The 70,449-nt window shown below is 34.3% G+C and overlaps 8 protein-coding genes, 1 long non-coding RNA gene and 1 other non-coding gene across 10 annotated transcripts in view; 5 read left to right on the forward strand and 5 right to left on the reverse strand.

Moving 5' to 3' along the window:
* Positions 1–531, forward strand: part of LOC107480538 (probable protein S-acyltransferase 23) — a 7,738-nt gene extending 7,207 nt beyond the window's left edge. Inside the window, exon 13 of the mRNA XM_016100690.3 lies at positions 62–531. Coding sequence (XP_015956176.1) covers positions 62–253 — 192 coding nt within the window. The 3' untranslated portion in view covers positions 254–531. The remainder of the gene's footprint in view (positions 1–61) is intronic.
* Positions 532–614: 83 nt separating this feature from the next.
* On the reverse strand, positions 615–3,125 carry LOC107480539 (L-galactose dehydrogenase). Its single transcript, XM_016100691.3, has 5 exons — positions 2,937–3,125; positions 2,576–2,804; positions 2,134–2,433; positions 1,534–1,662; positions 615–1,023 (listed from the first exon to the last, which is right to left on the reverse strand). The coding sequence occupies exons 1-5, from the start codon at positions 3,095–3,097 to the stop codon at positions 892–894; spliced, it is 951 nt and encodes a 316-aa protein (XP_015956177.1). The 5' UTR covers positions 3,098–3,125; the 3' UTR covers positions 615–891.
* Positions 3,126–13,100: 9,975 nt separating this feature from the next.
* Positions 13,101–13,208, forward strand: LOC127746106 (small nucleolar RNA R71). Its single transcript, XR_008007726.1, has one exon. It is a non-coding gene; the product is annotated as a small nucleolar RNA R71 (small nucleolar RNA).
* A 7,516-nt stretch (positions 13,209–20,724) lies between these two features.
* LOC127745699 (uncharacterized) lies at positions 20,725–23,102 on the reverse strand. The gene is made up of 3 exons (XR_008007065.1): positions 22,883–23,102; positions 22,526–22,658; positions 20,725–20,827 (listed from the first exon to the last, which is right to left on the reverse strand). It is a non-coding gene; the product is annotated as an uncharacterized LOC127745699 (long non-coding RNA).
* LOC107480541 (transcription factor bHLH25-like) lies at positions 22,397–25,196 on the forward strand. Its single transcript, XM_016100693.3, has 4 exons — positions 22,397–22,637; positions 22,863–23,399; positions 23,756–24,124; positions 24,393–25,196. Exons 1-4 carry the CDS (start codon positions 22,602–22,604, stop codon positions 24,465–24,467), a joined length of 1,017 nt encoding a protein of 338 aa, XP_015956179.1. The 5' UTR covers positions 22,397–22,601; the 3' UTR covers positions 24,468–25,196.
* A 180-nt stretch (positions 25,197–25,376) lies between these two features.
* LOC107480540 (malate dehydrogenase 2, peroxisomal) lies at positions 25,377–28,345 on the reverse strand. The gene is made up of 10 exons (XM_016100692.3): positions 28,188–28,345; positions 27,959–28,033; positions 27,576–27,791; positions 27,040–27,354; positions 26,777–26,866; positions 26,583–26,666; positions 26,175–26,210; positions 25,968–26,057; positions 25,791–25,885; positions 25,377–25,684 (listed from the first exon to the last, which is right to left on the reverse strand). The coding sequence occupies exons 2-10, from the start codon at positions 28,028–28,030 to the stop codon at positions 25,612–25,614; spliced, it is 1,071 nt and encodes a 356-aa protein (XP_015956178.1). The 5' UTR covers positions 28,031–28,033; positions 28,188–28,345; the 3' UTR covers positions 25,377–25,611.
* A 3,418-nt stretch (positions 28,346–31,763) lies between these two features.
* LOC107480542 (squalene monooxygenase SE1) lies at positions 31,764–34,622 on the forward strand. Its single transcript, XM_016100694.3, has 8 exons — positions 31,764–32,141; positions 32,323–32,434; positions 32,523–32,697; positions 32,775–32,943; positions 33,032–33,250; positions 33,335–33,610; positions 33,732–34,010; positions 34,195–34,622. The coding sequence occupies exons 1-8, from the start codon at positions 31,884–31,886 to the stop codon at positions 34,306–34,308; spliced, it is 1,602 nt and encodes a 533-aa protein (XP_015956180.1). The 5' UTR covers positions 31,764–31,883; the 3' UTR covers positions 34,309–34,622.
* A 776-nt stretch (positions 34,623–35,398) lies between these two features.
* LOC107480543 (uncharacterized) lies at positions 35,399–38,382 on the forward strand. Its single transcript, XM_016100696.3, has 2 exons — positions 35,399–35,733; positions 36,232–38,382. The coding sequence occupies exon 2, from the start codon at positions 36,354–36,356 to the stop codon at positions 38,112–38,114; it is 1,761 nt and encodes a 586-aa protein (XP_015956182.1). The 5' UTR covers positions 35,399–35,733; positions 36,232–36,353; the 3' UTR covers positions 38,115–38,382.
* Positions 38,383–38,586: 204 nt separating this feature from the next.
* On the reverse strand, positions 38,587–43,638 carry LOC107480544 (LL-diaminopimelate aminotransferase, chloroplastic). Its single transcript, XM_016100699.3, has 10 exons — positions 43,424–43,638; positions 43,182–43,255; positions 42,639–42,706; positions 41,747–41,863; positions 41,564–41,626; positions 40,716–40,820; positions 40,429–40,479; positions 39,845–40,165; positions 39,232–39,438; positions 38,587–39,023 (listed from the first exon to the last, which is right to left on the reverse strand). The coding sequence occupies exons 1-10, from the start codon at positions 43,501–43,503 to the stop codon at positions 38,730–38,732; spliced, it is 1,380 nt and encodes a 459-aa protein (XP_015956185.1). The 5' UTR covers positions 43,504–43,638; the 3' UTR covers positions 38,587–38,729.
* Positions 43,639–46,643: 3,005 nt separating this feature from the next.
* On the reverse strand, positions 46,644–50,565 carry LOC107480545 (DUF21 domain-containing protein At2g14520). Its single transcript, XM_016100700.3, has 11 exons — positions 50,145–50,565; positions 49,703–49,779; positions 49,537–49,620; positions 49,021–49,134; positions 48,798–48,884; positions 48,365–48,504; positions 48,189–48,276; positions 47,742–47,815; positions 47,519–47,643; positions 47,141–47,406; positions 46,644–47,047 (listed from the first exon to the last, which is right to left on the reverse strand). The coding sequence occupies exons 1-11, from the start codon at positions 50,320–50,322 to the stop codon at positions 47,003–47,005; spliced, it is 1,278 nt and encodes a 425-aa protein (XP_015956186.1). The 5' UTR covers positions 50,323–50,565; the 3' UTR covers positions 46,644–47,002.
* Between the last annotated feature and the right edge of the window lie 19,884 nt (positions 50,566–70,449).

Consider the following 70,449-nt stretch of genomic DNA (forward strand, 5'->3'; position numbering starts at 1 on the left):
GCAGGTATTGTTTTCAAGTTGATGAATGTCTTTTCATGTTCATAAATTTCTAATATTGCAGATAGCCCGAAATGTGACGACAAATGAAATAGCAAATTCGAAGCGTTATGAGTATCTTCGCGGTCCTGATGGACGGTTCAGAAACCCATATAACCACGGCTGTTGGAAGAATTGTGTCGACTTTGTTTTTGTAGGCCACACAAATGACGATGATATTGCTTGGCGTCCGTTACAGCAGATTGCTGCTCCTTAGTGGAGCATCCTTTGTTATATTATTTCCATAGTTTTAATGGGTAGATATGTAGATAGAGTCCATTTGCAGGGTAAATTGTTCATTGGATGATATACATGTACATTTGATTGCAAAGCATAAAAGGGAGAAACCATGTTTCTGTTTTGGTCTTGAGAAAATGCAAACCGTGGTTTCATGTCACTTTTACGTTATTGTATAAGATCTACGGTTCTACACTGAATTCACCGGTGTGCCGGTCTTGTAACTGTTTGAATGAAATCATAGAATCATTGATTAAATTGACTTAAGGTTATTACTGAAATTTAACTCCATGTTATTAACACACATAATTGTCTTGAATTGAAGTGCAAAGACAAACAAATAAAACCTAGAAAGGTAAAAATAATCTTGCAAGTAAAAATTACAAGCTACGAGAAGGCACACACATATACTGGTTCCTGTGGGGAATAATTCTCCAGTAATTGATAATTGACATCAAGAGCTTTGGAAACTTAGACGATAAATGACAAATAATTTAGATGGTGGACCTTTACCTGAGATATTTCTCTTACTGAAAAGCGGTAAGGGACCATTCCCAACAACGAGAATGTGCATACTGCAGGATTCTGCATGGCAATGCCAGTCAGTCAGAGAAAACATCAGTTCTTCTGGATCCCACTAGGCCATGTCTGATTTTTAACATGGTTTAGAATGGTTTCAACCTCTGACAGAGCTTCTTGATCAATCCCAGAGATTGCAAGTTCTGTTGCGGCAGCAACATTTTGTTCCACCTGATTAGTTTGATTTATACCGGTTAGAACAGGTCAACAAAAGTTCCTAGTTCTCATTGACATGATAAATTGTATTCTAAGCTCATTTAACATGTAAAATGAGCACGCAAAAATATCGAGTTGCAGCATTGGAGGAAGGAATTTACTGTTTTTTTCAACTACTCATAAGCTTCTGGTTATTAGTATTCTTCATCTTCATTAAAGCAGAAGCCAAATTTTACTGATACAGCATGATGAGGTAAATCCAGGATACTATCTATCCACAAATAACAGTTCACAGAAAATTCCCTGAACTAAGTATTTCGAACATGTTCATCTAAGTGTGCAGGTCAGCTCATATTTGCATATTTTACAGATGATCCAAATCGAATAGAGGCACCCATTTTTCTTGAACAAGCCTTAGAAGATCCAAACAGCAAGTTTCATGCATTATACTGACGGTACATATGCATTCATGATATTGGTATATACAATGAAATATGAGAATTCAGGAAGATTATGAAGCAGAACCTGTTCCACAGACTTGATGCCAACAAGCACTGTTGTGATGTCTTTATTTAACAAGCTATATTGCATCGCTAACTTTGAAATGTTCTTTCCCTTCTTTTTACAACAGGCAGCAGCAGCTTGACATGCAGACTGCAAAGTTCCAAGGTAGAAGCCATAGAAGCAATTTAGGTGTGGCAACAGATGTACAAGATTGTAAGCAAAAGTCAGAGATTCAGAAGAGATATAGCTCAAAGAAGTTTGAGAAGAGTTACTAGGACAGTACTTGGATGATCAGACTAATAAAGATAAATTCCCTATTCTGTCAAACGTGAAAAGGCATTATCATCCTATAAAAAGGTCATATAGGGAAAAAATCATTAGGCTGACAAGATTAAGTTCTATATTCTATCTCCCTCCATCCCATCTAAATACACACACATGTACCGATAGTTACGAAATCAAACTGGACGCTTGCTAAAAGGAAGTTTTCAGGTAAGATCATAATTCATAAGCTCTAATTGAAGATCCCTTTTTCATAACCTAATGTGAACTGAATAATGATTTAATGACAATAGAAGCACACAACAGAATCAATACATATACTCATGAAAATAATCAAACCTTGAGTTCAGGTGAAGCTGGGTGCCATTGTGGAGGACCACTCTCGGTGAGGAGCCCCATTGATAGCGGAGAGGCATTGATAATACCAACACCTTTGCTCTTCAGGTAGGGTATCAAATCCTCCAAGGTTGAATCATTGATACAGTAATGACAATATGACAGTATTACATCCACAGAACCAGGGGGGACTCTATCAAGCACATAAGTAAAAATGCTCAAAGGAAGTCCCGTAATGCCAATGAAACGAGTTTTTCCTGCTTCCTTTAGCTTTTGAAGGGCGGGAATTGTTTCATTCACAATCTATCTTGAGAAGAAAGACAAAACAATTACTTGTTGCTGAATCAAACCCCTCAAGCCTCAATCATAGTCATAACTCATAAAAAGCACAAAGAAAAATAGTTTTCCAACAAATTAGAAGCATAAGAGTAATCAAACAACCTACCTGATCCAAAGACCCAAATTCAATATCATGGCATTGCAATATGTCAACATAGTCAAGCTGCAATCTTTGCAAGCTCTCTTCAATGCTCCTAGTAACTCTTTCTGCACTGAAATCAAATCCTTCCTTATATCGTCCGCACTTGGTAGATACAATATATTCATTTCTCGGAGCACCAAGAGCTTTCAATGCCTTGCCCAGCACTTTTTCCGACACTGTGCCTCCATAATACCTTCAAATTCATCCAAATAATAATAATAATTAAAAAGCGCAAAGTTTATCCCTTTTTTCTTACATTAATTTTTTCCCCTAAATTAGAGGGTTGAGATTTGGAGGAGAGAGGAGAGAGAGAAAAGAGGGATACGGAGAAGTGTCGAAGAAATTGATGCCGGATTGAAAAGCGAGACGAACGGAAGCAATAGCAACTTCCTCGGGAACATCGCCGAACACATTGCCGAGAGGGGAAGCTCCGAAGCCAACGCAGCTGAGATTGAGGCCAGTGTTTCCCAACGGCCTCAGCTCCATCGCAATTGAGTGAGTGAGTGAGTGAGTGTGAGATGCATGCAAACATCATATCACAGTAATAATTAAGACCAAACTCTATGTATCTATTTTAGAGTGTATATAAATGTAGGTATATAGGACCACTATTAAATCATTCATGGCCATTCCTTTTTTCTCGTTAAAGGCCCAGAAAAGTTTGTGCTTCTATTTGTTTTGAAGGGAACTGTTGGGCAATGCAGACTGGATCTGGGCTACGCTGTTGGCCCGAGTCCCTGTCCAAAAAAACCCATATTTCAAATTCGAATGCAACTGTAAGAAGGGAATCAAATTACAAATCTACCATTTGTACTATACCTCATGTGCTATGGTGCATGACAGTGACGCGGATACTGAACACCCCAGAACACACTAATTTTAAAATTTAATAAATAAAATATAGAAATACGATATATAAAATATAAAACATTTTTTAGATAAATTATAATAATATTTTGATTTTTTTAATATTAAAATATAAAATAATTAAATTAATGTTTTCTTTCAATTATATAAAGTATTTAAAATATTTTTTATTTTAATAAATAATAATATATTATTTTTAAACAAATTTCAAAAATATATGTTAAGAATAAAGCTAGATACACTGATATGTGATAATATTTAAGTGTGTCTAAATATATTCGAAATTTTTTTTTTAATAAAAATACAGTTAGATACAACAGATGAGACAAATGTAGATATTGTGTTTAAAATATATCCAATATATAAACATAATAACTTAACAAAATGTCTATTTTATAGCTTATGTGCAATAACAAATTTACTTAAAGACTAAAATATTGAACTGGTGCATAATTTTGTGGAATTGTTTTGTCCGTATTTTTTTTTCTTTTTTTAGATTTTGTTCATAAGTGCTTTAACGTAAATAAGAAAGGGGAAAATATTTTTTTCAACATCAATATTTCAATTTTATATTCTTTAAAGAGTGTTCTTATACTTGTTAATAAAGCTTTTCTTTTAAGTTTAAAAGTAGGATTGGTCAAAATGAAAAAAAAAAATTTGCGGAATAATTCTTTTTGTCATGATTGAACTATTGGTACTTAGGTTTTAATATCAGAAACCCGACTTATTAATTAGTTGAACTCCCATCAAAAGGGTAGAAGTCTTTTAGCAGTTTTTTTTATTACTTGAACTCAAGATCATTAATTAAGTGATTAAGATGCTTTCAACTTTGATTAATTTCACTCTGATTATGAATAAATTTGATGGATAAAAGTAAGCATAAATTTTATAAACAAAACTTTTTATCTAACTTTTATATTCCATGCTAACACCGGCCTAAAAATCTAGAGTGAGAAGAGATACTCTTTTCTTTTCTTTTACTTGTATTTTGGTGACTCCGAGAATGGACAAAAATTAAAGAACTTTGTAATTCTAAATGTATGGTGGAATTATACGTTAATATCATGCAATGCAATTGTCATGATGAACAGAGCGTTGACTACGTGGTTAATATCCTTTCTTGTGCATTGCAAATAATAATTAAGAAAATAGAATTGTTACTGTGGGGTGAGTTGTTCCAGCACAACTAAATATGTGCAAACCAGCTTGTCAAAAACTGGACTCAGTCACAGGAACAATAATAACTCTTTTTGCCCCTCACTCTATACTTTATAGGATAGCTTTCAACTCTCAATCAAGAATTCGTAACACCGACCACCATATTATTCTATTTTATACCATATGATCCTTAAAGTAATTAAAAACAGAAGTGAAAAGAAATGCTACGCTGATCTATTCCCTTAAGTATGTGGTACTCTAGTGATAATTAATTGCATTAAAAATATGTTATTGGAGGCAGTAATAACTCATAAAATTGAGGTATTAAATAGTAGATTATGAAATAGGGATGTTTCTCTTTATATTATAGTAGTATTTGTCCATTAATTGCTTAACACATGCAACTGTTCTTAGCAAAACTTAAAAAAAAGTATAACCTTTTCATTTCCTTTAAGGAAGCCTTACGACAATAGTTGAATCATTTCGTATGATCTTATAAAAGATCAAATTGTAGAATAAACTACTAGTATCTTTTATTTTAATGTCCAATTTATCGATCTTACTGTTTAAAATATATATTGATATGGCTATTACAAATTAATAGCTATAACTCGACATTATGTGGAATAAATCGGCATTATACGTTATAATTCAGTTTAAAGGATTATGACTTAGAATAAAAACGTCCAACCTGATGTTGTAACCTACCAATCTATAATAACTGCTTTCCAATACAGGTAATCGTTAGAAGCATAATCGACTTGTTCCACACCACCTATAAAGGTATGATATTTTATCCTTAAAAGACATACTGAGTACATAATACTAACTTAATCATTGGAGTGCCTTTTGCAGGTACACTCCCCTTTTGTTCACACCCTCCACGGCATGATCTACCCCAGGACGAACAACTCAGACCCTCGAGACCTATAGCTCGGTGTTGATCACAACAACTTGGCATCGACTCTCAAGAACCGACTTACACCCAGGTTACTCATGCAAGAACAATTGGCGTCCACCGTGGGGCCGAGAAAATAAAGTCTCTTCTTATTTATCGGCCTCTGTATTGCCACGAGCATCCATGGCTGACGCGCCTCCACCTATGCCATCTGAACTTCTTCGGATGGTGATTGAGTTACAACAAGCCAACCAACGTATGGTGGAGGCAAACCAACGCATGACAGAAGAAAATCAAAGAATGGCAAATCAAATTGCCAAATTAGCAAACGCTCGGATTGAAAACAATAATGATCGCTGCGAACAACCAGAGGATGAAGAACACCAATCTGACCCTACACACGTTTCTGAAACTATCTGAGTCGAAGACGCTCAGCCTCCGCGGAATGAAGGAGCTCGGCCTTCGCAGAATGAGGATGGCCAGCCAGAAAATAAGAACACCGAGCCCGATAACTCCGCGGGACCTTTCACAGCCGAAGAAATGAATTTCGAGCTACCCATAAAGTTCACCTTGCCACCTACCTTGACCCCCTACAATGGGCTAGGAGATTTGAAGAAATACCTCAAAAAATTCAAATATATAATGATTGTAAATGGTGCTTCCGATTCCATTTTGTGTCGTTGTTTTCCTTCTTATTTAGACGGCCCTGCATTTGATTGGTTTTGTTCTTTGCCTGCAGATTCTATCTCTCATCTTCGAGAACTAGCAAAGTTTTTCGAGGAACATTTTGCAGGATCTACAATCTATTTACATGACTCGGACTACCTGAATACAATCAAACAAGACCAGAACAAAAGCTTAAAGGACTACAAGACTCGCTTTACAAAAGTTGCCATGAGCATACTAGATCTCCATCCCGAGGTGCATTTGCAAGCCATCTGGTGCACGAAATTGTGATTTCTAACAATGGCATTTAACTTGGTATGCGCATCTAATAACTCAGCACTTTCTTCACAATTCCGCACAACTAACCAGCAAGAGCACTGGGTCGTCCAAGTAATAAACCTTACGTGAGTAAGGGTCGATCCCACGGAGATTGTTGGTATGAAGCAAGCTATGGTCATCTTGTAAATCTCAGTTAAGTGGATTCAAATGATTATAATGGTTTTTGAAATTAATAATAAATAAAACATAAAATAAGGACATAAATAATTATGTAAATCATTGGTGAGAATTTCAGATAAGTGTATGGAGATGTTTGTCCCTATTGAATCTCTGCAACATACTGCCTTCTTACTTTCAATCCTTTTCACTCCTTTCCATGCAAGCTGTATGTAGGGCATCACCATTGTCAATGGCTACTTCCCATCCTCTCAGTGAAAAAGGTCCAAATGCTCTTGTCACAGTACGGCTAATCATCTGTTGGTTCTCGATCATGTCGGAATAGAATCCATTGATCCTTTTGCGTTTGTCATCACGCCCAACAATCGCGAGTTTGAAGCTCGTCACGGTCATTCAATCCCTGAATCCTACTTGGAATACCACAGACAAGGTTTAGACTTTCCGGATTCTCAAGAATGGCCGCCAATAATTCTAGCTTATACCACGAAGATTCTGGTTAAGGAACTCAAGAGATATTCACTCTAGCTTTCGCTTGTAGAACGGAAGTAGTTGTCAGGCACGCGTTCATATGGACGGATGATGATGAGTGTCACGGATCATCACATCCATCAAGTTGAAGTACGAGTAATATCTTAGAATAGGAATAAGCTTGAATTGAATAAAAGATAATAGTAATTGCATTAAAACTCGAGGTACAGCAGAGCTCCACACCCTTAATCTATGGTGTGTAGAAACTCCACCGTTGAAAATACATAAGTAATGGTGGTCCAGGCATGGCCAAATGGCCAGCCTCCCTGAATGATCAAAAGACCGAATGGTCAAGAGACTATATTGTCAAAAGACTAGACAATCAGAGATACCTAGTACAATAGTAAAAAGTTCTATTTATACTAAACTAGCTACTAGGGTTTACAGAAATAAGTAATTGATGCAGAAATCCACTTCCAGGGCCCACTTGGTGTGTGCTTGGGCTGATCTTGAGCTTTACACGTGCAGAGGCTTCTTCTGGAGTTAAACGCCAAGTTGTAACGTGTTTTTGGCATTTAACTCTGGTTTGTGACGTATTTCTGGCATCTGACTCTAGAATGCAGCATGGAACTGGCGTTGAACGCCAGTTTGCGTCATTTAATCTCGAATAAAGTATGAACTATTATATATTGCTGGAAAGCTCTGGATGTCTACTTTTCAACGTCGTTGAGAGCGCGCCATTTGGAGTTCTGTAGCACCAGAAAATATATTTCGAGTGCAGGGAGGTCAGAATCCAACAGCATCAGCAGTCCTTTGTCAGCCTTCTATCAAAGTTTTGCTCAGGTCCCTCAATTTCAGCCAGAAAATACCTGAAATCACAGAAAAATATACCAACTCATAGTAAAGTCCAGAAATATAAATTTTACATAAAAACTAATAAAAACATCCCTAAAAGTAGCTAGATCATACTAAAAACTATCTAAAAACAATGCCAAAAAGCGTATAAATTATCCGCTCATCACAACACCAAACTTAAATTGTTGCTTGTTCCCAAGCAACTGAAAATCAATTAGGATAAAAAGAAGAGAATATACTATAAATCTCAAAATATCAATGAAGATTAGTTCTAATTAAATGAGCGGGACTTGTAACTTTTTGCTTCTGAACAGTTTTGGCATATCACTTTTTTCTTTGAAGTTCAGAATGATTGGCTTCTATAGGAACTCAGAGTTCAGATAGTGTTAATTGATTCTCCTAGTTAAGTATGTTGATTCTTGAACACAGCTACTTTTATGAGTCTTGGTCGTGGCTCTAAGCACTTTGTTTTCCAGTATTACCATCGGATACATAAATGTCACAGACACATGACTGGGTGAACCTTTTCAGATTGTGACTTAGCTTTGCTAAAGTCCCCAATTAGAGGTGTCCAGAGCTCTTAAGCACACTCTTTTTGCTTTGGATCACGACTTTAACCACTCAGTCTCAAGCTTTTCACTTGGACCTGCATGCCACAAGCACATGGTTAGGGACAGCTTGATTTAGCCACTTAGGCCTGGAATTACTTCCTTGGGCCCTCCTATCCATTGATGCTCAAAGCCTTGGATCCTTTTTACCCTTGCCTTTTGGTTTTAAGGGCTATTGGCTTTTTCTTCTTGCTTTTTCTTTTTCTTTCTATATTTATTTTTTTTGCCACCCTTTTTTTTGCAAGCTTTGTTCTTCACTGCTTTCTCTTGCTTCAAGAATCAATTTTATAATTTTTTAGATCATCAATAACATTTCTCTTATTTATTATTCTTTCAAGAGCCAACAATTTTAACATTCATAAACAACAAGATAAAAAATATACAATGTTCAAGCATTCATTCAGAAAACAAAAAGTATTGTCACCACATTAATATAATTAAACTAAATTCAAGGATAAATTCGAAATTCATGTACTTCTTGTTCTTTTGAATTAGAAACATTTTTCATTTAAGAGAGGTAAAGGATTTATGGAATTATTCATAGCCTTAAGACATAGTTACTAAATACTAATGATCATGTAGGAAAGACACAAACATAGATAAACATTAAGCAGAAAAACCGAAAAACAGATAAATAAGAACAAGGAATGAGTCCACCTTAGTGATGGTGGCGTCTTCTTCTTGAAGGACCAATGATGTCCTTGAGCTCTTCTATGTCTCTTTCTTGCCTTTGTTGCTCCTCCCTCATTGCTCTTTGATCTTCTCTAATCTCATGGAGAATGATGGAGTGCTCTTGATGTTCCACCCTTAGTTGGTCTATGTTATAACTCAAGTTTTCTAGAGAAGTGTTGAGTTGTTCCCAATAGTTATTTGAAAGAAAATGCATCCCTTGAGGCATCTCAGGGATTTCTTGATGATGAGCCTCCTCATGTGTCTCTTGAGATCCGTGAATAGGCTCTCTTGTTTGCTCTATCCTTTTCTTAGTGATGGGTTTATCCTCTTCAATGAGGATGTCTCCTTCTATGATAACTCCAGCTGAGTAGCATAGATGGCAAATAAGATGAGAAAAAGCTAGCCTTGCCATGGTGGAAGACTTTTCGGCTATTTTATAGAATTCAAGAGAGATGACTTCATGAACTTCTACTTCCTCTCCAATCATGATGCTATGGATCATGATGGCCCGATCCACAGTAACTTCAGATCGGTTGCTAGTGGGGATGATGGAGCGTTGGATGAACTCCAACCATCCTCTAGCCACAGGCTTAAGGTCCAGTCTTCTCAGTTGAACCGGCTTGCCTTTTGAGTCTCTTTTCCATTGAGCTCCTTCCACACATATGTCCATAAGGACTTGGTCCAACCTTTGATCAAATTTGACCCTTCTAGTGTAGGGGCATGCATCTTCTTGCATTATAGGCAAGTTGAATGCCAACCTCACATTTTTTGGACTGAAATTTAAGTATTTCCCCCGAATCATTGTAAGATAATTCTTTGGATTCGGGTTCATACTTTAATCATGGTTCCTAGTGATCCATGCATTGGCATAGAACTCTTGAACCATTAAGATTCTGACTTGTTGAATAGAGTTGGTAAGAACTTCTCAACCTCTTCTTTGAATCTCATGTCGGATCTCCGGATACTCATTTTTCTTGAGGTTGAAAGGGACCTCAGGGATCACCTTCTTCTTGGCCACAACTTCATAGAAGTGGTCTTGATGGGCTTTAGAGATGAATCTATCCATCTCTCGTGACTCAGAGGTGGAAGCTTTTGTCTTCCCTTTCCCTTTTCTAGAGGTTTCTCCGGTCTTAGGTGCTATAAGTGGTTATGAAAAAAAAAAAGCTATGCTTTTACCACACCAAACTTAGAATATTGCTCGCCCTCGAGCAAAAGAAGAAGAAAGAAAAGAAGAAGAAGAAGAAGAAAATATGGAGGAAAAGGAGATGTGAGTGATTTCAGCCAAGGTGAAGAAGAGATGGTTGTGGTGTGTAAAAATGAAGAAGGATAGAGGGGTTTATATAGTGAAGGGAGAAGGGTTAAGGTTCGGCCACTTTAGGTGGGTTTGGGTGGGAAAATGGATTTTAAATTTGAAGGTAGGTGGGGTTTATGGGGAAAAGCAGATGGATGTGAGTGGTGAAGAGGTAATTGGGAAGAGAGTTTGAGGTGATTAGTGAAGGGTTTTGGGGAAGAGTGTTTATTGGATTGTGTGAAAAAGAGATAGAGGGTGAGTTGAGGTAGGTAGGAATCCTGTGGGGTCCACAGATCCTGAGGTGATCCTGTAGGGTCCACAGATCCTGAGGTGTCAAGGGTTTATCACCCTTGCACCAATTAGGCGTGTAAAATGCCTCTGCATGCAATCCTGGCATTTAACGCCAGATTGATGCTTGTTTCTGGTGTTAAACGCCAGCTCTATGCTTGTTTTGGGCGTTCAACGCCCATCTGCAGCATGTTTCTGGCGTTGAACGCCAGTTCCATGCTTGTTTCTGGCGTTCAACGCCAGCTCTCTTCAGGGTGTATTTCTGGCGTTTAAACGCCAGACTGTTGCTTGTTTCTGGCGTTCAACGCCAGATCCATGCTCTGTTCTGGTGTTGAACGCCAGTCAGATGCTCCTTACTGGCGTTTAAACGCCAGTAAGCCCTTCCTCTAGGGTGTGCTGTTTCTTCTGCTATTTTTTATTCTCTTTTATTAATTTTAGTATTTATTTTGTGACTCCACATGATCATGAACCTAATAAAACACAAAAGAACAATAAAATAAAAAATAAAATTAGATAAATAAAAATTGGGTTGCCTCCCAATAAGCACTTCTTTAATGTCAATAGCATGACAGTGGGCTCTCATGGAGCCTCACAGGTGATCAGGTCAATATTGTAGACTCCCAACACCAAACTTAGAGTTTGAATGTGGGGATTCAACACCAAACTTAGAGTTTGGTTATGGCCTCCCAACACCAAACTTAGAGTTTGATTGTGGGGGCTTTATTTGACTCTATATTGAGAGAAGCTTTTCATGCTTCCTCTCCATGGTTGCAGAAGAAGATCCTTGAGCCTTAAACACAAGGTAGTCCCCATTTAATTGAATGATTAGCTCTCCTCTGTCAACATCAATCACAGCTCCTGCTGTGGCTAGGAAGGGTCTTTAAAGGATGATGCATTCATCCTCATTCTTCCTAGTCTCTAAGATTATGAAATCAGTAGGAATGTAAAGGTCTTTAACCTTTACTAACACGTCCTCTACTAATCCATAAGCTTGTCTTTGTGATCTATCTGTCATCTCTAATGAGAATGTGGCAGCCTGTACCTCAAAGATCCCCAACTTCTCCATTACAGAGAGTGGCATAAAACTTATACCTGACCTCAGGTCACACAGAGCCTTCTCAAAGGTCATGGTGCCCATGGTACAGGGTATTAAGAATTTACAAGGATCTTGTTTCTTTTGAGATAAAGTTTGCTGAACCCACGTATCTAGTTCACTAATGAGCAAGGGAGGTTCACCTTCCCAAGTCTCATTACCAAATAACTTGCTCCTAGATATTGAGCAACTTGCTCTCCAGTTACATCTTCATCCTCTTCAAAGGAAGAATAATTTTCAGAGCTCATGAAAGGTAGAAAGAGGTTTAATGGAATCTCTATGGTCTCTATATGAGTCTCATATTCCTTTAGGTCCTCAGTAGGGAACTCCTTCTTGCTTGAGAGATGTCCCATGAGGTCTTCCTCATTGAGATTCATGTCCTCTCCTTCCTCTCTAGGTTCGGGCATGTTGATTATGTCAATGACCTTGCACTCTCTTTTTGGATTCTCTTCAGTATTGATTGGGAGAGTACTAGGAGGAGTTTCAGTGACTTTCTTACTCAGCTGGCCCACTTGTGCCTCCAAATTTCTGATGGAGGACCTTGTTTCACTCATGAAACTTAAAGTGGCCTTAGACAGATCAGAGACTATATTTGCTAAGCTAGAGGTGCTCTGCTCAGAAGTCTCTGTCTGTTTCTGAGAAGATGATGGAAAAGGCTTGCTATTGCTGAGCCTATTTCTTCCACCATTATTAAAGCCTTGTTGAAGCTTTTGTTGATCCTTCCATGAGAAATTCGGATGATTTCTCCATGAAGAATTATAGGTGTTTCCATAAGATTCACCCATGTAATTTACCTCTGCCATTGCAGGGTTCTCAGGATCATAAGCTTCTTCTTCAGAAGATGCCTCTTTAGTACTGTTGGATGCATTTTGCCATCCATTCAGACTTTGAGAAATCATATTGACTTGCTGAGTCAACATTTTGTTCTGAGCCAATATGGCATTCAGAGCATCAATTTCAAGAGCTCCCTTCCTCTGAGGCGTCCCATTATTCACAGAATTCCTCTCAAAAGTGTACATGAACTGGTTATTTGCAACCATGTCAATGAGTTCTTGAGTTTCTGCAGGCATTTTCTTTAGGTGAATGGATCCACCTGCAGAATGGTCCAGTGACATCTTAGAAAACTCAGATAGACCATAATAGAATATATCCAAAATGGTCCACTCTGAAAGCATGTCAGAAGGACACATTTTGGTCATCTGTTTGTATCTTTCCCAAGCTTCATAGAGGGATTCACCATCTTTCTGTTTGAAGGTCTGAACATCCATTCTAAGCTTGCTCAGCTTTTAAGGAGGAAAGAACTTATCCAAGAAGGCCATGACCAGCTTATCCCAAGAGTCCAGGCTATCTTTAGGCTGTGAATCCAACCATGTTCTAGCTCTGTCTCTTACAGCAAAAGGGAAAAGCATGAGCCTGTAGACTTCAGCTCAAAATTGTTTGCTCCAATGGTAGGGATTGAGATGCTTCTTCCATCAAACTTGGAAGTAGGTGTAGTATAATCACCAAGCATCCTCCTTGCATTATTGTTGTTGGGTTCGGCTGCCATATCCTTTTCTTGTTCGAAAATTTCAGTAAGGTTATCTCTAGATTATTGTATTTTAGCTTCTCTCAGTTTTCTCTTCAGAGTCCTTTCAGGTTCAGGATCAGCTTCAATAAGAATGCCTTTTTCCTTGTTCCTGCTCATATGAAAGAGTAGAGAACATAAAAAGAAGAGGAATTCTCTATGTCACAGTATAGAGATTCATTTATGTTAGTAGAAGAAGAAAGGGATAGAATAAGGAAAAGAGTTAAGAATCCAAACACAAGGGGGAAGATAGTGGGTTTGAATTCTTGAGTGGAGGACAAGTGTTTAGTAGATAAATAAATAAATAGAAGAAGATGAGAGGGAGAGAATTTTGAAAATTATTTTTGAAAAAGGGTTAGTGATTTTCGAAAATTAGAGAGAGAAAAGTAGTTAGGTGGTTTTGAAAAAGATAAGAAACAAACAAAAAGTCAATTAGTTAGTTGAAAAAGATTTAAAAAGATAAGAAGTTAGAAAAGATTTTGAAATTGATTTTTGAAAAAGACATGTTTTAAAAAGATATGATTGAAAAGATATTTTGAAAAAGATTTGATTTTTAAAATTAAAATTTATTACTTGACTAACAAAAAACTAAAAGATATGATTCTAGAATTTAAAGATTGAACATTTCTTAACAAGAAAGTAACAAACTTCAAATTTTTGAATCAATCACATTAATTGTTAGTAAAGCCTTTGAAAATCATGAATTAAAGATAAGAAAAAGATTTTAAAATTCAAATTAAAGATTTTCGAAAAATAGTAAGAAAAATGAAAAAGATTTGATTTTTGAAAAAGTTTTGAAAAGATAAGATTTTTAAAATTGAAAATTTGACTTGACTTATAAGAAATAGCTAAGTTTTTAAAATTTTTTGACTAAGTCAACTCAAATTTTCGAAATTTTGAGAATAATAAGGAAAATATTTTTTTTATTTTGAATTTTTAATGATGAAAGAGAAAAACATAAAAATGACCCAAAACATGAAAATTTTTTGATCAAAATAAACCAATGATGCATGCAAGAATACTATGAATGTCAAGATGAACACCAAGAACACTTTGAAGATCAAGATGAACATCAAGATTTATTTTTGAAAAATTTTCAAGAAAAAAAAACATGCAAGACACCAAACTTAGAAATTTTTAATGCCTAGACACTATGAATGCAAAAATGCATATGAAAAACAACAAAAGACACAAAACAAGAAAACATAAAGATCAAACAAGAAGACTTACCAAGAACAACTTGAAGATCATGAAGAACACATGCATGAATTTTCAAAAAAATGCAAAAATTTTCAAAACATGCAATTGACACCAAACTTAAAAATTGACTCAAGACTCAAAGAAGAAACACAAAATATTTTTGATTTTATGATTTTCTAATTTTTTTGGATTTTTTTCGAAATTAATCTTGAGAAAAACGAAAACAAAGAAAAAATTTTGAAAGATTTTTGAAAACTTTTTGAAAAGAAAATTACCTAATCTGAGCAACAAGATGAACTGTCAGTTGTCCCAACTCGAACAATCCTCGGCAACGGCGCCAAAAACTTGGTGCACGAAATTGTGATTTCTAATAATGGCATTCAACTTGGTATGCGCATCTACTAACTCAGCACTTTCTTCACAACTCCGCACAACTAACCAGCAAGTGCACTGGGTTGTCCAAGTAATAAACCTTACGTGAGTAAGGGTCGATACCACGGAGATTGTTGGTATGAAGCAAGCTATGGTCATCTTGTAAATCTCAGTTAAGTGGATTCAAATAATTATAATGGTTTTCAAAATTAATAATAAATAAAACATAAAATAAGTACAGAAATACTTATGTAAATCAATGGTGAGAATTTCAGATAAGTGTATGGAGATGCTTGTCCCTATTGAATCTCTACAACATACTGCCTTCTTACTTTCAATCCTTTTTACTCCTTTCCAGGGTAAGCTGTATGTAGGGCATCATCGTTGTTAATGGCTACTTCCCATCCTCTCAGTGAAAAAGGTCCAAATGCTCTTGTCACAGCACGGCTAATCATCTGTCGGTTCTCGATCATGTCGGAATAGAATCCATTGATCCTTTTGCGTTTGTCATCACGCCCAACAATCGCGAGTTTGAAGCTCGTCACGGTCATTCAATCCATGAATCCTACTTGGAATACCACAGACAAGGTTTAGACTTTCCGGATTCTCAAGAATGGTCGCCAATCATTCTAGCTTATACCACGAAGATTCTGGTTAAGGAACCCAAGAGATATTCACTCTAACTTTCGCTTGTAGAACGGAAGTGGTTGTCAGGCACGTGTTCATAGGGACAGATGATGATGAGTGTCACGGATCATCACATCCATCAGGTTGAAGTACAAGTAATATCTTAGAATAGGAATAAGCTTGAATTGAATAAAAGATAGTAGTAATTGCATTAAAACTCGAGGTACAGCAGAGCTCCACACCCTTAATCTATGGTGTGTAGAAACTCCACCGTTGAAAATACATAAGTGATGGTGGTCCAGGCATGGCCGAATGGCCAGCCCCCTGAATGATCAAAAGACCGAATGATCAAGAGACTATATTGTCAAAAGACTAGACAATCAGAGATACCTAGTACAATAGTAAAAAGTTCTATTTATACTAAACTAGCTACTAGGGTTTACAGAAATAAGTAATTGATGCAGAAATCTACTTCCGGGGCCCACTTGGTGTGTGCTTGGGCTGATCTTGAGCTTTACACGTGCAGAGGCTTCTTCTGGAGTTAAACGCCAAGTTGTAACGTGTTTTTGGCGCTTAACTCTAGTTCGTGACGTATTTCTGGTGTCTGACTCCAGAATGCAGCATGGAACTGGCATTGAACGCCGGTTTGTGTCGTCTAGTCTCGAATAAAGTATTGACTATTATATATTGCTGGAAAGCTCTGGATGTCTACTTTTCAACGTCGTTGAGAGCGTGCCATTTGGAGTTCTGTAGCCCTAGAAAATCTATTTCGAGTACAGGGAGGGCAGAATCCAACAGCATCAGCAGTCCTTTGTCAGCCTTCTATCAGAGTTTTGCTCAGGTCTCTCAATTTCAGCTAGGAAATACCTGAAATCACAGAAAAATACACCAACTCATAGTAAAGTCCAGAAATATAAATTTTACATAAAAACCAATAAAAAGATCCCTAAAAGTAGCTAGATCCTACTAAAAACTATCTAAAAACAATGCCAAAAAGCGTATAAATTATCCACTCGTCACCATCAAAAGTGGACTCCGACAAGGAAAATTCCTAGAAGCAATTGCAGTAGCCAAACCAAAGACCTTGGCCGAGTTCCAAAAAAAGGCAAAAGGGCAAATGGATATTGAGGAACTTCGACAAGCTCGGAAGGTTGACAAACCCCAATACAAAGATGAGGATAAAGCTCGGGACAATAAGAAAAATTTCAAGCTAACCCCCTGTTATGAGTCATACACTCAGTTCAATACGAAGAGGGACGATATCATCAAAGAAATTCTCAACTCCAAGCTGATCAAACCTTTGCGAAAAGCCGGCACCTATCAGGATGCAAAAAATGTCGACAAATCCAAATATTGCACCTTCCATCAGAAGCACGGCCACACCACTAACGAGTGTGTCATCGCCAAGGACCTCCTAAAGCGACTAGCTCAGCAAGGCCACTTGAACAAATATATCAATGGCCACATACAAAGGCATACCCTGTTTTCTGCTGACAATACATCGGTAGGACAACACTCCCGTGACAAAGATCGGACAACCTCAAGTCACCCCAATCAACTAAGAGGAGTTATTAATTATATTTCTGGGGGTTTTGCAGGTGGAGGAATATCAAACTCGGTAAGGAACTGTTCATACCGAGCCATGTTATCGGTTGAGGGGAATCTCGACAACAACCAAGTACCCTCCCATTTTCCTCAATTGACTTTCGAGGACTCTGACTTCAACACCAGTACCACGAATCTAGACGACCCAGTCCTCATTTCAATTCAGCTAGGGGACCTTTTAGTACGAAAAATATTATTGGATCCAAGGAGCAGTGCCGACGTTCTTTTCTACTCCACTTTTCAGAAAATAAAGCTAAGCAACAACATGATCCAACCTTCCACTGGAGATTTAGTGGGATTCTGTTACAAACCACACTAGGTGAGCATCCATTATCAAAAACATCAGACGTTCAATATTTAATTGTCGATTATTTTAGTCCATATAATATAATCCTTGGCTGACCTTTTTTAAACCGGTTCGGCGCTATAGTATCTACAATTCATTTTTACGTTAAGTTTTCTGTGCAGGACGACCTCATTGTGACTATTCATAGTGACAATCGTGAAGCTCGCCAATGTTATAACATCAGTTTGAAAAAGCCCAACCGACCTATGGGTGCGCATGTTAACAATATTCGCAACTTGGCCGAACTCCCAGCCCTTGCCGATCTTGACCCGAGGGCCGAGGCTCTTGAAAGACCAACCCCAATAGGGAATTTACAAAGGGTTTATCTTAACAATGATTCTAACAAATTCACTTATATAGGAACCACGCTTAACTCGATAGAGAAAGCTTCATTTCAAAAGTTCCTACAACAACATGCCGATCTCTTTGCTTGGATTCCCACTGACATGTCCGGCATTAGCCCATCAGTAATTTCACACAAACTGGCATTAGATTTGTCATTCCAACCAATAGCACAGAAAAAGCATAAACTCGGTCTCGAGAAGAGGCAGGCATCCTTAGAGGAAACCAAGAAACTGATCAATGCTGGTTTCATACAAGAAATCCGCTTCACAACATGACTGGCGAACTTCGTCATGGTAAAAAAACATAACGGTAAATAGTGCATGTGTGTTGATTTCACGGATCTTAACAAAGCATGCCCAAAAGATTCATATCCCTTACCCTCTATTGACTGTTTAGTAGATAATGCTTCAGGTTATCAAACACTAAGCTTCATGGATGCATATTCTGGTTATAACCAGATTTTAATGCATCCATCCGATCTAAATAAAACAGCATTTGTTACGGAATATGAAAAGTACTGTTATAAAGTTACGCCATTTGGACTTAAGAATGCAGGTGTAACATACCAACGTCTTATGGACAAGGTCTTCGCTAATCAAATCGGTAAGAACCTTGAAGTTTTTGTCGACGATATGGTCGCCAAAACAAAGCTCGGTCACAACCACCTCGACGACCTCTTGGAGATCTTCAACCAAATACGGCATTACAATATATGGCTTAACCCAGAGAAATGCGCCTTCAGAGTACAGGGAGGTAAATTCCTCGATTTCATGCTCACTAACTGAGGAATTGAGGCCAAACCAAAAAAATGCCGAGCTATATTAGACATGGCAAGCCCACAAACAATCAAAGAAGTCCAACGACTAACAAGGAGATTTGCTGCATTATCTAGATTCCTGCCTTGTTTAGCATCAAAATCTTTTTGTTTTTTCCAAACCCTAAAAAAGAAAAACAACTTTAATTAGACTAATGCATGTGAAGAGACTTTTACTAGCATAAAAAATATTCTCTCCAAACCACCAATTTTACAAAAATCCCTTTGGGGAGAAAAACTTTATTTATATTTATCTGATACTAACTGGATAATAAGTTTTGTTCTTGTCACAGAAAGGAACAAGCAGCAATAGTCGATTTACTACATTAGTAAATCCCTACAGAATGTCGAGCTTCTCTATTCAAAGATCGAGAAATTAGCTTTGGCTTTAGTTTTCTCAGCTCGGCATCTCCGACCTTACTTTCAAAGCCACGTAATCCACATCCGAATTTATCAGCCCTTAAGACAAGTGCTATAAAAACTAGAGCAAGTTGGCTAACTGGTAAAATGGTCTGTGGAACTCTCCGAGTTCGATATCAGATACCAAAGTCTCAATATATTGCTGATTTCATAGCCAAGTTCACCGTGCTAAGTTCGGAGAACAACCCAAAACAGTGGACCTTATATGTGGATGGAGCCTCCAACTTCCAAGGCTGTGGGGCAGGAGTCTTACTTGATGATGAAAATGGAATAGTCCTGGAACAATCTCTCCACCTCTCTTTCAAAGCAAGCAACAATCAAACAGAATATGAAGCTCTCATTGCAGACTTAAGGCTCGCAGCTGAACTAAAAATTTCAGACTTAAAGGTATACTGTGACTCTTTATTAGTCGTCCAATAGGTAATGACTTATTTCAAGTGAAGGACCCTCTATTGGCAAAATATTTGAATATCGTCAAAAAAATTATTTTCAACTTTTCAAAAATTGAGATCCTTCACATACCTCGTGAGCACAACAGTTAAGCTGATATCTTATCAAAAGCTCAACCTGCATTCATTAAAAAATATTATCAGGCTAAACTTGGGGGCTATGATATGGCTGTTACAAAAATCAATAGCCATAACTCGGCATCATGTGGAATAAATTGGCATTATGCGTTATAATTCGGTTCAACAGATTATGACCTAGAATAAAAATGTCCGACTTGACGTTGTAACCTACCAATCTATAATAACTGCTTTTCAATACATGTAACCGTCAAAAGCATAACCGACTTATTCCACCCCACTTATAAAGGTATGATATTTTATCTTCGAAAGACACACTGAGTACACAATACTAACTTAAACATCGAAGTGCCTTTTGTAGGTACACTTCCCTTTTGTTCACACCCTCCACGACGTAATCTACCCCTGGACGAAGAGTTCGGACCCTCGAGACTTATAGCTCGGTGTTAATCATAACAACTCAACATTAGCTCTCAAGAACTGACTTACACTAGGTTACTTAGCTCCTAGTACGGCTGTTCAATGTGCCACACCATTGCTAGCTAGATTTTCTAACTACAAATGCCACTTGGCAATTGACTTATAACTCCACACGTCAATGGAAACTATTAACTCTGCTGTGTTCCACCTAAATGTGGCAAACTCAGCTTTATAATTATTATTATTACAGTATGAATAACCTTATGCTTAATATGAATTATGGATTCATGTTTGAAAAAAATTTCAAACCAACCAACTACTGATTAATTATATTGGTGACTAATATCATCCCACAATATCTCATAGTTATGTGCTATTTTGCTAGAGAATTGGTTGGCCATGGCTAATAAGCTTGAATTGCTTCTTTATTTTCTTTGGTTATGATTGTAAGTAATCTTTGACCAAGAAAATTAACGAGAGGCAATTAAGAAGGAAGCAGCTAGGAACGTAGCTTTAGGGAATTGGGAAAATAAGTACGTACCTTGAGGCATTGGACATGGTGCGTGAGGGACCACATTCTCAAACATGATCATTTGATTTGCGAACACTTAATTCAAAATTTCAATCGCTAGTTGGTGAATAACATCTCAAAAAGTCTACAAAACAACAAAGACTGAAGCTATTAATTTTTCAGCTGAACGGAGCTACTGAATATAAAATGAGATATATATCATTTTCTTTCACTCATATACAATTTTTACAAACTTAAGGTATCTCTGGTTGTCCAACCCTATTCACATAAAAAACCCGTGAGCATATCTTTTCTAGCTTGAGATTATACAAAGGGGCATTTAGGGCCTGAAGTAATTATAAGAGTATTGTGATATAGCATCAAAATTCTATGTCTAAAAGTCTAGAATTTAAGGCAAATGAGTTATAACTCAAATTGCATAATCTTTTCATATTTATTTAGAAGTCGCATATTTATAGAAGCTCTTTTTTTACTACGTGTGTTAGAAATATAACCATTTATTATATTTGTCTTATTCTATTAGCTTAAACGAATCTAAAAAATTTTAACCGTAAAAAAAAATATAAAAAATATTATATGTATATTAGAAATTAGTCATTAAATTAGTAATAGTGCATTTGTATTAAATATATATATTTTGTAGTTTATTTTTAATGTTTATTTTATATTTTAATATGTAACTAATTTTTTGTATACGCGTAGTATGATTGCCAAACTATAAACATAATATGGCAATCACTTTTACAATTATATTTTGTTATTAAAAATCTGATTAATCTTAAAATTATTTAACTAACAAATTAAAATATTAAAATAGTAATTTAAATAATAATAAAATAATAAATAAAAATTTTATTTTTTAAATAGATTTCATATTTTAAAAAGATTGAATAATTTTTTTATTGTCAATCTAATCAAATGTCTCTCTTTTTATATATGTTATTAAATAATTATTTAAAAATTCATCTTTTATATGATTATAAGGTCGACTCTTTATGATATTTATAATTAAAAAAATTCTTTCAACTAATACACGTTGTTATGGACAAAATTAAAACTAACTTTTGAATAAAAAAACGCCAATAAATAAATAATACTTTTCAATTCTCAACTAATTTTATAATAATTTAATATAATAGAATCAAATTTAATTATTTAGTAGAGGCAAATAAATATTATTATTATTATTATGTAGTAATAAAAAGCTTTTTAAATTGTAACCGGGGCACTTACCCCCCACAAGTTTCTAAGTAAATGTAAATCCCTCCCTAAATTATCTGTGTATATAAACTGCAACTGCTATGTTTGTGATAGTATACCATTGTGTGGCATAGTATACCATGTTATTTGTGAGGACCGGGGATCAGCAACCTTAAAAACTGCCACATCTGTTGATGAGTAAGCTTTTCACCAAACTCACATTATTAATTTACATCTTTATCTATATCTATACATATATATAAAGGGGTTCTCAAATCCAATTTTTGTGTTTTACAATGGTAATTTCACTATGGTAATTTAAAAAAAAAAAAAAAACCTAAATTTTTCTTTTCCATGCTAAACTTTTACTTTTTTTAACTCACATACTATATATTTTTTATTCAAAAAAGATTAAACATACAAATTATGAAGCACCACTAGTAGTATATATAAGCTGCAAGTGCATAAGAATATAATTGCTTTAAATGCTAGTGCATGGGAGTGTTGTGTTTTTAGTATGAGGGGCTTTCCTTCTTCAAATGTTTTAGGCTTTAATGGCCATTTAAGTATTTAGCAGATGTTACTAACTTACTATCATCTGCTGAAAATTTAAGTTCCAAACCTCAACAACTCTAGCTGAATCTTCTCTTCCAGGATAGTTTCTTGAGAGATCTTTTGATTGCAGGAGTTGTTTTCTTATGGATATTTCTTCACTCAGAGGGTTAACTGATCTGGTAAGATATAAAGCTCCTGTGCTGTAAATCATTATTCTTAGAACATAAATAAGTATGTATTATTTTATACTATATTTGGAAATCAAGGCAAATATCTAATGAAGAATTGAAATGTAATATACACTCTATGTCATTCTGGTTTTGAATTTGATATTGGTTGATAAAATGTGTTATGAAGACCCTGAAATGTGACTATAATGAACATAATTTCTTCTGAATTTGCAGGAAATAATGGAAGATCCTACCTATCTTCATCAGTGGCATTTGAGCTCTATTTATGAGCCTACTTTACTTCCGATTGCTGCTGCTTTTGGAGAGACTTTACAGCAACATTCATTCTCTCATCCCAGTTTCAACTCCAAAACTTCCATGGAAACTTCACTTTCTAACATTGACAGACCTACAAAACATCTCAAGAACAATAGCTGGTGTCCAACTAAAACTCCATCCGAGGCACAATTTGCTTCTTGCTCAACTCTTCTTTCATTTGTGGATCCCAATTATATAAACCAGTTGGAAGTGGTGAAGTCTAAGGATGAGATGGTTTGTCCTAAAATGAATGACACAACTCCTAAAGACATGAACTTTCAAGGAACATTAGGAAATCAATATGTGTTCGAAGCTAGTCAGGCGACTAAGCATGTAGGGCCACGTTCTAGACTTTCTCAACCTCAAGACCACATAATAGCCGAAAGGAAGCGTCGAGAGAAGCTCAGTCAACGGTTCATTGCTCTATCTGCCCTTGTTCCTGGACTACAGAAGGTATACAACATTTGGTTAAAGAGATATTTGACTTGCTATGATCCTTAGTTGACTGTTTGTTGTTTCTGTCTTTCATAACTGTGAACATATATTGGAGCATTTGTTTAATAGTTTAAGATCTGGTGTTTAGAATTTAGAGTAAAAGGGCAACTTCAAAAAAGTTGGCTGATATTGGCCAAAAAGTAGTTGGTTTCCTAGTTGAACTCTATTTAACGCTTACCAGGAAGCTCATAAATATGTGGAATTATGTTATGAGTTTGAATATATATTTTGTGGTGGTTGTGTTCTTTTGTCCATGCTGTTGCTCTAACACATAAATGCATTCATTGATCTCTTTTTGAACATGCTACTAACAGACAGACAAAGCTTCTGTTCTTGGAGATGCTATCAAATACTTAAAGCAATTGCAAGAGAAGGTGAAGGCTCTTGAAGAAGAACAGAACAAGAGAAAAGCTGTGGAATCTGTAGTATTTGTGAAAAAATCTCAATTATCCAATGATGCAGAAGACGCTTCTTTAGAATATGAGGGTATCTTCCATGAGGCATTACCTGAAATTGAAGCAAGATTCTGTGATAAAAATGTTCTCGTAAGAATCCACTGCGAGAAGAACAGAGGAGTTGTAGAAAAATCAATCAATCAAATTGAGAAACTCCATCTAAAAGTTACCAATAGCAGTGCCATGACATTTGGGAGCTGGGCCTTAGATATAACTATTATTGCTCAGGTAACTTGAGTACCAATTCTATGGAATGAAAGCTACATGCAAATAACAGCCTAACAACTAAATCAAAAAATGGAACTATGTTATCACTTTTTAGAATAGATACATCAACAATGATTTGTTATAGTTGATCATGGTATATCTCGATAATGTTAGTGCCAAGGAAAAAAAGAATGGCTCGATTTCTAATTTTCCATGCATGCATAATCATATTTTTTAGTAGCAAACATAATTTTTCTTTCAATGAGGAAAAATGTTTTTTGATTTGCAGATGGAAAAGGGATTTTGCATGACAGTGAAGGAGCTTGTGAGAAACCTGCGCTCAGCTTTTGCATCTATCATTTGAAGAAGTTCCATTTGTCTAAATCAAGCAGAATCCGTCACCACTCAAAAGTATAAGAATAAATAATAGGATTTACTGTCTAGTGTCAACTATATATACACATAGCAGTTTATGTTACTTCATTTATGTTCATGCTTGCAACTTGCAAAGCCTGTAATGTCTGCCACCTTAACCAAACCATTATTTACCTCAAGCATGCTACATTGCCACCAGTGGTTCATTTTGCACGAGGGGATTTTCTGTCAACAAATACTTTTTGCATGATCAACAAGTTGATCATGTTACTTCCACGGTTCCACCCCATCATGTTTCTACAGTGGCTTGTACAGCTTGCTAGGCATTTTTTGGCATCAGGTTGAAAAGTTCAACCCCATCTGTTTCTACTTTCTAGCACAGTTCTTCTTCTACTTGAAGTAAATCTTTAGAAAAAGGATCATTGGTTCTTTTTTGGGTGGTCTCGACAAACAGGCCTTTTGTTGCATTCTTGTAAGTTTATTTCTGTTTAAAATAAAAAAATGTTTGGTTCAAGTCAATGAATAACTGTATCTTCAATTATTTGTATGAATGTTTAACTTGCATGTTTTCGTGCACGGCATTAGCATATATCAGCATGCAAAAGAAAAATGCTTCAAAATAGTGAATGTTGTCCTGATAAATGGAGACCATAAATGTTAAATGAGAAGGGATTTATTATTATTATATGTTTTCTTAATGTTAGCTAAGTGAATCCTTGTACACATTCTTTATAATCTTAGTCCCCACAGAAGATTATACTAAAGATCTTGTTATGATTTCGCCCTCTGCCAGCCCCTCAATGTATTAGAATTTTTCATGAATGTCACTTAATATTTTCCATATAGTTATATTATTGAAGGATCATGATTTTTGAAACAAATATGTTGGGAGGATAAGTGAAAGATTAAAGAAAACAGTGGTATATGGAAATAGTACAAAAGGCCAGTTTTGTATATTGTCTTTCAGATCATTATGCTTCCATTGATGCCAAATCCTTTAAGATCAACATTTAAGGAATGGATGACACCAAAAATTTGGAATACTATATTCTTAAGAATTTACTATGAACAAGGGGGAAATAGTACATAGGGTCATTATAAAAGAAGACAAAAACAGATTTTCCTGATATCACTTATTTTCTGATGAAATCTATCCCCTTCTGGATGCTTCCTGCTAACTCTTGCTTTGCTTTCTCCAATCCAATCCTGTTAAGTATTTAACATCAGAACTTTACTTTGTGTTACATTACTGCTACCAATCCCAACAAAGATATTAGCTAAATACTAAGAGTTTAGTAATCTCCTATGATACCTTTCATACTCATTCAGGGGACCAAGTTGAAATACCTCTTCTGCTCCACCGCGACCAAGACGTACCTTGGTTGCGAAGAAGGGAAGTTCCGTCACCTGTTTAAAACATAATGTTAAATGAGAAGTAAAAAAGTATAGCATTATACTGTGCAATGAAATAAGGACTTGAACATGGCACCTGGGACTGCACAAAAGAACATTCCACCACTCCGGCTTCTCCCTTCAAGCCACGGAGGCATGCGTCAGCAAACTTGGCAGCTGCATATGCCTACTCAATCAAGAGTGGATTTTCAAGTTAGTCCTGCCACTTGGAGTAGACTCAGTTGGTGCTAATTAACAATGCTTGTAAACATAGAAATATACATAATAAATATAAGCTGCTAACCATTGATAGTGTTGCAGAACCAGCTCCAGCTTTTGCCTGTAACATGAATAATCGTGATTATATTATGGTGGATCAATCACAAACTAGATACATACAAGGGATAGGATACAATATTTGAGATTTTGTAAATTTCAACTGTCATTGATATGAAAATAATGTTAGTTAACTATCGTTACTTGTAGTATCGGATTATATTTTCCTTTTATTATCGTAGAATAGAACTGGGAGTAACCGACAGTTGTTGTAGCAGATTATACTCGCCATGAATAATATATCATAGGTGATATGTGGCATTAAGCAGAAATAAATTCGAAGGAAGGTTGAAAGGGAGAGTCAAATTTCATTTTTTGCTTCCTGTCCCTTCTACTTCAGTTACATCTTTAAGCAATTGACTTGTATGGCATTTACCTCAACAACTTCCGTTCCACCATTTTGGATGCGATTTGTCAGGTATTCAACTTCTTCTGCAGTGAAGCTACTAGGAGGCTTAACCTACAAACAAAATACACAGTTTTGAAAGAAAAAGATAAGCATGGGTTCTAGATATAGCATGATTTATTTTAAAAAGGGGGGAACAAAAGGCTTAAGGGAGGACTCTGCACCTGCGACAAAAGAGGCAGTATTGTGACTCCTGCATGGCCTCCCACCACTGGAACATCAACCTCTCTTGGATCCACTCCAAGTACCTCTGCCTGCATGGATAAACAGATTGACTTACATTAGTCCTTACTTAGTAATTTCAAGCAATAAATTATACTGTTTCAAAAATATTTACCATAAAAAATTTGACATAACATTTAACCTACAGAAGGTGTGTTCAAGACTCTGCTTATAATTCCAGGAAGAACAGGAAAGTAATGCTTACCACAAAAGTATTTGCCCTCACAACATCCAGGGTTGTAACACCTAGCAGCCGCTTTGGATCATAGGTACCAGCTCTTTTGAAAACCTCAGCAGCAATTGCAACAGTGGAGTTCACTGGATTGCTAATCAAGTTGACAATTGCATTGGGACAGAACTTGGCAATTCCTTCACAAAGGGTCTTCACAATTCCAGCATTTATCTTAAACAAATCATCCCTTGTCATCCCGGGTTTCCTTGGGACACCAGCAGGTATAATTACCAGGTCCATCCCAGTGAGTGCGCCCTCAAGTTGCGGCTGCCCCAGAAAGCCGCGAACCTAACAATCCCAAAAAAGTGGGAATAATTTGAACATAAAAACACATAGCAGCTAAAGATTACTAAGTTCCAGCACCAATTTGGCTATAAAATCAATTCATATAAGCTCAACCTAAATAACATCCCCATTTAACACAAAAGACAACAATTTTGTGATAAGCTGCTATTCGATAATCAAGAATTCTGCAACAATCCATGAAGAAGACAGTAAAAGGAGATTACCACAGCACCAGTGTCCATATGACTAACATCAGCAGTGACACCAGGGGTGTTAACAACATCATAGAGATGAAGAACTGAGACCAAGGGATTAATCTTCATCAGCAAAGATAGGGATTGGCCAATTCCACCAGCAGCCCCCAAGATTGCTACCTTGAATCCCGGTGCCCCTCCTTTTGCCCTGCACTCAGCCCTCTCAACAAGAACATCACCACCATCCTGTCATCACATGATCAAGCACTAATCTTTGGCAATAATAGAAGCTCTAGTTTATGCAAGGAACACAAATTTAGAAAATTTCCAGGTTATGTAGTATTGATTCATTAAATACTGATCATTGAGCTATGTAATGTTATATTAACTATTAAGTACCCTTTGCAACAAACCTTGAAATTGGGTGGCTGAAGATGAGAGGTGATTCTTGCAATACGATGATTAGCCGCTGCACGTGCTTCCATGTTCTATGAAAGTATTTGAGAAACAAGACTTAGAAGCAGTTAGCACTTTCTGTTATATATGGGGGTAAATAAAAAACTAGACATCAATTGAATAATATAGATGAATGGATAAAATATATAAATGAGAAATAATGGGAACCAAGAAGTTGACACATACGTCCAATGTTTTTTCTTCAAATATTAAAATGAGAAGCAAAAAAAGAGTTTTGTGTGGAACCCAATTGTTGTGAAGGCTTATCCTTGTTTTTGATAATGTTGAGCTAAAGTGAATGTGGATCTCAGGATTTTAGCTCAAGTTCCACCAGCCTCTATCATGGATCAAAATGGCTTTTAGTGAAGAAGAGAAGAGCCAAATTGTGTTGTGCTGAACTTTTTGAAGTGTGTGATGCAATCATTTCACAATTTAATATTTCCCTTGTGCTTTTTTATTTCTAGTTGTATTTTCGGACTCTTTTTTTTTTTTTTACACGGAGAGAATTGGTGTGTAATGCTATATTATTGAAAAAATTGATATTTTTCTTTTGATATAGAATTAATTTTTATTTGTTATTAAATAAATTAGACCATCAAATTATTTGAGAACAGAAAAAGACAATAAAATTTGAGAATCTGATTTGAGTCAAATTTATGTATTATAAAATTTTTTAAAATTTAATTACATAAATCTAAAGATCAAATTTATACATTATAAAATTCAAGTACATAAATCTAATATCAGATTTGTGTACTTTACACCCAAATCAAACACATCATACTTTAATGATGCTGTAATATATATTTTTTTAATATCAAAATTAAAAAGTGTATTTTTGGTTGGAACTTTTTTTATATTTAGAATAAAAATACATAAGACACTTTTGTTTTTGGTATTTAAACGGGGCTTAAGACACTTATTTTTCTCTTGAGGAATTGAGAAATTTTTTTTTTGGGTTGTGAAGAATTTTTTTTTGTCTTTGTTCTTTGAAAATGGGTTTTTGTCTTTCTTTTTTGACATTTTCTTTCGTTTCAATTATTTTGGCAGGGTAAACATGAACGCAAAGCCCAATCCCTATTCTTTCTTAACCTATGATTCTTAGCTGTGCAGCGGTCTCAATATCTGGTGGGTCCGTCAGCCTATCAAGAGCATAAGGCTTCTTGTACCCTAGTATAACCAAAATTAAAAACGTTGGTTGCATAGTCTTGTTATTAAGCTAGCACAACTTTGTCCAACAAAAAAGGTGGCCCAACTTGTCATAATTGTGTAAATTTAATCACTACAAAATTTATGTAAAAATATTATGTATATACCAAAATCAGTAATAAAAATAAGGTATTATATATCTATTTATAAATATATGTATTGTTAAACTTATTTTTAATATGTATATTATATTTTAATATGTATTTATTTCTGTACTTCTCACATATCTACCTAATTTTTACTTCTTTAATTAAAGAATTTTACATTTGAGAATAATATATCATCAGTTTATATTAAAAAAAATACACCGTTATTACTCCCATATCAAAAATAAAAAATGATTTTATTTGTGGTGTGGATATGAAAGACTTGTTTAGTAGGCAATCTCATAATCATAAGTCCAACACATAGATAATTGAATTTATTTGTACATATTCTTTTGAGTTTGGGACACCCACCTACATTTCTTAATACCAAGAGTCTAACACATCCATGAATCAGGATGTGGGTAATTTTATAAACAAGAAAGGGAAAGTGTGACGTATTCTCCACTATACTTATAACCCTAGTTGACTTATACACGAATTTTGCAAATTTAAGTACCTGTCTATGTCCATAATCTAACTATAACTACAGTTACTAGGATTAAGAGTCCATTTGAAAAATTTTAGAAGTAATTTTTTTTAATTTTTGACTTATGAAAAATAGTAGTATTAATGTTTAGTGCAATTTTTAAAATTAAATTATAATTTTTTAAAAGTTATTTAAGAATTTATAGAGAAGTTAAAAAAATGACTTCTCTCATAATACTTTTACTTTTCATTACATTTTTATAAAATAAGTACTTTTAGAATTAAAAATTTAAGCACAAAATAACCTATTTATAAGTTACTTTTAACAGAATCATTTATTGTTTAAATTATTTTATCAAAATGAGCTTAATTAAATTGGTTATCCAAACTAGGCCTAAATATGACCAGCTAGCCTTGTTACAGAATCTACAATTACGGATTATTATAATTTAGACATAATTACAATAAAAATCAAAGATTTTGAGGGCATCTTAAATTAAATTAACTTAGAATAGAATAAAATGTCATAATCAATTATCTCCTTAGCTAAATTTCAATAGTAATAAAAAGATGGTTGGTTTTCATTTTTCGACATCATTTTTCATATAATAAAATATAATATTTATCGAAATTCGTAATATATAAAAAATTATTATTTTAAATTGATCGACATTACACATTTCAAATACTCTCTGTCCAAAATCTCAGTTATTATTTGACACGTTTTTCTCCACAGTATTCGAAATGTGTAATGTCAATTTAAATAATAACTTTTCTATATATAACACATTTTGTTAAATATTATATTTTTTAATTCAAATAATTAAAAAAATCCTTTTGTAGTGTATGGCACAACGCGAAGTTGACGGAAATTGAAGATAATCAAGTTACGTCTTATGGGGATGGCTGCATTACTATAAAGGAGACTAGCTACGAGAGCATGTTGCATATGGTTTGTAATTAATTTCATAAAATATGATGGCAAATTCACATTCACATAGGTAGCCAGGTAGGTGTCAACTCGTGCATTGCGAGGACTCGTATAATTTTTATTTTCCCCTCGTTAAACACGAGCTCGTATAACATAATATATAATTCCATTTTAAAGAACTCATTATTTATTATTTATTATCATAATATAACATGAGAGGATTCGCAGAATCCAACAAGTTATAACTCAAACGATATAATATTAAATTCACAAAAATATTATTTAAACTCAAAGTTGGAATTCATTTTAAGAGACATTCTACTATTAAGACGAATATAAATGTGTTTTGAAAAAAAATAAACAGAGCAGTACTTTCTTAAAAATTAATTTATTATTAAAAAATAAAAAATAAAAGATAAAATATTTTAAATTATAAAATTTAAATTTGAATTAATATAAATATAAATATAAATCTAATAAATAGAAAATTAAAAAGAAATACATCATTCCTAAAAAAGAGTATTTAATAAGGATATGGGCAAAATTTCGTGCAAGGTTATTAATGAGAAGCTACTTAATTATATCTGTAAGCTATATTGGTCACATGCACATTGCCTCCTCTAGTTATCACGTACACATTAACCCCATGATGACAGTGAATAGAATTGTTCTTTTGTATGGAATTTAAATTCATTAAATTATTAAATAACGAGATGATACAATATTCTAAGGACAGTTATAGAATCGATAATCAATCTCACATCAGTGTGTGTTTACTGTATGGTTTGTACTATGCCTATTGGAACAATTCAATTGTCTTGCACATTATTTCTCTCAAATTTTGTTATTCCATCATAAGCAAATAAATATTAGAAGGACAAACGTAATAGCAGGGGTAGTTATATACGTAAATGATGAATAATCCATTTTCTTGACTCTCAAGGAAAAAATTGATATCCAAATTAAGAGAAAAGCAAACAAATAACTGAAAATAATGAATTATACTTACTAGTTAAGTATTGAAAACTACAACCAACTGCCCCCTATAAAAGCAAAACAATAAAGGCTGATTGGTTTGTAGTAATACGTCAAATCTCACACATTAACAGCTAGCAACACATTCATAACAAGACTTTGAACAAATCATAAATTTCTCCTTTGCAGATAACAATGGAATATCAGTATCTTGTGGGAGTGGGAGGGATCTTGGTTAGCACTTTGGTGTTTTTGTTTGCGGTCTATAGTTTTTCAGAGAAGAGGAAGATCACCGGTTCAAGTTCATCAATATATGTTAAGTTTAAAGGAGGGTCTGCAGCAGAGGCATCACAAGATGGAGGAGCATACACTCAAGAGGCTGAAGAAAGCAGAGATGTTATCATTGTCGGCGCCGGAGTTGCCGGTGCAGCTCTTGCTTACACGCTTGGAAAGGTATGTAGCTTTTTCTTTATACCCAAGTTTGTATGAAAGATATGTTCAAGATGGTCATATATATATTGTTTTTCTATCCATTTTCTGATCCATCAAGTGCTAATGTAACTAGATAGACAAAGAACATGTTTTAGAGAAGCCTATTAGAATGATGAGTGATTTCATTTTGAGGTAATCATAGGATGGAAGGCAAGTGCATGTGATTGAAAGAGACTTGAATGAACCTGACAGAATTGTTGGTGAATTGCTTCAGCCTGGGGGATATCTCAAGTTACTTGAATTGGGTCTTCAGGGTAAGCAAGGAAATCTAAGATCTCCAGCCTCTGATGATCAAAATCATATCTTGAAACTCTAAATAAATGGATTCTTGAATTCTTGCAGATTGTGTAGACCAGATTGATGCTCAGAAAGTGTTTGGCTATGCTCTTTACAAGGATGGAAAGAACACCAGACTGTCTTATCCCTTGGAAAATTTTGACAGTGATGTTTCTGGTAGAAGCTTTCACAACGGCCGCTTCATTCAGAGAATGCGAGAAAAGGCTTCATCTCTTCCAAAGTACACACCCTTCATCATCCTTTCATTTTGATATATGAATTCAACTGTCTCTAAAATTCAATCCCAATTTTGTGCAGTGTAAAATTGGAGCAAGGAACTGTCACATCTCTACTTGAAGAAAATGGAACCATCAAAGGTGTGCACTACAAAACCAAGAGTGGACAAGAGTTCATAGCAAAGGCTCCCCTGACCATAGTATGTGATGGATGCTTTTCCAATTTGAGGCGTTCCCTTTGCAATCCCCAGGTAAAGGAAAGATACTGGATTCATTTTCTTTTCAACTCCATTAGAGTAATTCAGCATTGTTGACTAAGAGATGCAATTGTTTCTGCAGGTTGAAGTACCTTCTCATTTTGTAGGCCTTGTCCTAGAGAATTGTAACCTGCCATATGCAAATCATGGACATGTTATCTTGGGTGATCCTTCACCAATTCTGTTTTATCCAATCAGCAGCACCGAGATTCGATGTTTGGTTGATGTGCCTGGCCAAAAATTACCTTCTGTTGGTAATGGTGATATGGCTCATTATTTGAAAACTGTGGTAGCTCCTCAGGTACCAATATGAGTACCTTGTATGATGTATATTTTTTATGTAACCTTTTGTGTCTAAATAATTTAGGAAAGTTTGATGTTTCAGGTTCCTGGAGAGTTGTATAATTCTTTTATAGCAGCAGTTGATAAGGGTAACATAAGAACAATGCCAAATAGAAGCATGCCTGCTTGGCCTTACCCCACTCCCGGCGCGCTTCTGATGGGAGATGCCTTCAACATGCGCCACCCTTTAACCGGAGGAGGAATGACCGTGGCCTTGTCTGACATTGTTGTGCTAAGGGATCTACTTAAGCCTCTGCATGATCTCCATGATGCTGCTTCTCTTTGCAACTATCTTGAATCTTTCTACACCTTGCGCAAGGTAAGTAAGTAATCATTAGTTTGAGATCAATGTAAAGGTCTAACCATAACTCAATATTGAGCATTCTTACATAATTTTAATTTTATTAGTGTCTTAGTGCAAATCATGATTGTAATTGCAGCCAGTGGCATCTACAATAAACACTTTAGCTGGTGCATTATACAAGGTGTTTTGTGCATCACCTGATCCTGCTAGGAAAGAAATGCGCCAGGCATGTTTTGATTATCTGAGCCTTGGAGGTGTTTTCTCAAATGGACCAATAGCTCTACTATCCGGCCTAAATCCGCGGCCGCTCAGCCTCGTTGCTCATTTCTTTGCTGTTGCTATATATGGTGTCGGCCGCCTGCTGATACCATTTCCTTCTCCCAATCGGATTTGGATCGGAGCTAGACTGATTTCAGTAAGCATTTTTCTTAGAATTTATTGTTTCTACTCATCAGTTAGCCATCAATGTTTAAAAGTACGAGATAAAGTATGTCGTTCCATGACTAAACTAAATCATAGTCAAAAACAATAAATTCTGATGGTATCCTAGCATTTCTCTTTTTCTTGAGTTTGAATGGTCATTTTGTTTTTCCTTACAGGGTGCATCAGGCATCATTTTCCCCATTATCAAGGCCGAAGGAGTAAGACAAATGTTCTTCCCTGCAACTGTGCCGGCATATTACAGAACCCCTCCTATTCATTCCCATCATTGAATACACACATATCTTGAAAGGACAGAGATGGAAATAGATAGAAATCAGTTCCCACATTCTTTGGGCATGTGGTAGTCCAATACTGCTAAAAAGAATAAGAGGATTCCATCAATTCCAAAATCACACACAAGGGCAATGCAAATTGCAACCTATACATATTGTACTACATAATATTAAACAACTTTTTTGGAATTCCAAAAGCCCAAACCAAAACCAAGTTTACAAGCATCAGACTTGTAAAATTGATAGTAAGTCCACGGCTTTTGGCTATTAGTATGGTATTCAGAATTAAATGGATGTCATTAGTGTCACAATTGAAGCGCTCATAAATCATAATGGCCACAAAATAGGATGTAGACACTAGATAGTATTCATTCGTTGCGAATCATATAAGCTAGGATATTGGTTATTCATACAATATTTAGAATTGTTATTCACAAGTACAACCATACTACATATATATTAAAATCAGTTACTAAAATCAACTACTAATGTAAACTATATATTAAAAATGAATTAAATAATACATATATTTATATATAATTACATAATAAATTTTTGTGATTGATTTTAATTTATAAATAATATTTTTATCGCAAGTAATAAGAAATTTAATGCTAACCATCAAATGTATACGTTCGAGCAATTAATGATATATGGGTAAACAAAAATATTATATGCACATACGAAATCATTCAGTCACAAAAAGAATATACTAAATTATGTATTATTTAATTTATTTTTAATATATATTTTATATTTTAATATGTATTTTATATGAATATCTAATTTAATAACTGATTTTTTTATATCTAATCAAAATACTAATAAAGTAATTTAGTTTTTTTTTGTAAGTATTTAGTCAGAAATTTAGTAAAGAGAATTTTGTTGTTTAAAAATAATAATCATAAACTGTCACCTAAAAATTAATCATAATAAAAAAATATCTTAACACTTTGATTAAAGTCATCTTAAAAAATAAAAGAAAAAAAAAATTAAACTTCTTAATAGATAGAAGACCCTACATCATCAAAGAACATTGAAAACTTAAGCTTAGGCAAAATCATATTTATTGTTACTTAACAGAAGAAGCTAACAATAAACTAATTTTTATAATTGAACATAATTTTATTAATTTGTTATCACATTTATTTTGGAGAAAGACGTTGTAAGAGTGGTTGGAAGTTGGAACTGATATGTCAGAAATACCCCTACTTTTGAAATGACGCAAAAGACCTCAAAATGACCCAATCAACCCTAACCTTTGTTCACAATACCAAAGCTGTTCAGTTCAGTGTTCACCTCCACTTTCCAGTTCCCACCATCTTCTCTCTGTCTCTTTTGTCTCTCTCTCTTTTCACTCACAGGATGACACGCCAATCGATCTTCGAGTGATTCTCATCACTCTCTTCTCCACTTCTTCAGGTAACCAAGCTACTCCCTTTTTTGTCCCCTTGTCGTTTTCACGAACCCGAGCTTCATATCTTGATTTTCTTTCACCTCGTTCTAATGTTCCTATTTAGACTTCTAACCCTTGTTTTTGAACTTGGTTGAACACAAAATTGAATTTTTTTTTTCAATCCTTCCTTCTTTCCTGACAATGGTTCTGTTGTTGGATTGTCTCCTTGTCTGTGGCTTCAGCTGTTTCATGTTGTAAACTTGTGTGATACTCGTCTTTACACCTTTTATTGATTATATTTTGTTTATAAGCTGCTGCAGCAAAGCATTTTCGACTCACATAAACTTCAAAATTGTTTCTATTCTTGGGTTCAGGACACATAATAGCAATTTTAGTAACAGACTATTGAATTTGACATTGCTTTAGATTAACATCCTTGCCATGCATATTCATTGTTGAATTCAATTGTAACACTACGTATTGATTAGCAGTGCTATTTCTATTTCTTTGTTGGATTACTACAGTTTGTTTAGCGAAGAAGCACTTTTATACATATAGCAGAGAAAATGGTGCTGTTATTAGCTCATTGCAGGTTTGAGGGGTTGATCTTTACCTTATAGGAGTTTAGACCCAAAACCTTGACATCATGGAACTGATGGAAGACCACACTTTTGTTGTTGGTCAAGAATTCCCTGATGTGAAGGCATTCCGGAATGCAATTAAAGAAGCTGCTATTGCACAGCATTTTGAGCTTCGAATTATCAAAAGTGACCTGATTCGCTACTTTGCTAAGTGTGCCTCAGATGGCTGTCCATGGCGAATCCGTGCTGTCAAGCTACCTAATTCCCCAACATTTACTATACGAAGTCTCGAAGGAACCCATACATGTGGGAGAAATGCTCACAATGGCCACCACCAGGCTTCTGTTGATTGGATTGTGGGTTTTATAGAAGAAAGGTTGCGAGAAAACATTAATTATAAGCCGAAAGATATCTTACACGATATCCAGAAACAATATGGTATAACTATACCATATAAGCAAGCTTGGCGTGCTAAGGAGCGGGGACTTGCGGCAATCTATGGTTCTTCTGAAGAAGGGTATTGCCTGCTCCCTTCATATTGTGAACAGATAAAGAAAACAAACCCTGGAAGTGTTGCAGAGGTGTTTACCACTGGTCCAGATAACCGCTTTCAGAGGCTTTTTGTTTCCTTTCATGCATCAATCCATGGTTTCCTTAATGGTTGTTTGCCTATTGTTGGGTTTGGTGGAATCCAGCTGAAGAGTAAATACCTTAGCACATTGCTTTCAGCGACTTCTTTTGATGCTGATGGAGGTTTGTTTCCACTAGCATTTGGTGTTGTCGATGTTGAAAATGATGACAGCTGGACATGGTTCCTGTCTGAGTTGCATAAGGCACTTGAGTTGAATAATGGAAGCATACCAAAGATTATATTTTTGTCAGATGGGCAAAAAGGTATTGTGGATGCAGTGAGAAGGAAGTTTCCAAACTCGTCTCATGCATTCTGCTTGCGTCACTTAAGCGAAAGCATTGGCAAGGTGTTCAAGAATTCTAGGCTTGTCCACCTTCTGTTGCAGTCTGCATACGCCACCACGACCGCTTCGTTCAAAGAAAAAATGGCCGACATAGAGGAGATCTCTCCCGAAGCTGCTAAATGGTTACAGCAATTTCATCCCTCCCAATGGGCCCTTGTGTATTCTGAAGGGACTCGATATGGCCATCTATCCTCTAATATTGAGGAGTTCAACAGATGGATTCTTGAAACCAGAGAGTTACCAATCATCCAGGTGATTGAGAGGATTCATAGCAAGCTTAAGAGTGAGTTTGATGAGAGGCGATCGATAGGCAGTTCATGGTGTTCTGTACTTGCCCCATCAGCTGAGAGGCGAATCTCTGAAGCTGTTAGTCAGGCACCTACATATCAAGTCCTTAGATCAGATGAAGTAGAGTTTGAAGTTCTTTCCACTGATCGATCAGACATTGTAAATATTGGTAGCCATAGCTGTTCCTGCCGTGATTGGCAGCTATATGGGATCCCATGCTCCCATGCAGTTGCTGCTCTTATTTCATGTCGAAAAGATGTCTATTCATTTACCATGAAGTGCTTCACTGTTACAAGTTACAGAGAAACATATTCCAAGGAAATACAACCCCTCCCAGGAAAGCTTGAATGGAGAAAAACAGAAGAGTCTGCCATGGAGGATGATATCATCGTTGTAAGACCACCAAAATTCAGGAGACCACCAGGCCGCCCTGAAAAGAAACGAATGTGTGTGGAGGTCCTTAACCGTGAGAAGCATACAGTGCATTGTAGTCGGTGTAATCAAACTGGACATTACAAGACAACTTGCAAAGCAGACATGATCAAGATGATCAATAGCATATAACAGTTTTAGTTGTCTAATTTTTACTGTGCAGTTCATCAAAGAGCTAGCATATTAGCTTCTAGGGAGCCTTATGTTTAGGACCTGCTTAATATTCAGGTCATGTAAGATAGACGTATCACCGATCAACTGGTGTAACAGAAACGACGTTTTTTTTTTCTTTGGAGCATTGGCAGGTTTGTAATCAAAATCTAGAGAGGCTTGGTTGTAGAAAGAGTAAGAAAAACAGAGTATGAATAAAATGAAGAAGAAATTTGCTCGCTTTTATACATTTTCCTTGTCTTTTATTTTTCACTTCGAATTTTCCTTGGCCGTGGATTATCCACTTAGGGGCAACGTTTGCCCAGCCGTTTTGGGCTTAGGTTATAACTTGATTTTGACATTTATTTTATACAAACATGACCCTTTTACATTATCTACTTAAAAATGTGCTGCCTCAGGCTCCAGGACCATAAGATGATGATGGAACGGCAAATAGGCCACAAGATAAGAATGTCTCCAATTGATAATAACTGTCTTAACATCATAATCTAAAATTCCAAGGAAACCAATGGTATTTATTGGTAAAAAGAAACAGCCTCTCCAGTCCAATATAGCTAGATCAACATTATTCTAAATTCATTTGTATAGCTCCTTGAATCTTCTACATGCCTCCAAAACATTTTCCCTGTGACCAAAAGCACTAACCCTGACAAAACCTTCGCCACCAGGTCCAAAACCACTTCCAGGAGTTGTAACAACATGAGTCTTCTCAAGAATCTCGGCGAATACATCCCATGAGTTTCTGCCGGGAAAATGAACCCACACATACGGGGCATCTTTCCCCCCATATACTTTAAATCCAAGCGAATCGAATGTTTCAACTATTATGTTAGTGTTCTCTTTGTAGAATCCAATAACGTCTTGCATAGCCTGCATTCAAACGCAGCAAGTCACTTATGTAGCTTTTTCTAAATGATTAAGAAAGCATGTAATCGTGCATGAGTGACGACAAACTCGGATGATAAACTCTTGGACCCTTTTTCTAGGGTGTGGAAGGAGAAAGGACAGAGCAAGAGAGGATACCTTCCATGGTGTATTGAATGGATTAGTTAAACAACTAATAAACTAAATAACTGACCTTAAGGCCATCTGGTGAAAGGCAAGCCAGACCACCAGCCTGGGAAATATTTGATGCACCATTGAAGCAAGTACATACAATACGATTGAAGTCCTTGGCAACAGGAAATCCATCAGAAAACAACAACTGCTTCGGAATCACAGTCCAACCCAGTCGAACTCCAGTGAACCCGGCATACTTGCTAAATGATGAAACCTCAAGGGCAACCTGCAATTTGCCATAACCACTCAGTCATACACACAGATATCCAACAGAAATCAACATTATTCGTCAAATGTAAAAAGCAGTTTCATAGTTGAATTGCAAACTTTTGGCAACTTTTAACAAAATGTTATACTAATGTTGAACAACTTTCCTGATATAACTTTGTTCAGAAAAAATATTCATTAGATCCAAGCTACAACTTCTCTCATGAGTCATGCAAGAAACAAGAGATTTTCAAGGCAGGGAACACCTATTACAATAACCAAATGCAAAAGGCATGGAACTTGTTTCCAAATAATTGACATTATCTGCATTTTATTATAAGCCATGCACTCTTAAGTATCATAATTGCAGTTTAAAATGAAGATAAGGACAGATTTTTAAACATCAAATCATAATACAGACTGACCTCTTTGGCTCCGGGAATTTCAAAGATCGAGCGCGGATTGTCACCAGAGATGTACATTGCATATGCTGAATCAAAGATTATTATAGACCCATTGTCCTTAGCAAACTTAACAAGTTGGGTCAATTGCTCTCTTGTTGCCGCAGCACCAGTAGGGTTGTTTGGTGAGCAGAAAAAGATTATATCTGGTCGAGAAATAGAAGACAAATCAGGGAAAAAACCATTTTCTGGGTTACATCGCATGTATTCGATGTTTGCAAACTTCTCAACATCCTTCTGGTAGTAGCCAGTCTGGCCCATAATTACACTCGAGTCTACATAGGCCTGCATATTAATTAAAAGTGGCATTATTTACAGAGAATAGCTACAAAGGTCAGTCACTTGAACAGGAAACCCAGGTTGATTTTTTCCAGTTCCAGCAAAAATATTAAAAAACTATATATTTTACAAATCTTTATTAGTATTTCGAGATAGATAATCTTAAGTGCCATAATTGCAACAATCAAGATAAATGTCAACAGTTTTGGTATATTGAAGCATAAATGAATATAGAGAAAACCATATTGAAAAGAACAAGATATACATACCGGGTATGATGGGTCTTGCACAGCCATTTTAATTTTTGACCCAAAGACAATCTGCCACAGAATTAAAGTACAAGAAATAAATTAGTTAGATTAAGGAAGAGCTCATTGATTGCTTTGCAGAAAACTTCAGATGCTAATTAGCATGCCACCCCTAACCCCTGTGGCCCTGCCCCATTCTTTTCAAACCCAATCAGAGTAAGTGGTCAAGGCAAAAGACATGGCATAAAATGCGATTTTAAGTTGGGGAGATTATGTTTTGGATTTGGGGGGAAGGAAATAAAACAAACCTGAAGGCGAGATATATCACACTTTGCTCCATCTGACACAAATATATCATCATCTTCAATGCCAAGATCACGGTAAAATGTTGAAGCAATTGCACTTCTTAATGGCTGCATAGATTAAAGATGGCCTCAATTTCCAAGCATCATAAATTTTGATGTGGAAAATAGTTAGCAACAAAGAAAAAACATATTAGAATTAAAAAATGAAGTAAAAACATAATAGATTTAAAAAATGAAGTAACTATAATTTTCAATTGTGAGACTGTTTGCGCTGTCTAACTGAACTACCCAAGGTTAGATAACATTAATTGAAAAGATGGTTCTCCCCACAAAAGACAATACTCATGTTATCTAGAAGCTTTTGAAGATAACATTTTAAACTTTAGAGAAGTAAAACAGAACAAAAAAGAAATAAAAATGTCACATGCTCTGCTAATCTTGTTACTCTGAATTAAAGCTTATGTTGCATAGTTCATTCTGAATTAAAAGAAGGCTAAATATCCATTTTCAAAACCTGAGTGAAGAACTTGCAAAAGTTTACCCACTTAAATCTATAACAAGTTGTGAATTTGTTTTACACTAAAATTTCATTTGAGAAAAGGCATATACTATGCAACAGACAAACATGTGAGGATGTGGTTGGAGGCTCCTAAAGACAAAGATATCAAAATATCTTTCCTGAAATTCTACAAGGATAAAAAAAGGGCACCTCTTATTTTCCAGTTAGCATTGCAATGAATTATTTTTACAATTGAAACTAGGACAAAAGAGTAAAGTAGGTTATGGAAGGATACAAGAATGAAAAATGGGCAAAGCAAAAAAAAGCTCTAGAAGATGTCAATGCAACATACCCTTTCACCTTGTTCAGCTCCATAACCACTATATCCTTCTACGGTTGATAATGCATGTGATCTCTGATAAATGGAAAACAAGATATGCTAATCATTTTTCATGAGAGAGGGAGCAAAACATATATTAATGCTCAAAGTCTACACTTGAAAAATATAGAAGCTTCATTCACATTGAAGTTTTACCTTTGACATTGCAGAAGTTATGGCATCAGGAATGGGTTCAGTAGTATCACCAATTCCAAGGCTTATTACTTTGGCATCAGGGTACTTAAGCAAGTGTGCATTCCTTCTTCTAGCAATCTTTTTTTTTTCAAAAAAAAAATAATTAAAAAAATATGCACAGCAAAGAAAACAGGAGAAGTGAAAAGTGAGGGAAAAAGTAGTTGCATGTCATATGAAAAAGCAACGTCAAAGGTTGAAAGAAAAAGAAGGATATTCACTTTCACATTTATTACATAATGTATATGAATAATGATTGAGTAAAATGACACAAATCCCGCAACTTATTCCTTTTTGCCTCTCTAGTGATAGATAAACAAATCTCAGTAATGAAGTGCTTTGTTAAGGAGTGAGACCATGTCAGATATTACACCTCATTTCCTTTTTGGTTACTTAAAAATAATTAATCAAAATATTTTCCTTTAAAATCATTTGACGAGTTAATCAAAGGCATCCCTTGTTAACATTACATGCATGGCTCTGAAAGAATATTAATTCTGTTCAAGTAGAAATAAATTGACTTACCCATAGTCAAACTAAAAAGGGAAAACTGGTCACAGAAAATAAATAAATAGAGTACTTAAAACTTTCCTAAGTTTATCATTGACATGTTCTTTATCCTGAAAGAATTTGCAATCTTTCATCTCAAAATATAGGGAACATCAAGCTCAATGCCTCAATACATTTCCAAGTTTCCAGTCCCCTTCAACATACGAAAATCATTTATGTAAATAATCTTTTCGGTGCAAAGCTTCCCATGTGAAGAAATCATGCATAGAGAATTTCCATAGTACATACGAACTAATGAACTACCCCTGCTTGAAGGTTAGCAGAAAGATGAAGTAGCAGCAAATACCTCCGGAAAGAGATACCCGGCTTGAAGTTTAGCAATATTTCCATTGCGAGAGACCTTCGTCTTGTAGGCTTCAAAGAAGAAACAAAAAATGTTATCTTGAATACTATATAAACGGAGAAACGTGCATGCTCTTTTTCAAGAAGCCTTCCAGAAGACAATCCACTAGACTCCACTAGTAATCTAGTACAAGCCAACCCATCAAAATTCAACAACAATCAAATAATTTAGGTTCTTCTTTTTGGATCCAACATACGGTCTAAATTTCATTTAAATATCAATAGTCCACCCATAAGTCTAAAATTACGAGCTAAAAAAAACTTGTAAAGGTTTATGTGTCCGATCCTTTAACAGTAACAGCACAAGACTACCATTCCAAGGCAGTTAAAAATCTCAGAAATTGCTACCCAAGAAGCTTGTGTGATGAACTTTTCACCCAAAAAATTGCAAAAGGGGACCATAGCTAATGCATAGTGGGACAATAAGAAGAACAATCATAATCTTCAAATCACCCCAAAAAAAAAGGGAGCTTTGTTTGCAGGATACCGGTATCAGCTTCTTGTGGTGCCGCAATGCATTTGCAAACGCCCAAGCTCTTCACGGGCAACGTCACCTGACTCCTGCATTAGACCAAATATAAAGACGAACCCCCCAGAACAAAAATCAAAACTTTGGAGGGCAAAAAGAGCAAAGATGCAATTTTGATTAAATCTTTTGAGAAAAACGATTTCTGGGTAAAAAGAGGTCCCATTATCTGGGAAGAGGGAAATGAAATGGAGGGAAATTACCTGGGATTGAAGGTGGAGGGAGCAAGGAAAGTTGAGGAAGAAGAAGAGAGCGGAGTGGAGAGGCTTTGTGTGATAGACATTTTAGGAGGTTGAGGTGAGAAAGGAGCAGATACTAGTACTGAAGTGAATATGCGTTGATCCAAAGGTGCGGCACTAAGCCTCTAACACTATTTAGTATTAGTAGTTGTAATGGTAAACGGGTAAACCCTATTATATTGTGTGCACGTCCCTTTTTCCTTTCTCAATAATATAGTTTCAGTTTTTCGGCTTCAGAAATGGATGGATACTAAATACTAATACAGTAATCATGATGGAGTCATGTAATATTTGCACTATGCTCCCTTATAAGTCAAATTTGGTGTGCTGATTCGGTGTTTCGGGCTAAACTAAAACTATACGATATTAGCAGCACGACCATGGAGCATGCAAAGCACGTGATGTGGGAATATCATACTCTTTTAATTCAAATTATTAAAATAACTAATGTTTTTATAATATCATAATATTTAAAATATTAACATTGTTAAGTAATTTAGTTATATATAAAAAATATGATATAACGATTCTAAATAATTATTAATATTCACATAAAAACATGATCTAGTATTAATTCTTAAGAACTATGGATTATTGGGAAGGACAAACTCCTGCAATTTTATCATCAATTCTATTAGAGTATATACTTTTTTTTATTTTTATTGTATCATCATTTACCAATTAAAAACAATATCAGTTTTTCAAAGTAAATATATAAGAATATAAGAATCATAATAAAGCCATTATGTAAATTTGGAGACATGCTACTGGCGAATATTATTATTGTAAAGTTAATTTTTCGAGGGCCCCATAATTTACATAAGTTATTCTAATATAGTGAATTAGTTAATATCTAATTTTTTTAAATTTTTTATTAAATTTTTAGTTAATAGATTGTTGTATATACAAAATAGAATTTAAACTACCGACCTACCAAAATTAGTTTATTGATGTCGATTTAGATGTAAATGAATTGTTATTCGGATACTTCTTTTAAAAAATAAAACAAGCACTTGTTAACATAATTACACAAAAAAAATGTTACTTGTAATTCAGCATTTATTCGGTTTTTAAATTTAATATTTTATTATTTTAATTTTTTAATTAATCATATTTTATATTTTTAAAAAATTATTTTTATTATTTTTAATACTTATCACCGTAAAATTTGTAATTATTTGTAATATATTAATTTTTTGATAAAATTTATAACAACTTTTCGTATACTAATTTTTAAAAAATCGGTAAAGTTTTTAAAATTAATTAAACTCACTTCAATTATTTTTTATTCAAAATATTCAAAATTCATGTCAAAAACACATTTAAAATTAAATAAACAACATAAACATATTTAAAATTATGTATTAATACATCTAAATTATTGTCATTGTAGTTTTAAATTACATATTGAACACACACAAAAATTCAACTAAAATACACATCCAAAATTATAAGAATGCACTCTAAATATTTTATCAACGCATCCAAAACTCATGTAAAAAACTTATATATGTACATAAGAACATAATAAACACATCTAAAATTATAAGAATACACTTTAAATATTTTATCAACACATCTAAAATTCATGTAAAAAAATTTATATATATACAGAATAATAAGAAAAGCAATGATGTCAGAGAATGCGCAAAGAAAAACTCTATGAATAGAGACCCATCCAAACCTTAGGTACGTTTTCGGCGCGGACGAATGGCGACGCTGATGCGGATGAACGGCGACGAGGTGAAGGAAGGCGGCGACGATGATGAGCGCCGAGAAAGAGGAAGCCGACGTTGTAGATGAGCACCGAGGAGGAGAAAGGCGGCGTCAAGGATGACCACTGAGGAGGACGGTGGTGCGGAGGAACGGTGGCGGAGGATGACGAATGGATGACGTGTGTCTCTGGGTTTGTGGTGAATGTGATTGCTCTGCTTCCTTCAGAGTTTTGTATAGTATTAGTTAATAATTAGATATTTAAGATTTATTTTAGAATTTTAAAATCGAAATTTTGAATTTTAACTAATTTGATTTTTAGATGTGTATTAAATTGTAATGTAATATATTAATAATTAAATATATTAAATCTGAAATAGAAATTTAAATTTTAAATTTCAGTTTTATTTAGTTTGTATTTTAAATGTGTATTTAATTTTAGAAAAACACTAAATCTATTTATAATTTTTAGGTGTGTTTGTTTTATTTTTTTAAATTAAAGACTAAATATTGTACAACTTTTGAAGAATACTTAGTTAAATTGTGTAACAAAATATGTCTCATGAGGAATCTCCTCTCTCAAACAACACAATTATTTAATGTTGTATCTTTTATCCGCCACCCTTAATATAAGGAGGAGAAGCAGCAGCTTCCTCAAGACTAATGTTTTTAGATACTAGATAAATTTTGGTGTATCACTTAATTATTGAATCTTATGATACACCGAAATTTGGTTAATATCTACAAAAATTTCCGCCCGTCCTCAAACAACACAATTATGAATTATTTAACGTTGTATCCGTCGTCCGCTCACCTTTAAGTCCAGAATCTACTGCATTACTTTTGATTGTTGTGTTCATTAAATCATTGTGTGCGGGTGCGCTCATCCCCTTTCGAGAGCCTAGTGTTTGTTCTAGTAAAGTCCATACCAATGTTTTTGTAAGAAAGTACAAAGAAGCCTAAAAGATCTCATTTCTAAGTCCTAAGTTCTAACAGCTCTGATAAGGAGAATAAGAAGGGTATGACCCACCAAACAGAGTTCCAACTTCCAACTCTCCAAGCATAAGAAAATAGAGGAAGTGAAAAAACTTCATCACTAATAACTAATGTACCCTAGCTATAAGCCCTGTAACATTGAATTTGGATGATCCGAAGACTATGCTTTGTATGAATACAAACGTACTATACAAAGCGTGTTTCTGAGCCCAACATGTAAATGATAAATTTACTAACTGCGAATTCAAAGACAAGTTGATAAATTTGATCTTAAAATGTTGTATCATGTGCAGTAGAAGCTGTGATATGACAGGCTCGAAAAGGAAAGGGGAAAAAAAGCTAAACAAACACGACCGTGGGCAAAATGTTTTGTTTAGTTGAATACATAAGAAGAAAAAGCATCGACACATGCATCCTCGTTGTGAGATGAATCATCATGCAGTTAACATATGATCATCTTTTCAGCTTAAGCACATAACGTCTCAAATAGCTAACTGGTTATCCATAATGATTACTTAATACATCTGCAATCAGTATAAGTAGCTGTCAATAATTCAGAACAAAACGTGATTTGCTGGCATGCCCCATTTGTCCTTGCAACACATGTACATATATTGATATTGATGTATATCTCGTAGCAGAAAAGTTTGAAAGCATCGATATCTTCTTGTCCCTACATTTGATAAAGCGATAACATCTTGAACTTTCATATTACATACATATATACTCACATTGCTAACAGCAGCATTTTCACTCTAAACCGCAGTACCTAATTAACAACAAATTACAAATACATGAACGCTGATACTAAACTACAATTGGTGAAAGCCATCGTCATGAGAATTCAAAATGATGATCTGTCTCATCGAAGATCTCCTCCTACAAAACAAAAATTAATGTCAGTAACAGCTTCCTACTAGATTTTGATTTGAGTAAATAAAGCTTGTCTTCGACTAGATGTCAAGAGTTTACCTGTAGTAGTTCTTCAATAACATCTTCCATCGTAATTACTCCAACAGCTTCTTCTTCTTCGGGGAGTTTTGGAAGTGGACTTCCATTATCTATCTCCAGAATATCCGAGTACATATTTTTTGTCCATTTTTTGCTCCGAGATCCCTTAATCGACTTGTTTGTATTTGGAAAGCTTTTCCACTTATGGAGTGGCATCTTGGGTTTCACCTTTTTCTCGTGTGGGGGTTTTTCACCATCAATATCCACCTTCACATCCTTCACTGACTCTATTTCACAGACATGAGATACGTAGCAGTGTAGCATTCAGTTATTATGAGAGAAACTAAACAAAATTTTGGCAAGGAAACATATTGATTACAAGTTACAGCCTGTTCTTACCATTGGCAGAGTTTTGGGAAGATGGCTGATTTGTCTTGTCACACCGTCTTACAACAACAGCCATGTGGCTATGGCCCTTCTGAAACTCATTCAATATATCATAGAGAGGCATACTTTCTGGAACCCTGTGAATGTAGGTAATTTCTAAATATCAATTTTCGGTTAAAGAATATGGAACCAATGTGCCTATCCCCATAAAACCTACAAGAAATATATAAGATACCTTGGAATCCTGCGTATGGTTACACTCTTCACAGATGCTTCCTCTTCTGGATCAATTGTCAATAAATTCTTGACCTAAAATTAAGCAGCAAATTCTTAGAAAACAAAATGGAGACCGAAACAAGGCATTGCATACAGTTGACGCATCATTGGTGCTCAAGCAGACATAACACTGCCTCTAACTGCCACTTATGCCTATAAACGAATCAATAAAATTTGAGGCCCAACAAGGGGAAAACCTGCTATAGGAGTATATGTTATCTGGTCAAATAGTTTGCCGAAGGAAGGCATTATCATCTAGAGCCTAAAGTAGAACTTTCACATATAGTTCCATTATCAGGAAGTAACTTAAAACTATGATGAAACTTATTCAAGAGTTTATAGAACTCAATATGACTCCAAGAATGTTAAATGGTAAAGGTGAATAATAACGAAGGAAAATCGGTACCAGTATAAGTCCAATAATATTTGTAGGCTGCTCATAATAGACCGGGACTCTGCTGTGCCCCCTCTCCAATATTAGGTTCATCAGCTCCCTGCTCAAATAATTGGTGTTAAATTAGATGAATAAAATATGTACTAAATTAAAAACTAGACTTTATCTAAATTTTTAATACAACTTACCTATCAAGTTTGGAATTAATATCAATGGCAAATGTGTCAGATATAGGAGTCATCGCATCGCTAGCTGTCTTCTCGCTGAGTTCAAGTGCCCCAGCAATGATTGTTGTTTCATCATGTGTTAGTTCCCCACCTTTTCCAGCCTAATGCAATCCAATAATGAACAGCAACAAAAACAAGTGGAAACATGAATATTTGGAGCAAAGGACTCCACATAACCAGAAGAGTAAGTATATAAGATTGTCCTTATTAACAATCCAGGAAAATTAAATTGAAATATAAGAAGGTAGATATATGTGCAGCATACATATGAAAGAACAGGATGAGTGCAGGATACCTACTTTATGCAATTTTATAACAAATTGATAAAAAGATTATACAATAGAGATGGATGGCGTTATATGAATAAAAAACAACAAATAGCTCTGATACAGACCTCATTACCATGCAAATTTACGAGTGTTTTTAACTCGGCTCTGCGGAAAAGGGCTTCATTTCGATGGCCCAGCAAAAAGTCCAACAACTGAAAAACCATATAAATGCACCAAAAAGCCAAGGATGAACAGAATATCGGTATGAGGACATAAATTCAATTTGGCCCCTGCTTACAGAAATGAAGCGTTCATATATAAATTCAAAGTTTGCTCAATTTATGTCACCTTGCTAATTGGAAAAGCAATTGGATAACAGATCCATACAAGCACACGGACAAAGGGAGCCACCGTTGCGCCAATCGCTAAACCATACCGAGAACAAACAGACTGGGGTATAATCTTCACACAAGTAAGACATATGTCAGAGCACTTTTACATGCAATGCAAAGCATATCAAGGCTAGCATATACATAATAATATTAGGCAAATATCTGCCAGACATGCAGAAAATCCAAAGGTATTATAATTAATAATCAACATTGAGCAGGATTCAGTGAAGAACAAAGATTGAAAATGTAGAAAGTCAGATTTACAAACGTTAACTCTATCTCATGACTGAAATAAAAAATAAAAAAGATTTGAATGATGAATAACTCGTGAGGAAGAGGAATTTACCACATCCTCCATAACTTTATTATAGTTCTTGAGCTACAAGGTGGAGGATGAAACAGTCTTTTTAAAACATGTCATGTGTGTGTATTTATTTAACAATTAACACAAATAAGTACATGACTTTCTCACCTCACCAAACAGAAGAATTAACGTCACCGAAATCAGGATAGCACCCCATGCAGTAACAAGACTATCAAGAAAAATAGGAAGCGCCTGGAAAAACACATTTAAAAAAAATCAGAATCAAATTTGTCTTTTATGTATTAAAACCATTCGGGAATATTTTGAGTTGTACCTCCATGGCTGCAGCATTGCAAATCAGCAAAGTACACAGCAACAAATGTTGATTTTTGACAACAGGCAATATCTTCTCTGCAGTGACAACAAAAGGCATTCATAAAGCAAGAGAATATATCATTAACAAATCTGAACAAAACAACCCTCGCGTTTTCAAAAGATTTCCCCTATTTACAGCTCTAAAATAATGGATAATTCCAGAACTAAACTACAGATCACGAATTGCACTTAACTCGTTTCATCTTGTTCCCGGTTTATCCAACCAATTAGATGAACCATGAACCATCAGTGCTACATATAGCTAGCTATAATCAATCAATTTTTTACCGGGGAAGAATATGAATACGAATACCGATACATAACAAAAAGCTAAGTATGTAAACAGAAAAGCTAAGCAAGTTTAGTTTGCACGTAATCGTTGAAATCAGAGAGAGAGGTACCTGCGTGGATACGATCCTGAGGAGTGCCAGATTTGGCAAGGACCTCGAGATCGACGAGGCTGAGAGACATGAGGCCCAAGGTGAGGCCCGACATCAAGCCCGCGAACAAGACGAGCAGCACGATGACCGCTATGTTGATGAAGAACTTTGATTCGCAGCAGGTATACTCCACCGCCATTCTCTTGTGCTATTCCTATTATCGCTGTACGCTGTTAGTAGTTTGGTTCGTTGTGTATTTCAATTAAGAGCAGCAGAGTACAGAGAGACAGTAGTAGTCAGAGAAAGCAGAGCAACCACCAGAGCTCCGCCACCTCCATTGTTGCTTCTCCCTCTCCGATCCACTTGTGGCTCTACTCGATTCCCATCATCCCCTATTTATTCATTCCTCCTTATATTCAATCCTTTTATTTATTGTTTTTTTCTTTATTATGTCACGGTAACAGTATATTGCTTCTCGAAAAGTTAATTTTAGGTGAGAGTCGGTACTCCATTGCGGTGGAAATAATTTGTTTCCGTTGTCACAAAATATCAAGAGTTTCGCCGACAACTAATAGAGGATTTGTATAATATGTATGATAAATTATTTATTTAATTTAATATAAGTTAAAAATAAATATTTAAAATAAAATATTATTAATTTTTTAAATGTAATATATTTATATTTTTTAAAATTTGAATATCAAAAAATAATAAATATTTAATATTTTACTAAATCAAATATTCTTAAATATCTATTATATACATTATACAGATATTTTATTAATTTTTTATATTTCCTCAAATATCAATTATATTGTAAAATTAAGTCCCTAAATTTATTATTTGTATGTATGTATAATATTTTTTAAAAATATATATATAGAAAGATTAATCGTTGTTAAATTATTTAAAAACTGTAATAGCTCTTTTATTATTTTCGTTATAATAGTATAATTTCCTTTTTCACTTTTTCGATGGCCATTTGAACATTGTCAAACTAATTTTGGTAATATTTTTCTTTCTTATTTTTTTTAAAAAAATTATTTCACTAAATTTAATCAATTCTTTTATGTATTTTTTTCTTCAACTAAAATTTGTGGGAGTGATTTTTATTAGATTTAAATTAATTTGATTGTATTTAGTTAGCTAATATACCGATTATATTATTAGAATGGGGGAAGAATAGCGGAGGCGACAGTTGGGTAGTGACGTGTTGTTACAAAGACAGCGTTGCCAAATCTGCATTTCAGCGATCCGTACCGACCCACACGAATACCTTTTTGCTCAGAATCAACGGATAACCATGTGGCTATTTAGTATTTACACTAATAACAAATAATTAATGGACCCACCGTCCCCCTCCTTGCTTCTATCACAAAATCACTAATTAATATGATTATCATTATCATATTAACAACTAAGAGTTCAAGGTTTAAGGCAGCTAAAACTCTTTTCAATAAGACATTTTAGCCTGATAGGCTTTTCGGAATATGACATCTGTTATGATTATGAATCTTTGTCTTGCTTATATCAGAAGTGGAGCACTGGAGCTTAACTAATTAATTTGTCCGTGATGATAGATTATAAGATCTCTTAAGTGATACCTATTGCAAAAAGCTGCTTTTAGCCTGCTTAGCTTCTAGCTTTAACTTTGATTAGTTATTAGTTAATCCAGCTTGTTTGTGCCTTTTATTTATTTTATTGTATATGCCTAGTTATAATTTTTCTTTTTATCTCGTTTTGATTATTCTAAATAATATGTCTTAGTACCAATATAAGTTAGGTAAGTTACTTGTGGTATTATTATTTATTACCACTTCGCAAAAGAAATTAACTTATCACTTGGAATATTAATTGACTAATACTATGTGTACAAATTTTTTTATCACTAAGTATAATTAAATTGATGTAACGTTTAGCAAAAAAAAAAAAAATGTGTGCATATGTTATTATTATTTTTTTTGTATTTTGTACATCACATGAATTTTTGTTTAAATTTTTGTTGGAGAATACAAAAACTTATTAATATAGCATACAAAATTTCGGAACATGATATTTAAAATTTTGCATATAACACAAATTTATTGATATAGTATATAAATTTTTACTTATATCACATATTTTTACACATAACACATAAATTTTTGCATATAACACAAATTTTTGCTGCAAATATATTTTATTAGTTACGTGAATCAATGTTCTGAGTATATATTTTTCCAAAAATTTCTATCTTACATATTAAAAATTCTATGCTATGCCATGAAATTTTTGTGTTGTTTACAAAAATTTATGTATTGTATGTATTTTATTGGTTGGATATTAACACTTTGAGTATATAATTCTTAAAAAAAATTGTGCTATATACTAATATATGTGTATTGTGTACCAAAATTTATGTAGTGTGCATGAATGCATCAAAATTTCTGTATTTTAATTTTCTAAACACTTATAAAAAAAAAAGAAAAAAAAAGTGACCATCATTAAAAAAAATAGCACACTTTATTTTTAAACAACTTTATTAAACTTTATTACTCAAAAAAATTGAACACCTAGCACTTTTTATTAATCTTGTTACCTGAATGTATTAGCTATAGCAGATTGACATATTTAGCTTAGTTAGCATTTATAATTGATAGTTAGTTACTAGTTAGCATATTCAATTAGTCTAAGATATTTATCATGTAAGTTGTTATATAAAGCAGGGTTTGCTAACTGATTCTGTTAGCTTCCATTTTATCCACATCACTTTCTCTCTCTACCAAAAACAGATTTCAGAATCTTCTCTCTACCTTCCCTTCCTATTCTTCTTCACCATTCCAACTCTACAACCCCCCTTTTCCAGCTTCCGTTTTCACATGGTATCATCGCCGGAAGTAATCCCGGGCATCTTCCATATTCTAAGCTTCTTCATCTACCTCCAGATCCAACATCTTTCCCAAACTCACACAGTAGAGACTGATGAGAGCTGTTCATGGAATCTCTAGGGTTTCGGTAACAGTGTTCCGATCAGCGAGTTAGGGAATCATGTCTTGGAATTGCTTTCGTTTTCGTTCTTTCCCCTTCTTTTGCACTCATTCAACAGAATTTGCTCATTAATCGTGATCTTTTTTTTTTTGTACCGAATCACCTCCAATCTTCATCTCTTGGATTCTCCTCACATTCTTGCTTTTTCTCTTCAATGGATTCCACTCACAGTGACGTCAGCTCCACTGCAGCTTCCAATGTCGATATTAACACTCTTTTGCAGCTTCTCCTCCAACTCACTCAACTGCAGAATCGCACGAGTTCAGGAACAGTGCATCCTCCTATTGATCAGAACAGTCCATACTTCTTGCACCCAGCTGAAAGTCCTGGTAATCCTTTAATTTCTCTCCGCCTCAATTCTCAAAATTACACCAATTGGTCCCGCTCGATTTCATTGGTGTTCGAGTCCAAGAACAAAATTCCCTTCATTGATGGCTCTCTCCCTCGACCGGAGGTTACCGATCCAATGTATGCGGCTTGGGGCCGTTGCAACACCTATGTCCTCTCTTGGCTACACTTATCTCTCTCACACGATATTCTTCAGAGTGTCATCTGGAGAAAGGTGGCTTCAGATCTGTGGAATGACTTAAAGAAACGCTATTACCAGGGAGATTTGTACCATGTCTCTGAACTGTATGAGGAGCTGTATAGTGCAAAACAAGGTGATCTTTCAATTACTTCCTATTTTACCAAGATGCAAGCAATTTGGGAAGAAATTGATAACTTCAGGCCAATTCCCATGTGTCTTACCTGCACTAGCAAGTGTATCTGTGGTTTGGAAGAAATGCGACGGTACCGCAATGAAGATTCATTGCAAGATTTCTGCGTGGCCTCAATGATCAATTTGCAACTGCCAAAACCCAAATTATGCTCTTGAAACCCCTCCCTGACATGGATTCTGTGTTTGCAATGCTAACCCAACAAGAACGCCAACTCAGCCCTTCAATTGACACTCCAGATTCACAAATTCTATACGCTACTAATTCTGGTTACAATTTCACCAGAGGCAGAGGCAGAGGTAGAGGGGGTGTGAATGGTAGAGGAAGAAGTTCAGGCAGGTTTCATAGCACAAAGCATTGCTCCTTTTGTGGCAGAACGGGACACATTGTTGATACATGCTTCAAGAAGCATGGCCTTCCCCCGCATTTGCAGAAACGTGGAAGCATCAATAACACTTTCACTGATGAGAATGATGAAATCAGTGCATTACCTTCAACTGCTGTTAAAAATGGTGAGAATTCAAGTTATAGCTTGACCAATGATCAACGGCTTGCTTTAATGTCTATCCTACAACAGTCAACCCAATCTAATCAAACTATCAACCAACTCACTACATCAACTGAGCCAAAAGACTTACAGATCACCAAAGGTACCCTTTTATTAGCTGCATCATTATCTGTCAATCAAAAATTTCTTAGATCAGATACTTGGGTAGTGGACACAGGTGCTACTGATCACGTTTGTTTTTCTCTAAATGTTTTTCAATCTTTCAAAAATATTAAACCTGTTACTGTGCACATGCCTGATGGCTCTATTGCTACTACTACCATTGCTGGTACAGTGATTTTTAATACAAATTTTTATTTAGAGAATGTTCTTTACATCCCTACTTTTAAATTCAATTTGGTGTCAGTTTCACGAGTTACAAAGGCATTGAACTGTCTATTTTTATTTTCACATACATGGTGCCAGATTTGGGATCACCATCTATTGAAGATGATTGGCACAGCTAAAAGCAGCACTGGTTTATATGTACTGGGTCACTCAAATGATCAAACTGTAGCTCACTGCATTGCACAACATTCATCACAAACACTACATCACACTTGTGAGAACACGGTCTCATCTACACAACAGTCACAACTATGGCACAACAGACTAGGACACTTGAATAATTCAGCTTTGCAAACACTGCAAAAAGATTTTTCCTTCATCAAATGTAACAATAATGCTTTAGCTTGTGAACCTTGTCATTTTGCAAAACAAAAGAAAATTCCTTTTCCTATTAGTAGTTCAATAGCTGACTTGCCTTTCGATTTAATACATGTTGATATTTGGAGCCCTCTATCAATTGTGTCTACCTCTGGTTTTAAGTACTTTCTTACTATCGTCGATGACAATAGCCGTTTTACTTGGATTAAGTTCATAAAAAATAAATCTGAGGTTTCATTAATTCTGCCCAACGTCATTAAAATGGTTGAAACCCAATTTTCAAAAACCGTCAAATGTGTCAGATTAGATAACGGTTCGGAATTCAGCATGCATAATTTCTTTGCTTCTAAAGGTATTTTACAGCAAAAGTCTTGTGTGGAAACCCCTCAACAAAATGGGATAGCTGAGAGGAAGCACCAACACATTCTTATGGTGACTAGAACTCTACTTTTTTAATCAAATGTTCCAAAGATTTTTTGGGATCTAGCAGTGGCACACGCTGTGCATCTCATCAATAGAGTCCCTAGTCCCATTTTACAAAATCTTTCCCCCTTTCAAAAATTACATGGCAAATTACCTGATCTAAACCACATCAAAGTTTTTGGTTGTCTTGCCTTTGCATCCACTTTAACTCAAAATAGGAAGAAGTTAGATGCACGAGCTCAAAAATGTTGCTTTCTCGGATATAAAGAAGGGATCAAAGGATTTTTTCTCTATGATCTGAAAACAAGGCAAACTTTCCTTTCTAGAAATGTCATATTTTATGAATTTGAGTTTCCATTCAAAACCAACCCTGCCTCTTCAGATGTCAACCCTGCTGCTGTCACAACCACATCACATGTCCCATAGACAGACCCTTTTGCATATCATGATCATCTTTCGTTTTACTAACATGTGAATTCAACTCCAACTTTGCATCAGCATCAACCGATTTCTGTCACTGATTCTATTCTTCATAACACTGCAAGCTCAATTCCTAATGCACAAGCCTCATCCTTGTCTCATTCACATACTCACATGGACACTCATGCATCACCTCACCCTGCACCTCTTAGGAAGTCTAGTAGGACTAGGCGAACACCAGCATATCTAAATGACTTTCACTGTGCACATAATACCACTGCTCAACAAGTTATGCCAATTTCAAAATGCAAATATCCAATTTCAGATTCAATGTCTTACTCTGTTCTGTCCACTAACCAATTGAATTTTTCTCTTGCTGTTTCCACACATAATGAGCCAAAAACCTATGAAGAAGCCATCCAAAAAGACTGTTGAAAAGATGCCATTAACGATGAACTTTTGGCACTTGAGCAAACTAAAACTTGGACTCTCACCCCTTTACCACCAGGGAAGAAAACTATTGGCTGCCGTTGGGTGTTCAAAGTCAAATTCAATCCTGATGGATCAGTAGAGAGGCACAAAGCACGCCTGGTTGCAAAGGGCTATACACAACGATATGGTTTAGACTACATGGACACCTTTAGTCCAGTGGTTAAGATCACTACTGTGCGATTGGTACTTTCTCTCACTGCAATCAAGGGTTGGCACTGCCACCAATTGGACGTAAACACCGCATTCCTTCATGGTGAGTTGAAGGAAACAGTATATATGACGCTCCATTACTGGTTTTTGTTTCTTCTTGGGCTCTTCACTCATTTCATGGAAGAGTAAGAAGCAATCTACTGTTTCTAGATCATCTTTTGAGGCTGAATATAGGTCACTAGCTGTGGCCACCTGTGAGGCTCAATGGCTCAACTACTTGTTGAAGGACCTCCGCATAGATCACAGACTCCCAATCTCCCTGTACTGTGATAGTCAATCAGCCAGGCATATTGCGGCTAACCCTGTATACCACGAACGCACCAAACATATCGATATCGACTGTCACGTTGTTCGAGATAAGCTTCTCAGCGGCCTGCTTCATCTCCTACCAATCACCACTACAGATCAAGTGGCGGACCTATTCACCAAACCTCTATCCCCTGCTCCTTTTGATTCTTGTGTGTCCAAGCTTGGCATGCTTGATTTTCATCAACCAAGCACTGCCAGCTTGAGGGGGCATGTTACCTGAATGTATTAGCTATAGCAGATTGACATATTTAGCTTAGTTAGCATTTATAATTGATAGTTAGTTACCAGTTAGCATATTCAATTAGTCTAAGATATTTATCATGTAAGTTGTTATATAAAGAAGAATTTGCTAACTGATTCTGTTAGCTTCCATTTTATCCACATCACTTTCTCTCTCTACCAAAAACAGATTTCAGAATCTTCTCTCTACCTTCCCTTCCTATTCTTCTTCACCATTCCAACTCTGCAACCCCCCTTTTCCAGCTTCCGTTTTCACAAATCTATACTCAACTATGCTTTCTTTTGTTGTTATCGATATTAATAAGATTTTCTTATTATCAAAAGTATTGAAATTTTATGAATCACTTCGGTTGAAGAGTTAACAACTTAATATGATATAAATGTCTTTATATGTATAATTGTATTCATAAATTTTTAATCCTAATTATGACATCTGTTGTATATAACCAAATCTAAAGACAAATTTGAGAAAGAGAGTAGAATAAAAATCAAATGTAAATCATCTGAAATTTAATTTAAAGAAGATATACATGAGATCTTTAATAAATTTTAGGGTTACTTGTTTGAATAATGTATGTAGTGTGTACATATTTAAAAATGTTATCTGATTTTGAACGTTTTTAGCAAAATAAAATAAAATGTAAATGCGTGAAGTGATGCAAGGAAGACAGAAAATTAAGTAGTGCTACTCTACTTTATATTATACACGGGGAACGAATTAATTAGGTAAAGTTAGCAAGCACAATGCATCCAATATTATTCTATTATACTGCAAAACACAAGTTGTCAGGTAAAAAAAACGTCATGGTTTTTGTCTTTTAAAAGAATATCATCGTGATTTGATTTTGGCATTTTAGAGCCTAATCAAGAAAGAATAGCTACTTTGATTAAACAAAGTAATTATGTTTGGGAATAGGCAATACAATATATATTCGATGTATTGTTATCAACGATTTTGTAGGGTGGTAGTATTGATGCTCGTGGCATCTATTCTGATCCTTTGAATTACAACGTCACTATATAAAGTTAATGTATATAAGTAAATATTTATGAAAGATAAAAAATTATTTCATATGTAAGGATTATGATTTATATTTATATGTTTAGATAATATTCAATTTAGTCCTTCAATTTATATGCAAGTTTTAATTTAATTCTTAAAGTTTTAATTATTTCTATGTAATTTTCAAATTTTACAAATGTGATTAGAATAATTGTTAGCACACAAACATTAATAAAACATTGACATAAATAGCTAACATAGAATTACTTAGACTCTATAAAATATGATGTCGTTTTTGTTTTAGTACTAAATAACCTAAAAAATATCAAAAGTGATATTTAATAATTTTTTTAAAAAACAAATAATCTGATATCATTTTTGAACCACTTGAGTGCCAAAATCAGAACAATATTGTTTTACAAATTTTAATATAATATTTAATTATATATATCACTATTTTATTAATATTTTTGTGTCAAAAATTGTCTCAAATTAATATAAATTACGTTTACAAAATTTAAAAATTTAAAAAAATAATTAAACTTAAAAAGCTAAATTAAACTTCCGTATAAATTCAGAAATCAAATTCATTATTCAATATTAACTCTTATATGTTACATTATATATTAGGAGCACAAAAAAATTTAAAACGGCCCTTGGACACATTTCACACGTATAGCTAGAAATGAATAGTAGTGGTATTTAATTTGACATGGCCTGGGAGCCCTTCAATCCTTCAAGAGTCATTTAAGCACACGGACTTATTTCTAGAATTAGGGTTCATTTACTGTACAGATGCATTTTTGTACAGATTTATAGATTTTGATTTAAAAGCGTATCACTAAAAGTATTGTTTAAAGAGAAAGTGTTATCCTTAATCATTAACTTGGCTCTGATACCAATTTTTAAAGTTGTCTTTTTTTTTAAAGTTGTCTTTTCTTTTAATTTCTTTTTCGAAATTTCTATTAACTCTTCGAATAATTTCATAAAAAGTATTGACCGTATTACTAGTATTTATAATTCTAATTTTTATAGTTTTTCAATCTTGTTTTAGTTTATAATATTCTTTTTTGCATGGATTATTGTATATAAAATATTTTATCTGTTTGTCTTTTTCTTTAATATAATTTCTTAAATCTTCAAACACTTCTTTTATTTCTACACTTTCTGTTGTTTCTAAATATCTTTTTAATTTTTCAACTTCATTTTCCATTTTTTCTTTTAACAGCTTTAATTCTTTTAAGTCATAATATGATTTTCTAGGCATTTATAAATTTTTTAATTTAACTCCAACTTGTTTATATTTATTCTTATTTCTATCCTTTTTATTATAAGGTCATCAATTTCGATCTGAAAATTATTTAATTCCCTTTTATACTCCTTTATTTTACTTTTTAATTTTTTTGTCCTTTTTCTTTTTATTTTATTTTCTGGTCTTTCAATCTTTGTATGCTTCATTATTTATCTTAGAATTTCTGCAAATTCTATCATCGATTCATCACTATTTTCTAGAGATTCTATTAATTTTTCTAGCTCTTCGACTTCTCTTTTTAACTTGTCATAAATTATTTTTAGAGCTTCAAATGCTCTTTGATTTATTTCAGAAAACTGTAAATAATTCAACCGATTTTCTCTTTCAAAGAGCTCTTGTTTCTTGTCTTGATAAGTTACATATATTTTTTATTTATTTATTGTCATAATTTAATGTTTAGGATTTCATTTAATTTTTTGACCTTTTTTGTTAATTCTTTTATTTTAGAATTTTCTTCTTTAATCTTTAACTTGGATAAACTTAAAGGGCTATTAATTTTAGATTCTCTTATTAGAAAATTCGATGAAACTAATTTTTCTGATGATTCTTTTAATAATAGAACTGGGTTTTCAATAGCTTTATATTTTGGTATTTCTATTTTTACAATTTTCTGAAATAATTCATCAACATAAATTCTTTCTCTGTTTTTAAATATTATACTATGATGGCTATTTGTTAAAGCATAATTTATTGCATATGTAATTGAAAAAGGTTCATCGTTTTGTTCCATTAGATTCTTTCTATGAAATTTATAAGCCAAACTTATAGATCTTCCAAAGTTTTCAGTTGATAAAGGTATAGCATATCCAAGATGGGCATTGAATTTAACATTTACATTTGCCAAGTTTCCATGAACAATTCCAATTATTTGATCTATTGGGTCATCAGTAATTCTTTTGTCACAGATTGCTAAGCTTATTGGTGAATTAATTCCTTTCATATACGTAGATTTGATTAAGACTTATATAGTACTAATATGAATCCATCCAATTTTAGATCTTTTTTGTTGATCCTTAATTTTCTCAATTTGTTTACTCAATTCTTCATCATTTATCAGAGCTATTTCAAGTTCTCCATTAGCAGATTTTATCTTTATAGGGGCTTCAAGTTGAATTTTTCCATAGTATAACCCTAAAAAGAGTAGATAAAGCTCCAATTCAAGCCCAGAGAACAGGAATAATAAGAAACATTCCTACAAGGTCCGAAATCAAGGAAAAGAAAAGGGTCTGTAGATCAAATCTCAGGGAAACCCTTAACATAGTCCTTACGTCATTGTTTGCTATCTTGCACCAGCTACATTGTTGGTGCTTTATGACCTAAGTGCTTACGTCACTATGCAATAATGTTGAGAGATGCTTCAGATGTGCTGTCCTCCTCTTTCATCATGTGACCTTCAGATGTGTTGTCTTCTTCCTTTATCATGTGGGTTGATTCCGTTTTATTATTGCTTTCTTCATATATCTCTAAGGCACATAGCTGGCACTTGTGGTCTTCTCTGTCTTTTATTAAATAGCAGGGATTTCTCTTTATCCTTTCAGGGAGCTTTTCTAAAAGTCCAGATAAGTTGTAGAATGCTGATTCAAATTCCACCAAGAGTCTCATCTCTCTTTCTTCAATTTCATTCCTTTTACTGGACACAAGCAGAGTATTTCTACTTTTATAATTAATCCTTGTGTGAGATTCCTTTGTTATTTTTTGAGTTCTTTCAAAAACCCTTGCTAATGTACTGGCTAGCCTTCCTTCATGACTGTAAATTGTTAAATCTTGAATCTGATCAATTGGTTGAAAATTTCCTGGGAAGACGGACATGAATATTACTTGGTGTGCTGGAACCAAGCATTCTTCTTCTTCATTAAAAATAGGTTGATTGTTTGTAAATTTTAGGGATATATCCCTTGGATTTACATTGTCAATCATATTTTTAAATCTCTTTACTGCATCAATGAATCCTACAGGAAACTCACTAATAATTTTTAAATCATTAAAAATTAAAATTGTATCAATTAATCCATACTGAAAAAACTGATAGGTGTCAGATGGGGAAGCATCTGGAAATATAACCAGCTTTGTTAGCTGTTCTTTGGCAATAGGATAATATCCCAAAATTACCCTTTTTTCTTCAGTCCAATTCAGGACTATGTTAAGGGTTTCTCTGAGATTTGATCTACAGACCCTTTTCTACAGGCCCTTTTCTTTTCCTTGATTTCAGCCCTTGTAGAAATGTTTCTTATTATCCCTGTTCTCTGGGTTTGAATTGGAGCTTTATCTGCTCTTTTTAGGGTTTGCTCTGGATGAAGAGCTTCATATTCCCTGAAGGATTCCTTTGCTTCGTCCAGTGTTAAAAACCCTCCTTTATGAATTATCCTTGATTGATGTGTAAATGGTGCTGCTTTTTCCCAGGCATCATATACTCCCTTCATGGGGGCCATTATAAATTACATAATATTTTTTATCTTGGGTGGATTTTTTGATAATTTCAGCAATTGTTTTATTTTCTGAAATTTTTTCTTCACCTGATTTGTCCACCACGCTTAGCTGGCTGAAATCTGATGGTTTTGGTTGTTGTGTTGATTTCTTTGGGGAATATTTAGAATCTAGTGATTCTTTTTCTTGTTCCAGACTTTTTATAGCTTTCTTAGCTTTTAGACATCCTGACCAGGTTATGTCTGAAGCATCTGTTTCTACTATTAAGTAGTCATTTTCTTCTGGAATATAAAGTTCTGGAAGTTTTTCACATAGTTCTTTAATTCTTTGAATTTGCATACTATCTTTTTCGTCCCATTTCCATACTTTTTTAGTACTTATTTTTGGAAATAAGCTTTTAGTGTATTCCGTTATATTCTTTAAAAATTCTTGATCAGAAATATCATTTATACACCCTAAAAATCTTTGTAATTGTTTTCTATCTTCTATTTTATTAGGAAATAAATTTATCTTTTCTAGAACATTTGGTTGAAGTTTTAGCTTTCCTTGAGTGGATAGAATTAATCCAAGAAACTCTATTTCTTGTTTTGCTATTCTTGCTTTCTTTTTGCTAAGGACTAATCCTTTTTCTTTACATCTTTCTAAAACTATTAATAATTTTTGAAGATGATCTTCTTTATCCTGTTTTGTAAAAATTAGTATATCGTCAATGTATACCAAAACAAATTCATTTAACTCTTTTAGATTTTCTTCCATAAATCTTTGATAAATACATGGGGCTTGTTTTAATCCGAATGGTAATACATTCCATTCATAGAGCAACACACTTGTTGATTCTTTTGTTGGGCAAGTAAAAGCAGTTAATTTCTTTGTTTATTCGTCTAAACGAAGTTGCCAATATCCTGATTTTGCATCAAGAGATGAAAACCAAGTTGCTCCTTTGATTTTTTTTTAAAATAGAATATTTTCTTGGTAGTTTATGAGCATCACCAATAGTTGCTTCATTCATCTTCTTATAGTTAATAACCATTCTTCGTTTTTCCCTTTTAATTTCATTGTTGTTTTCAACGTAAAAAGCAGGAGCCGCATGAGGACTTTTACTTGATCTTATAATTCCTTTTTCCAAAAGATCTCTACATTCTAATGAAAATTCTTCTCTATCTCTTGCGGAATAAGGAAATTTATTACTATTCTAACTCTTAAAGGTTTTTTTAATTTTTTCCAATCAAGTTTTATATTTGAACTAGCAAAGCATTGTGTTGCTCCAGAATCTATAAAAGCATTTATAAACTTTTCTGTTATTTTTATAGTAATAAATGTGACATTATTACTCAGTCTCTGAATCTGTTTCTGAGACATATTCAAAAATATAGTCTAAGTTATTATCAGATTCCTCTAAAGGTTCCATGAAACAAGACTTAGCAATTTCTATTTGTTTAGTAAGATCCTTTTTATCCTTCTTTTTCGGACATTCATTTGCATAATATCCTTCTTCTTGGCAATACCAGCACTTACAGTTTTCTTTTTTATTTGGGCAATATTCACTTTTTTGCCTTTTGTTTTTATTATTATTTCTTGTTCTAAAATACCTCTTTTTTCGTTTTTATTGTTATTTCTTTTTCTGAAATACCTCTTTTTTCTCCAGTTTGGATAGTATTTTGTTTTTCTAAATTGGTATTTTCTTTTTCTTTAAAAATTTTTATTAAGCCCATATTTTTGGGGTATCTCTTCATTATCCTGACAGCAAATTCTAATTATATTTGCAAATCTTTTTTGAGTTGCTTCTTGCATACAACGTTCTTTTATTTCCTCTCTTATTGCAGAGGTTGCTCCACCAAAATTATTTTCAATTGTCCCTCTATTTATTTCTCTTATAAATCTTCCCATTATAAATTCATTAGCAGGATATGGAAGTTTTGTTATATACATACTAAGATAATGAAGGATATGAAAGTTTTGTTATATACATACTAAGATAATGATTTTTATCTTCTTCTTTTAATTTGTAATAATGTATTCTATATTCACATATATAAGACTCCACATAGATCATTTGAATATTAGCTAAATTGTTTTTTTGCTTCTTGATATTCTTTATTATAGACTTCTTGTCTATGATCTATAATATTTTTTCCAAAAAATTCTTTATATAGAATCATCATTATATATAATATCTTATCATAAGCTGTTGTTTTTGTTGCTAATTCTTCTATTATTTGGTTTTCTATTAATGTCATATAATCTCTTATAGTTCCTTTAGTATGAAACCCTATGTAATTCCAAATATCTTTTCTAGACAATTCACTAAGTTTTGGATTAGTAAAGGCTTCTAATAAAAAGGAATTCAACCAATTTTCGAAAATTTCTTTTTCATTCTTTTTACCGTCTAAGTCAAGCATTCTTTCTCCTTCCATTTCCTGGATTTTAGGAACGTATTTTGACGGTATTTTTATATATTTTGAATCTTTATTTATAAATCCTTTTTTAAAAGCATAATTATCGAAACCTGTTTCCCATTTAAATTGAGATTGATTATCCTTAGATGTTCCAGCTTCATTTTTTACTTGTATTGGAATTGCTGGTTCTTCGTCACTTGAATAATCTAGAATGTGTTCTTCATTTTCTATATTTTCAGAATTTACTAATTCTTCTTCTATCTGAAATCCTTGTTCCATAATATTATTTTCTTGAGCCATTTTTAATTGTTTAAAAAGCATTGTAACTTCTTCTAATTTTTCTTCAATATTCATAATTTCAATGGTGGTTTTACTTTTAAATATGTTATGTTAATTATATTTTGACATTTTTCTTCTTTGGGATTCTCTTTTTCCTTATTTCTTTGAAATTTTATGGATACTAATATTTCTTCAAGCATATCTACTATAGAATTTAATTGCGGGTTAAAAGTATGATAAAGATGTGGAGAATCATTTCTATGGTAACATTTGTTAGAAATTCTGTGTGAAAAATAAGTTTTTTCAGGTTTTTGAAGTCCTTCAATAAAACTTATAGTAAAATAAAGATTTTGAGAAAAATCATTTTGTATTGATTTTAGGAATTCAATGTCATTACAATTAACATTAGTTAAAATCATTAATTTTTGATCTATTAATTTTGATAACTTAATTATTTCTTCTCTTAAATCTTCTAATTTACTTTTTTCCATAAGGTGACGCTTTTCTTTATAAAGAGTTACGGTTTTAAGTAAAAAGTGTGGCTTTAGAATGTGTGGTTTGAGTTTTGCCACATAAACACATCTTTAAACTTTGATCTGTACCCTATAATTCCCTCTAGAATTATCGTCTGCAACTTATAATCACAATTTCTTATAAAATATTGGATTAATTTCAACTTTCAAGTGTATGTGTATCACAGGATCAAGTGTTCTAATAATTTTAATTATTAATTTTAATTATAAGATATATATGATTAAAATTAATGGCTAAGAATAATTTTAGAATTGAGATCAATAATAAAAATTACTTGGACACCTCATTTAATGATATATTTTAAATATTTATGTTATGATTATAGTGGAATAAGAAGGACACGCGGTACACAAGAGGAAAAAATAGAACGAAGGTTTAGGATTCATTAGTTTTACTGGGAAAAAAAATCTATTATATTCCTAATATTTTTTATAAAATAATTATGAATTAGATCATGTTTTAGTTTATCCAAAATTATTGCATTAAAAAAAATCTCCGGAATTTATTATTATTTTCATTTTTGTCCCTCTTGGTTGGTTCTGAAAGTGAACTTTCAATTTGTCAGCCCACTACCTTTTCGTCATGCACGAAATTGCCCCCGAGATGGATGCAACTGGTTAGATGTCAAAAGTCAAAACTCAATTTAATCCTCTGTTTGGATCAACAGAAAAAAAAAATAAAGGAAAGAAAATCAACGAAAACAAAATATTTTATATCGTTTGGTTATGCAAAGAAAATATATATGATATATAGTTCACTCTTGTCTTCTATTTCAAAAAATTATAATTGGATAAACTTTAAATTAATTCATTTTAATTATGTAATTTGTTTGGAAGAGAGTGTACATTTTACAAATAGATAAAAAGAAAATTTTATTTTAATATTTTTTAAAGAAGAGAAGTGAAATTTTTTAAAAGAAATAAATAAATTACAATTAATACACAAATTGAATATAAGAAAGTTATAATAATTAAAATTTATTATTTATTATAAAATTGTTTTATATAATTTTTAAAGTCTAATTAAAATTTGAATAATTGTAACATTTTATATTTTGTCATGCAATAAAGTATGCAATTATACTTGCTTTTGGATTTATCTCTTCAGTTTTTCTTTTTATTTGAATAACTATTTTCAACTCTATTCTTATCTTTATGTTTGATCTTACTATCATTTAATTATTTGGAGAAGTCTGTTTATAAAATTATGCCAAATTTAATAAAAAAAAATTATGCAAAGTTTTGATATGTCGGAGCGATAATTCCAAGAGTTAAATTTCAAAGTGGTCTCTGAAATTCATGGTTTGTACCAATTTAGTCCCTAATTTATCAATTGTACCATTTATGTTCCCGACTTTGTTAAAATTGTACGAGGGTCGTCCCTTTCCACATCTCCGGAAAAATTAACTGCCACCGGCAATGACATGGCGCTTAAATGCCACGCTGGCGAAGATAACGGCTAGCTGAAGTGGCAATTGAAACTGATTGACTCAATGTGGTCCCTGTACCTAGTTTTAACCTTAATTTCTAGCATGACCTCGTTATCCATCTTCATCTTCTTGTTTCTGCCTAGCAACGTTCTTCTCCTACTTCGTTGTTGTTACTCGTTGAACTGAAATGAAAACCATGATTAGGTGTGCAAGTCAGGGTCAAGGAAGCTCTACATAATCGACGACGAGAATTCGGAGTCGGAGCAGACCGTCGCGGGTGCCAGAGCGCTGTGGGTGCGGCTGCCAGCTCATGCTTCGTTGGTCCGGAACAAATACCAACTCAAATAAGTCCTTCTTCGGTTGTCCGAATTACAATGTGAATTTTTGTTAAGAAAAATTGTTTAGTGATTTTTTATTCTTTACTTCTTATCATATATCATATTCAGACTAGAGGGCAGAACATGGTGTGAATTTTTTCTCTAGGCTGATGATGAAGAAGAAAAAGAGGAACATGAAGGAATAGTGGATGCAACTGCAATTGACAATGAGCAAGTGAGAGTCAATTTAGCCTTGAGGATTGAAAAATTAGAAGCTGAAGTGAGGACCCAAAAATGTATGATACAATTCTTAGGCATAGTGGTCTTTTTCACTGTAGTTGTTGTATTGATTATGACTTTGAAGTTCTAAAAATGTTGTATGTAATGTGTTCATGGATGAATGAAAGTAAGGGTTAGTTTTTTATCTTCAGTTATATGCCCTATTTTTGATAGACTAGTTATCATAAAGAGAAATAATTACAGATCATCTGACATCACAATAGCAGAATGCATAATGCATAATTACAAAAATAGCAAAGATAAACATATTTGAGTAGCAAACATTAACATGTTTGAGTTGCAAATATTAACAAAAATTTTGACAATTGTCCTAAACAAAGCAACTATCTATTAACTGCCTTTAACAAAACAAAGAAGTGCTGTCCTAAATACCCTGATGTCAAAGTCATCAATTATTTTTTTTTTCTTGGTGCTTTGAAACTGGGAGTTGGAACAAACTTCATAAAATTGACAAATCTAAAAGATGTTGCCACACTAGCTCCTTGTATTAGATCCACACCAATGGATTGAGGTGGTAGTGAGCTCTTCCTTTTGGTGGGTAACTTCTCTGGCCTTGATGGTGCAGGTACAGCAGATCCTGCTTTGTCCTACAGCAGAAAAAACAGTTCAACCCATGAGCCCAGATAACAAAAAAATATATATTTTTTGTTATGTTGTGACATGAAGAAGTGTATTACCTGTGATCCTTCGTAGTTTGGTTGTGATATCTCAATCTCCACAGTAGGAGGTTTATCAACTGGTGCAGCAGCAATATGAGGTTGAGGGCCAGCCTTAGAAGTAGGAGCAGCAGCATTTGATTTAGCTTTATCTGCAGCAGCCTTTGCAGCTGCAATAGCAGCAGCTACTTCATCCAGTCTCTTCTTTGAGCACACTCTCTTAGTATCCCCTTTTACTCCACAATACCTACAAGTGAATGGCTTCAAATGTCTTTTTAAATTTCTAGTTGGTTTGGCTTTCTTGTTACCACTGTTGCCCTCATCAGCATCTTTTCTCCTTTTCTTTGTTATAGCTCTAGCCCTCCTCTTAATATTAGGGCATGTGGCTGCTGAGTGTACATGGATTTCTCCGATAATGATTGGTCAGGAAGAGGGTTAATGTGATAGGCATAAGTCTTGTTGTATACCTTCATAGTACACAATTGGGAATAAATTACTATTTATATCAATGAAAGATACAAACACTGACAAATGTATCCATATAAAAATAAAACGATAATTATACCCACGGACCAATTTTGTAACCAACGTCCAGGTGCTCTTGGCACATGGAAGCCATCTTTTGTGGTTATAATTGTCGTTTTATTCTTATATGGGTACATTTATCAACATCTGTATCTTTGATGGGTACAAATGATAATTTATTCCACAATTGGTGACAAAAGTTTTCCGGCCTCTTGTTTACCCTTGCAAGGACAGCACAGGCATGAACTCATGGAATGCCTACAGTTAGTAACACAAAGGAAAAGTAAGACAATCACAATCATCAAAGTACACAAATATTCATAATCAAGTTAAAGAGATTGACAAAGGTCACTGTTCAGCATCCAGAATTGGCAAGTGCATAGTCTTTTTCCAAGATCCACCACCATGTTTATTGGATGGCCATGAGCCTCAAATTTTTCAGAGTCTTCATCATCGGTCCAAATAGGCATCCAGTTTTTTTATTCATTTCTGATTTTATCTAGGCGACTTTGAATTACAGGGGAGAGTATGCCAACATGATTTGCCAGTTTTACCTTATTCTTCGCAATAGTTCTCATCACAAACATTCTCATCTCCTCAGGTAATGTGATGATGGATTTGCTTCTGACCTCTTTGATTCTTGCATTGAAAACCTCACAGGCGTTGTTGCAAATGTTGTCCAGTTTTGGCCTATGGCTGAACTGGGACTTTGTCTATGACTCTCTAGGCCATTTGTTGATATATGCCCAAGCCTCCTCGTTCACCCTCTTAATCTTGTTCAGATTATTAATGAAATCCTGGAATGTTGTTGATCTGGCACATTCCCAAAGTTGTCCCCTCAATTCAAGGTCCTTCTATTGTTTGTTAAAGTTCCTCCAGAGATGCCAAACGCAGAAACGGTGGTGAACTCTTGGCATCACCTCCTAGACAACATGAACTAAACCCTGCAAGACATTGTTACACTATGTGTCAGAACCAGACAGTGATGTACACACTTTTATCGTGCCACAGGATAGTCCCTGAGTTTACATTAATGACCCTAATATAGTCCCTGACTTTCAGATTTTAATACAATTTAGTCTTTTACTTAGTCCGTTGTGCTATTTGGACATAACTAACCGTGCATATCAACAACCAACCTCATGCATACAAAATTCAGAGGACATATATAAGATACAAATTTAACAACCATTACTCCAAGACAATTCTTACATCCAGAGACTCATAAATTGTTAAAAGCACATGAAAGGTAACATTACCTTCTACATATCAGAAATAAAGCACCATCCGTTAGTGTTGTAATCTCCAAGATCAGTGTAAGAACCGGTAAAATCGTTTTTAATAAAATAATAATAATTTTTAAGTGTTCGGAGTAGATTCAAAATTTAGAAGTCTTAATTTAAAAATTTAAAGGTGAAATTTGATTTCAATGAATTTTTTTTTAGTTGGAAAATGTATCCTTTACGAAAAGTTTTTGTAAAAATGTGTACTGACGCTTAAGCTGGTAGTACCGGCTCTAGTCTGTCCAGTACTATGTTTTGAGGAAAATAAGATTTTAAAAATTGATTTATTGTTTTAAAAAGGACAAAAATAATGTAGAATTGAAAACCGAGCACTAATCTTAAAGGTTTTAGGCCTAAAGTGGGTAAAACGGACCTAAAACACTAACGGCTTAGACCGGGTCCAAGTTGGGCCCAAGCCCAACATATATATGCATCCTTTAATGAGCTTTCAGCTCATTTTACCCCAATTAAGAGAGGGGTTTTACTATTCACCTCCACCTTTCGAGAGCTATAACTTGAGCTACGAAACTCCGATTGACGAGCCATTTACGGCCACGTGAAACTCTCGACAGGCTCTTCCTTTATATCTAGGTTTTGCTGGTAAGATTTCGAAACTCATACACTAGTTTTCTGCCCTAACTTCTACGTTTTTGGGATTTGATTTTTGAGTAGATTTTGTGATTTTACTTGATTAGGTGATCTCTAGTGGCGGATAATTGTTGGATTTTACCCCTAATCTCGTTGGGTAAGGTAAGGTTTCACTAAACCCTTGTATTAGTTATTTTTGTGAACTTTAGGTTTGATGTTTGTATGTT

Source organism: Arachis duranensis, chromosome 3 (assembly GCF_000817695.3).
Source record: "Arachis duranensis cultivar V14167 chromosome 3, aradu.V14167.gnm2.J7QH, whole genome shotgun sequence".
In the NCBI taxonomy this organism is placed as follows: Eukaryota; Viridiplantae; Streptophyta; class Magnoliopsida; order Fabales; family Fabaceae; genus Arachis; species Arachis duranensis.

Excerpts from the sequence above, each read along its gene's own strand:
- LOC107480539 (XM_016100691.3), bottom strand. The coding sequence starts at position 3,097 with ATGGAGCTGAGGCCGTTGGGAAACACTGGCCTCAATCTCAGCTGCGTT. Across the intron at positions 1,663-2,133 it reads CAGCTTCACCTGAACTCAAG|TCTGCATGTCAAGCTGCTGC; the intron begins GTTTGATTATTT and ends GGAACTTTGCAG. Across the intron at positions 1,024-1,533 it reads GCATCAAGTCTGTGGAACAG|GTGGAACAAAATGTTGCTGC; the intron begins GTTCTGCTTCAT and ends CAAACTAATCAG.
- LOC107480541 (XM_016100693.3), top strand. The coding sequence starts at position 22,602 with ATGGATATTTCTTCACTCAGAGGGTTAACTGATCTG. Across the intron at positions 22,638-22,862 it reads TCAGAGGGTTAACTGATCTG|GAAATAATGGAAGATCCTAC; the intron begins GTAAGATATAAA and ends CTGAATTTGCAG. Across the intron at positions 24,125-24,392 it reads ATATAACTATTATTGCTCAG|ATGGAAAAGGGATTTTGCAT; the intron begins GTAACTTGAGTA and ends TTTGATTTGCAG.
- LOC107480540 (XM_016100692.3), bottom strand. The coding sequence starts at position 28,030 with ATGGAAGCACGTGCAGCGGCTAATCATCGTATTGCAAGAATCACCTCT. Across the intron at positions 26,058-26,174 it reads GTTCTGCAACACTATCAATG|GCATATGCAGCTGCCAAGTT; the intron begins GTTAGCAGCTTA and ends TTGATTGAGTAG. Across the intron at positions 25,685-25,790 it reads CCCCTGAATGAGTATGAAAG|GATTGGATTGGAGAAAGCAA; the intron begins GTATCATAGGAG and ends AATACTTAACAG.
- LOC107480542 (XM_016100694.3), top strand. The coding sequence starts at position 31,884 with ATGGAATATCAGTATCTTGTGGGAGTGGGAGGGATCTTGGTTAGCACT. Across the intron at positions 33,251-33,334 it reads AAACTGTGGTAGCTCCTCAG|GTTCCTGGAGAGTTGTATAA; the intron begins GTACCAATATGA and ends TTGATGTTTCAG. Across the intron at positions 34,011-34,194 it reads TCGGAGCTAGACTGATTTCA|GGTGCATCAGGCATCATTTT; the intron begins GTAAGCATTTTT and ends TTTTCCTTACAG.
- LOC107480543 (XM_016100696.3), top strand. The coding sequence starts at position 36,354 with ATGGAACTGATGGAAGACCACACTTTTGTTGTTGGTCAAGAATTCCCT.
- LOC107480544 (XM_016100699.3), bottom strand. The coding sequence starts at position 43,503 with ATGTCTATCACACAAAGCCTCTCCACTCCGCTCTCTTCTTCTTCCTCA. Across the intron at positions 43,256-43,423 it reads CCCTCCACCTTCAATCCCAG|GAGTCAGGTGACGTTGCCCG; the intron begins GTAATTTCCCTC and ends GGTCTAATGCAG. Across the intron at positions 39,024-39,231 it reads TTTCACCAGATGGCCTTAAG|GCTATGCAAGACGTTATTGG; the intron begins GTCAGTTATTTA and ends GTTTGAATGCAG.
- LOC107480545 (XM_016100700.3), bottom strand. The coding sequence starts at position 50,322 with ATGGCGGTGGAGTATACCTGCTGCGAATCAAAGTTCTTCATCAACATA. Across the intron at positions 48,885-49,020 it reads TTGCTTTTCCAATTAGCAAG|TTGTTGGACTTTTTGCTGGG; the intron begins GTGACATAAATT and ends ATGGTTTTTCAG. Across the intron at positions 47,048-47,140 it reads TTATTGAAGAACTACTACAG|GAGGAGATCTTCGATGAGAC; the intron begins GTAAACTCTTGA and ends TTTGTTTTGTAG.